Genomic DNA, 72,089 nt, shown 5'->3' on the forward strand with positions numbered 1-72,089 from the left:
TCATATGAGGAAGATAATGAGTTCTATTTGCTTTGCTAAACAAAAGAAATTTTTGAAAAAAAATGCACAGTTAGCAGTTCATACTGTTGACGTGGCAGGTGACTGTGCAAGGTCAATAGTGGTCAATGGTCCAATAAGGCTTCGACAAGTGTCAGATTTTGGTTGGTTATCAGATGTGGTGATGTGGCATGATTTGGTTGGTTAATGGAGGACCAATGAGGAGTGGACAAGTGGTAATCCCATAGGCTGCCATGTGTCCCTCCCCAAAGTTCGGCTCGGCACGCAGTGCTTACCAAAATTTTATGGTAGGCCGTGGGGTCGAACCCAAGACTTGCTCCACATAAACCACAAGCCATACTGTTGCACCATGTCAATGTTTCTTAACCGTATAGATCTTAACACATATTTAAATTTTAATGTGGATGAAGTTGGGGGTTAGGAGGGCCAACCCATGGGCCAACCCTCCCATGTGAAAACTCCCGTAGTTACAGTGACCACACATCCGGTGGTTCCAACGAACCATAACTAAAAACTCCAACACGTTGCATGTGACCTCACCTCTGCGTAACCTTCAAGCCAACCGTTTGGAAACTGCATGGATTAAAGACCATAACCTGACAATTAATGCTACCATGTGTCCTCTACTGATAAGACCGCTAGTGCAAACAAAAATGGTTAACCATTAAACATGCTTAATGCACTAATCTCCACTTAAATGTAATTGATCCACAATTAATCATTAATTAACCCCAATTTAGTTTGACAGAATATTTAGCGGACCTCCTGATTTGGTGGAAACTCCAAGTTTAATGGAGGTTTTCTAGGAGAAAATAGTTTTGACCACAACTGGAGTAAAATTCGACGAAATGGAGCTCAGGAAAAGGTATTCCTAGCTGATTTCAACATTTTGAACACATTGAAGTGAGTTTCAGGAGTAGAAGAGCTTTGTAAACAACATTTTTTTCCATATTGAGCTAATAAAAAGGCCCAAGCCATGGAAGATGGACCAAGGAGATGTAGCCTAGGAGGGGTGAACTCCTTCATCAAAACACTGTGTTAAGTGTTCATGTTGATGGTTTGCTGTACTTTTCATTGCTGTTGTTCAACACTTGTTTTCATGATATTTTTCTCATGTATTTCACTTTAAAAATTGATAAAATTTACCTATTTCCAATCACAAACACCATAAGAGAACCATGCACATGAAGTAATTGACAAGCATTTGTTTATAAATTTGAAGTTGAAATTAGCACAACAAAACTAACATTCAACAATAGATCACAATACAACAAGAATGAGTTAACTAAGTTAATTTCACTTAGTTGGCTCAATTAATTCAAGTTGAGGGCCTAACTTGAGTCATGTAGATTGGTTCCTAAATTTTAGGAGCCTAGATTGAGTTTAATTTGAGTTGTAATAAATAAATTTAGTTAAACTAGTTCCAACTGTTGGAGGAACTAGTAGGAGGTCTAGAAGTGGGGTGAAACTTTAGTGTTCAACTAGTTAACAGATAAATCAGCCATAATTAACTTATGCATGCATGAAATTCAAGCTACCCAATTGATGTTGGAGTTCAAGGGCAATGTATTATCACTTGTATATTTTTTGAGTTGTATAGGTGGTGCATGCAATCAGAGAAGGGCCTACAGGGATTGTGCAATTATAATTGGGAATTTACCTAATTAATAGGGGGCTAATTCCCAAGGAAACAGGGCAAGGAAATAAGAGCTTGGAAGGTAGTGAAATTAGCGAAGTATTGGGCAGAGTCAGCTTGTGAGGCAGTGAGATAGATTATACTTGTGTAAATATTGTTCAGGCTTGAATAAGCATTGCATTTCTTCTCTATTTTCTAACTAATGCAATATATATAGGAAGGGGTTTTGAGTAGTTTCTTTCCCCTTAGATAAATATTTGAGCATATGTGATTGAATCTTATCTCATGTTTATGTTGTGATTTCTTGATCGATTAATTGTTTCCGTTGATGAGTAGAGTAGATTCAAGTCTTTTGTTTTAGAAAATTACATAAGCAGTTTGAATCTACAAGGAATTTCTACATGGCATCAGAGCTAGAATCACAATAAAAGAGAAGATAATTCGAAGTTTGTGCAGGAGGTTCGAATTACAGGATCAGTGTTGTAGGTTTTCTCCAGGACTAAGAAGATGACTTCCACCAGACTTAGGTTCAAGTATGCCCTAGAAGGAACCACAAATTTTGTGGCATGGAAGATATGTATGGAGGAAATATTAGATGATAATGGGCTACTAGACTACATCAAGACAAATGTACTTAAACCCCCAGCAATTGATGCCAAAGATCTCACTCAGTGGAAGAAGGATGTAGCTAAATCAAGGAGGATCATATTGGAGGGAGTTCGAGATCATATTGTCTCGAATCTCCACGAGAAAGAAACTCCATTCGAGATGTGGAAAATTATGGCCAACTTGTTTGAGAACAATAATTACCATAGGAAGTTGGCACTGAAGGACAAGCTTTGTAGCATCAAAATGCAGAAGGATGAATCAATTCCGCAGTTGTTGGCTTATATGGGCTTGACCCAGGTTTGGAAGAATTATTTAGCCAAACAAATCCCGTAGCTACTGGCCCTCTTGACAACAACCCGCGAAGCGCGAGCTGAGGTCTCACTCGAGGTAGCAGGGGAGGGTACTGGAACCAGGTTTCGGCACCCTGGGATGTATTGGATGTGGTTTGGGGCTTCGTGCACTGTTTTGCAGCCTTGTGCTACGCCAGATCTGCGCAGATCAGAATACCCTTATCGCGCTTGTTATAGATGGAATCACTTATTACTAGTTTGATCTAGTTAAAACAATCTTTAAGCAAACATTTATTACTTTTAGTTACTTCGCGCATCAAGATTAATCCAGTTCACCTGAATTCAATCGTAGCAAATGCAAAAATCATAACAGTTCATTTATCATAAAAGAGTACAGTCGAAATCAACACATAATTTAGAAGAAACTTATCTTTATTATCAATCTTCAATAATACATCTAGATCCATCCTGCGCATTTAGTTGCAGGGGTCTGCGCACACAGTTTTGGACTTTCTAGGCCTCTGCGCACACAGCTGTAGAGCCTCTACCTTCTACCCTACTCCCTTGACTCAGAATTACAGACGCTTTCAAGTTATTTCCTTTCAGAACCCATTACATTCCATCTTTTTGTAATATTCCTAACCCAGAATATTCCTCAAACCCCCACAAAAACTCCAACCAAATATGTGCAAATGATATAATAATCCATAAGTGATGAAATAACAGTGGAAATGCTGATGAAACTGCTGCTGAAATGTTGATGAATCTACTGCTGGAATTCCAATGGAAATACCTTGCTCGAGTAGGCACTCGAAGTCCCCTGGGGCTAAGGGTGAGATCTCCGAACGGAGACACTCAATTCACTAAATAGTGCTACATACTAGCTAAACAATCAGTGTGCTCTAAGTGAAATGACTATAAAAAATGCTCATAACCAGAATGATCCCAAATGAGGGGGTTCCTCTCTATTTTGTAGCCTCTGCCTCTCACAATCCCTAGGCTCACTTTCTCCTGCGTGATCCCCTTCTTGCCATGTGTTCCTTCCCTCCTGCGCAGTCCCTCCATGTGTCTGCGTGGGCCCCATTTCTGTGTCCCCCTTTGGCCCCCTTGGTTCCCCCTTAAGTCACAATGTTGTGCTACCTAGGAAGTGACTTTTTATTCTAAAGTGATTTATGTTCCCCCTTCCTCACTTTTTATTTACAAATAACTATAGAAGGCAAAAATCGAACAAAATCGAATATTCCAATTAGCCATAGCTAATTAGGAATATTACAGTCTCCCTCGGCAAAATGTTGCTTATCCTCAAGCAACTGAAGTGATGGATGCTGTAAGATCTCCTCACTCTCCCAAGTGGCATCCTCATCCGGCAAATTCTTCCACCTCACCAAGAATTCCTGGACCGTCCTGCTCCGCAACCGTCTCTCCCTAGAGTCAATGATAGCCTCCAGCTGTAATACGAAATACCCCTCATCATCCATGGGTGGTAGCTCATTCGTCACGGTCACCTGCTGCCCCAATGCCTTCTTCAAGCATGATACATGAAAAATATTATGAATCTTGTTGCCTTGGGGCAGCTCCAACTCATATGCAACATGTCCAATCCTGTGTATCACCTTGTATGGTGCATAAAAGTGGGGCTTGAGCTTCTCAGCCCCCTTCTGCTTCAACGATGATTGTCGGTATGGCTGTAATCGTAGGTAGATCATGTCCCCTACCTCGAACTGTCTCTCCACCCGACCCCTGTCGGCATATAGCTTCTGCTGGTTCTGCACTGTAGCCATGTTATCCTTGAGAGCTCGGAGGATATCCTGACTCTCTTGGATCCAAATCTTGGCTCTAGGAGCCCTGCTATCACCAAACATCATGTCGACAAAAGATAAAGGATGATACCCATATAAGGCATAGAATGGTGACATACCAATGGACATGTGATGCGAAGTATTGTAGCAGTACTTCCCCAGATGCAACCACTTCAACCATGCTCATTGCTGCCCACTAACATAGTTACTCAAGTATCCCTCCAACCACTTATTAACTATCTCCATCTGTCCGTCTGTCTGTGGGTGATAGCTGGTACTCGGTGTCAACTCCGTCCCCACCAGTTGGAAAATCTCCTACCAAAACCCGCTCATGAAATGGCTGTCCTTGTCACTGATGATGGTCTTAGGAAGACCATGTAGCCTGAAGATCTCCCTGAAGAACAGCTCGGCCACCTGTGCTGTTGTATAATGTGCATATATGGCAAAGAAATGTGCGTACTTCGTCAGTCGATCAACGATGACAAAGATACAATCCTTGCCCTGTACCATGGGCAACCCTGTGATGAAATCCATCGAAATACTCTCCCATTTCCCCTCCGGAATGGGAAGAGGCTGCAATAATCCTGTGGGATGGCTCATCTCTCCCTTGTTCCTCTGGCAAACATCACACTCCCAGATGTGTTGGAGTACGTCCTCCTTGAGGCCCTTCCATGAGAACCTCTCCCTAATGGCCCTGTAGGTTTTGGTAAAACCCTGATGTCCTGCCAATGGGGAATCATGTGATGCCTGGAGTATCTTCTTCTTGAGCTGAGACCCCTCAATCAAGAATATTTGGTCCCTGTAGTGGATGATCTCATCGACCACCTTGTACTTGTCATCTGCCACCTGCCCATCCAGAACCTCACATGCAAATCTTCCCTTGGAGTACTCTACTAAGAGTCGAGCCCTCCAATCTGTATCCAAGCTCATAAAAGACAACGTGGCTGGTCTACATGAAAGGGCATCTGCTACCACATTTTTCTTACCTTTGACATACTCAATGTCAAAGTCATATGCTTGGATCTTACTGATCCACTTTTGCTGCCTCTCCTGTAGCTGCTTCTACTCCAAAAGGAACTTGAGGCAGTTGTGATTAGTCCTCACCCTGAACCTATTGCCTACCAAATACTGTCGGTACTTAGCCAATGCATGCATGATGGCCAACATCTCCTTGTCATATATGGAATACAACCTCTCATGCGGAAGGAGCTTCTGGCTCTCAAGTGCTATAGGGTGACCTCCCTGCATCAATACTGCATCGATCCCCTATCCTGACGCATCACACTCCAAAACAAATGGCTCCGTGAAATCTGGAAATGCAAGCAACTCCTGGATAGCCCGCTCAATCTCATCCCGATAGGCCTTGGGTGCCGCTAGGGGGTGGTAATCACGGACCGTATGCCCTGCTCAAGCTCGATGGTGTGCTCAAACCCCCGATCTGGTGGCTGTCCTGGTGGAATCTCCCCAAACACTATGGCATACCGATCAAGGATAGACTGTATCTCTGGGTGTACCGTCTGCCCTATAGTTCTTGCCTCTGATGCACGCAGCTCCACTACCCACTCTATGTCTCCCTTTTGGAAGACTGCCTCCATCTGATGAGCCGAGACAGTTTGAGGTGGATATGTGTGTTGTCCCCATATCTTCTCATGCCTCCCTGTATTCTCATCATCCCAATCCATCTCGAGGGTCTTCCAATCTATAGTGGCCTTCCCCAGAGTGATAAGCCACTGAACACCCAGTATCATGTTGGTGTACGGAATATTGACCATGAAAAAGTGGTCAGTCAATGTGTAGGTGCCCATCATCACTGAAAGCTCTGGAACATAATGATCACACGTCATGGTTTGATCTCCTGGGACCAATACTGAAAACCCATCGAAGCTCTCTGTCTGAATACCTCTCCGCTCAACCATCTGTGCATCGATGAAGTTGTGGGTTGCCCCACTGTCAACCAAAACTGATACACGCTGGTCACATACTGTTCCTCGTACACATAGCATTAGATACTTGGGAACTCCTCACAACGCTGCAAGGGCCCCTCCGGTGGGTGAAAAATATGCACCACCTGTTGGTGGTGGTGGAGGTGGCAAAGGTCCCTGTATGGCATGGCTATCTCTTGCCTCCACATCCTCCTCATCATCCTCTTCTCCACTGCTCTTGGAGAAGACCTCAATAAAATTTGCTTTACCAGCAACACATCTATGTCCTGGTGCCCATGGCTCCTGACAAGTGAAGCACAACCGCTTCTTCTTCAGCTCCATCCTGGCATCATCATCAAGCTGTACTCTTCCTGGATTTCCATTTGGAGGTGGAATCCTCACATCATTCCCCTTAGACTGGAAAGTCTGTCTCTAGGGGTAAGGTGTCTGGGTCCTGGGTCCTACTGATAGTGTCTTGGAGCGTAGCTGGTCTAGTGGATCGGACTAGACCCCGAAGTGGCTCTGTTAACTCCTCAGCATACATATAGACCCTCCGTGCCATGGAGAGGTCTCGCACCATCACGAAGACCCTCAAGGAATCTGCAATGTAGGTCTTTGGGCTCCCTGTCTATTTGAGCCTCGTCAGCTCAACGAAATGCTACTCTGGATCCTTCCAATCAAATTGCTCCATCAGTCTCTTTGTAAACTCAGCATATGACGTCACTGTGGAGTTCCCCAATGTAGCCATCTCATGAAACCACCAATCCCGGGCCTCGCCATCCAAATGCAACGCTGCCACCTTGATAGCCTCTGCCTCCGACATCTGGTTAAGCTGGAAATAAATGTCCAGCTTCTCCACCCAAGACTTTGCCAAACTGTTTGATGAGCCATCAAACATAGGCAAGTGGAATCTACTTGCTGCATGGTGGGTGTCACCATCATGGTAATGTCGGTACCCTCTGTGATGGTCGTGGGGTCTACTATCCCGCTGGAGCTGAACAAAATCTCTGAATGAGAGGGCTTCCCTGAACTCCTGCCCATAGGCCTGGTACTCTGAAAAATAATCGCCCATATGTCCGGGCTCTGCCTCCTACTAGGCTACGGCCCTCGTGTCGGCTCCTAAGAAAGTGGGCATGGTAGAGCGTGTAGGGGCATGTGAGGCCACCTGCTGTGAAGTATCACGCTACTCTAGCAAATAGTGGGATGCACCCGATCCCTCACCAACCTGAAAAACCTGTGGGCTCTCATGCTGTCTGGCCTCTACTGCCATGAATCTCTGCCCCATCACCCAAATCTGCCTCGACAAATCCTGCACGGATTTGAGGAGCATATCTACAAATCTCTTCCCGTCATCATCTACGATTGAATCCTCCTACTCTGTGTCCACCACAGGCTCCTATTTTGTTTCCACCACCGGAACACAATCTCCCTCTCCGTAAGTGTTCTACAGCCTATGCCCAATGTCTCTGTATCTCTGACCTTTGTAATAGATATATGGTTTTCCCCCAGTGTCATAGATTGCTAGCTCCATAGGCTGAGCCAGATCTATGCTCTGATACCACTATAATATTCTCAACCCATAATATTCCTCAAACTCCCGCAAAAACTCCAACCAAATATGTGCAAATGATATAATAACCCAGAAGTGATAAAATAACAGTGGAACAACATATAATGATGTAAACCGGAAATATAAGCAGATACACAAGAAATGCAGCGAGAAATGCTAAGCCATTTTATAATACTGAGCAATAAATGAGTACAAAAGGTGATTAGACAAATGGCACCTCGACTTGCACAAATAAAGTGAAGAAATACTCTCAGAATGACAAGAATGGCCTCTCTGCGTGGATGCTGCTGCTGTGCTGCTGCTGCTGCTAGAAAACAAATGATGATTTGGGGTTGCTCCCCTCCTCAAAAAAAGATGAAACTCTGGATTCAGGCTCTACTCAAGAAACCCAGAAAACCCAGAAAGCTTTCCTGGAATGGCCTCACACTGATCTGCGTCCCAGTTGCTAAGAAATTGTGATGTTGTTGCTACTGCTGGAAATCGAATGAGGATTTGGGGCTGCTCCCCTCCTTAGAAAAGGCTGAAACTCTAGAATCAGACTCTACTCAAGAAACCCAGAAAAACCTAGAAATCTTTTCTGAAATGGTCAACCCTTGAAAATCACCCCCCTGGGGTTCTGCACAGTTCCTCAAAGACGCTGATGAAACTGCTGCTGAAATGCTGATGAAACTGCTGCTGAAATGCTGATGAATCTACTGCTGGAATGCCAATGGAAATACCTTGCCCGAGCAGGCACTCAAAGTCCCCCGGGGCTAAGGGTGAGATCTCCGAACGAAGACACTCAATGCACTAAACAGCGCTTCAGACTAGCTAAACATCCAGCGTGCTCTAAGTCGAAATGACTATCACAAATGCTTTTAACCAGAATGATCCCAAATGAGGGGGTTCCTCTCTATTTTATAGCCTTTGCCTCTCACAATCCCTAGGCTCACTTTCTCCTGCGTGATCCCCTTCTTGCCATGTGTTCCTTCCCTCTAGCGCAGTCCCTCCATGTGTCTGCATGAGCCCCATTTCTGTGTCCTCCTTTGGCCCCCTTGGTTCCCCCTTAAGTCACAACGTTGTGCTACCTAGGAAATGACTTTTTATTCTAAAGTGAGTTATGTTCCCCCTTCCTCACTTTTTATTTACAAATAACTATAGAAGGCAAAAATCAAACAAATCAAATATTCCAATTAGCCATGGCTAATTAGGAATATTACACTTTTTCAAAAAACTACTTTCCCTCATAGAGCCCCACTCTATTTATACTTTCCCTTGGCCCGTGATCCCTTCGCGGGCTGACTCTATTACTATTTCTTTACATTATTTTTGGGCGGACTACCCTTTGACTCAAACTACTATAGTTCGTGCTCCGCACTTTCCGCGGAGTCTTTTAGCCTAATATTACCCAAAATCCTAGGCTTCGTACCCCATACTCGTTCCGCGAGGCTTGCGCTACCTAACAGTCCCCCAACACAATCATCGTGACTCATCCCGAGTCACTTATTAGCATGGCTAGATGCTCAGTCTTGGCTTCGTGGTTCACCTTTCGTTGAGTGGCACTCGTCATCTAGTTGCTCCTACTTTGTCTCCTACGACGCTTTTCCAGATTCAGTGCTTCTACCCTTTCTTCACAACTGATGATTCTCATTCTGCTCTGCTCGGTTAACACAGAACACCCTGTACGGGGATTTTAGCGCGAGTAGGGGAGCCGCATATAGGACCTCCTGGTACCACCATAGTCCTTTCTGACCGACGTATCTTCTCTTCGCACTATCCCCTGCAACTTGTGTTGCAATTTTGCGAGACCCTGGCTGCTATCTGCTGGATTGCACTCGTCGCGAACCATCAGAGGCAACTTAGTGGCTGCATCTCCACCCATGGTTGCCGTCTGTCCATCCTTTTGTTGTTATGTTGTAACGTGCCATCCGACCCCTAGGTGGGGCAACAACATCTGGACCAATTCTATTTCGCATTCCCGGTTTTTCAGTACATCCCCTACTAGTAATACTGTAGCCTGTGAGATACCCGCAGCTGGTAATACCAGATTCCTCAGAGAGTCCTGCCCCCTCTTTGGCCACATTACTACCTTCGGGTGCTTACCGGGTGTAGAGATGCTGAATAGCTCCATCTGTATTTCCAAAGCGTAGGTTGCCCAACGGATTCCCCATGGTGATTTATAAGCCATGCAAACTTCAATTTCCCGGATTTCCGCTCGTTCCATCTCGTGTAACCTTCTCGTGTGAAATCTGGGGTCAATCATTTCATATCAGGTTTGTACTATGGCTCTTGATTGCCCATCGCGTGCTCCCTTTTGCCATAATGCAGCCATCTTTTCATGAACAATGGTATTAACGGTCATCATTCCTTGGAGCAGCGCACCTGCGTGGCTCTGTCTACGAAACCACGCACCTGATTGTTTGCCAACTGTACACGTACCCTAATACCGATGCATCTTTTCCTCAGACTGCTTTATCGTCCCTCGCTCTCTTTCAACTGGTCAAAGTGGTGAGACTCTTCGTGGAACGATTAGTTAGGCGGCCAACTTGCCCGTATAGAGCTTCAGGCGACTACCATTCACTCTTCCTGGGAAGGGGTCTTCGTTGAGCTTATCCAGCTGAACTGTGCTCCCATCAATTACTTCTTTAATGACATAAGGCCCCAACCAATGCATACAGAGTTTACCTGGTAATTTTTTGAACTCACTGTCATATAACAATACGAGGCCATCCTTCTTGAACCTACACACCTTGATATGGCGATCATGCCATGCTTTCTCGCGCTATTTCTATACCTACTGATGAAATCCCACCAGAAATCGTTCTTCCTCCAGTTTTTTGAGTTGTGCGAGCCTTTCCTCTAAAGCCCCATGATTTTCCATTCCTATAGCTACTACAATCCGTAGGCTGGGCACAATATATTCCATAGGTGTCACAACCTCCTTACCATAGACTAGTCAAAACGGTGTGTGGCCTGTCAATTTTTTGCACGTGGTTTGGTATGCCCATAGCACAACAGGGATGTGCAAGTCCCAATCATTCTGTCACGCATTTCAGATCTTAGTCAGTGCGGTTTCCAAAATTTTGTTGAATGCCTCAATGGTCCCATTTGCTTGCAGATGGTATGGCGTGCTTTGTTGGTGATATATTTGGAATTCCTTAGCGAGAACGCTGATGGTCTTGTTCAAAAAATGTGTTCCTCGATCGCTCATGAGAATCTTTAAGGACACCTAAACCTGGTCAACACATTCTCGAACAAGAACTTTGCCACTATTGTGGCTATGCAATACTTAACTCGCAGTGCTTCTTCCGGGAGTCCTTCTTCTAGGTTCATGGGTTCCTCGCCCGTCTCAATCTGGGATAAGTGGTTTGGACCCACATTCAGACGTCTTGGCTTTACAACTACCTCAAAATCATATTCCTGAAACAACGAAAACCATCGACAAATGCACCCCCCCAACACAGGCTTATTCACTAGGTAGTTTAGCACAAAGTGATCAATATACATATTAAAATGTCCTCCAAGCAAATAGTGACGATATTTTTGGAGTGTGTACACCATTGGAAATCCCTCTCACTCAGTAGTAGAGTAATTTCTTTCGGCTTTTGACAACCTTTGACTTGCAAACGCAATCGGGTGGTGAACTCCCTCTGCGCCTTCTTGAGTAAGTACTGCTCCTAATGCGATACACGACGTGTTGACATGCATGTGGAGCTCCACATCCCATTTTGGAAAGATCAAGATAGGGGCAGATGCCATTTTTTCCTTTAGCAATTCTAGGATTTTGTTAGATTCCTCGTTCCAGCAATACGTGGCATCCTTTTTTAACAATTGTTCCATTGGAGCCGTGATCTGGGCATAACCGTTTATGAACTTTTGATAGTACCCCATGTGTCCCAGCGTAGCGTAGAGATGTTTGACACTACGCGGTGCTTGCAGACCTAATATGACAACGATCTTTGTCAGATCCACCATCAGGCCTTGCCTACAAACTACGTGACCCAGAAAGTTCCCGAAAGGAACAAGGAACGTACACTTCTTTAGATTGAGCGCAATCTAGTGTCGACGATAGGTATCCAACATTAATCGTAAGCTCTCAGTATGTTTCTTAACTAGGCCAAAGATGGTCCAATCATCAAGATAGACTTCCAAGAATTTATGTATGAATTCCTTGAATGAATCTACCACAACGCGGGAAAATATTGCCGGCACGTTCTTTAGCCCGAATGGCATCACTATATATTGAAATCAACCCATTCCATAGCAAACGTTGTCTTGCTTCGATCCTTCGGTGCGATCTTGATCTGATGGCATCCAGAGAACCCATTCGTAAAGGAATACGATTCCTGCACGCCCACATTTTCTACGACTTCATCGGTAAAAGGTGTGGGAAATGGATCATTAACACAAGCATCATTGATTTTCCCTAGATCCATGTAGATGTTTGGTCAATTTAGTGAAGTCTAAATTGCAACTATTAAATGTCAACCCGGGGCTCGTAAGCTGATGAAGTGATGTGTACTGTATGTACTTAGGCAACTATTTCTTAAGTTTTTGTCGTTTTTAACTTTTTAAGTTTGTTTTCAAGTCTATTTCTCCTACAGTGATGTGATGGAAATGAAAATAAAGTGAGTGAGGTGTGTGTGATTGTGATGAGTTCTAGATGATTTCTTAAAGCTCAAAAAGTAATCTACGAGAAAGCTTTGAACAACAACTGAAATGAAATTACTCTTAAAGGAAAAATGAAAGCATCAAATGAAAGACTAGTGACCTTGGCCCAGTGTCTATGTTGCTGCAGAAAATGAAATTGAAAATGACATCTACATTAACTTAAAAACAAGAGCAACTACTTTAGTTCTTCAATGAAATCTCAAGCAATGTACAATCTAAGTGACAAATCACACTACTTAATTTTCCCTTAACCTTTCTGCCTTCAGATGGATTTATCATATAAGAAAGAGTTATGAGTGAGTTAGCAACGTGAGCCTTAAACAAAATAACCAAGCTGCGTTAGAGATATTTTGGTCCTCGATAAAGATATTGAATTATAAAGAAGAGACCATCAACAAGTAAACAACTTGATTAGTAAACAATTATGCAACTTAAAGAAATGATAACAAAGAAATAAAGGCTGCAAACAAAGAAGGTCAGCACCATTAGACAAGATGATCACAAGTATCACTAGCTGTGAAAAAGAAAGAAAAGAAATTGTCCCGGGCACCTAAGCAAACTGCAAAAACACACTGATCAGTCATGGAAAAATGCAGAAATATAAATGGACAGAATTCAAAGTTATATACAGCTATTGTACATGATCAAAACGTAGTAAGCAAAATCATTCTGTACAACTATTATACAAAAGCTGATAAGAAGAAATGCATAAAATGAAAAGCACTGTACAGGCCTTAAGTAAACAGGGGCCCTCTGCCTACTCCAGCCAGCTCAAAAGATCACTTAAACGCTCAAATGGAGAACAATCTTCTCATATATTACGTAGCAAAAGTAAAAGTTACAGTGGGGTTCAATATTACATAACAGTAGCTAGCTAATAAGCGTTCAAATACGCTTTATTTATAGCAGGAAAACCAAACTAACTTAATCACAAACTACGCTATTCTAACAGCTGTGTGAAGAACACGTAATCTAGCACAGTCCACGGATTTAGGCAACGGTCGAGGTGGGTATTAAATCTCTGGTTGGATTCGTGTTCTCCATCATCTGCGTGGTTGAGGAAGAGGCTAGCTGTGCTTCACGTGCTCTAAACCGAACACGCAGAGCCGTGCCACCGTCAATCACCTTCGTTTGACCGAAGTTGCCCCCTCGTTGACCATGGGTGTTTACCACTGTTATGGCTGAGCTGGAAGGACACACACCATGTCCTTAGTGCCACATACTTGCCCATGTGGCCCTTCTGACCGGAGGACACCTGGATCATGCCATTTAAGAAAACAGCTGCGGAAACTGGGATCAGCTGCGGAAACTACAAGTTTTGAACCAAAATTCTAATCCAACAACATAGTCATTAGCATAATTAATAAACCATGTAAAAGTCCTATAATACAATGTTTTAAGCAAATTTATGAAGGAAATGAGTGATAAAGGAATGAAATGAATGGAAAAGGAGGCTGAGAGGATGTGAAAATGAGTGCAGGTCTGAGGCTCAACATACCCCCACTGTGAGGATGTTGCATGTCCTCATGCAACCAAAACTTTGTTAGTGTTTTTCAGTCCATGTGCTCAGATGCTTCTGCCAAAACATCTAGCCTTCTCCTCTTTCTCCTTGTTGCCAAAATTGTCCTTGGTTTTATGACTAAACACTTGAATTTCAAATTGATCAAGGCCCTGCTCAGTTTCTTGCATTTTCTCTTCAATTTCTTGTTCTTCTTCTGCCAGAGCCCAAGGTGAAGCATGGTGTCGTCATGGACAATCTTGTCCACCTTGCTTTGTTCTTTCAATGCTTCATTATCCTGTCTAATATGCCGGTTCAAAATCTCTAGCTCAAATACCTCTTGTTTTAGAGAGTTGACTTGTTCCTCAAGAGGCAATGTTGTGCTTGGACCGGCAACAGATTGCTCCAAGATCTCCAAATAATTATATGCTTCCTGTTGGTCAGGGTCAATGTCAGGTGTTTGTCTTGGCCTAAATTCAAATTCTTGAAGACTGCTTTCTCTTTCTTGCTGGAAGGGACTTTCTTCTCATGGAGGACTTGGCTCAATATCTAGCTGGATTGGAGTCTTTTCAGGTGTGCCCAAATCAATGAAATGTGACTGCTTTTCTTTAGTCACACTCTTCTTTTCTATAAGTCTACTGCTCCTTCTCACTTGTACACTAGTACTCTTTTGCTGACTACTTTGTTTTTCTTTTTGTTTCTTCTTTGAGAGGGCAGTAGCTTGGAGTTCTACTAGTCTATCAACCAAGGTTTGATAGTCCTCTTCTATTGAAGGTTCAGGGGATAAATATGATTGTTGGACAACTGCTTTCCCTTTATCCTTTTTCTGTTTCTTAGTTTTCTCTCTCTCCACTTCTTCCTCTTGAGTAGTCTCCTGAGTTTCTATAATGGGAGGATTTTGTGCTACAACATCCTTTTTCATTCTTCTACTTCTTTTTGGGACTCTAGGAGAGCTGCTAGCGGAAGCTTCAGTTTCCTCTTGAAAATGATTCCTGACTAAAAACTTTTCCCATGTATCATTGTTGTTTTTCAATTGGTCCTCTATAAGAATTTTAATGAACCAATGATGATACAAGTGAGGTTCAATATTGCCTATATTCTTTTGGACACTAAAACTCATCTTTGTTAGGCTTCTTAGCAGAAAATAGGGCAAATTGATGGCATGGCCCTCCATGAAGTTCATCATAATTCTAGCATGGTACATATACATAGTGCCAAAGCGGCCTACACATGTTATAAACTTTTGAACTAATAACAACAATGCAGTCCATTCTTCTTTTATAACATGTACAAGTATTCCTTTGGTGAAAACTGAAGTGTCCATACCTGGATTCTTGAGCATATTTTTCCATTCTTGATCTTCAACCCCTCTGTTCTTGAACCATCAGTCTCCCACCACAGGTAAATTAGTTGCTGTTGCTGTAGAGTTTTCTGTGACTGTGAATTTCAGATCTCCTATTTCCACAGTACTTCCATTGAATGAACGAGCAAATGTTTTTGTTACCTCCTTATCATATCCTTTGAATTTCTGAATGAAATTCAGCCATTTTGCCTTTTTTAACGCTTCTTTTGTCTGTGGGTATCCTTCTAGATACTTTGAACCTTCAGGCTCAGCTTGAAGCAATTTCCCCATCTCAACTTCTGCTGAAGTTTTGACTGTATATGGATACTCAAGGAGGATGCTTCACGGGAGAGACAGATAGACTACGGCTGGAAGTGAAATAGCCGCACTGTAATGCGAGGTAATACAATTTGAAAATGAAACTGTGGAGCTTGAAACAGAGCTGCGGGGTTTAAAACATAGACGTGGAGAGCTGCGGGGTTTGAAACGAAGCCGTGGATTTTACAACAAAAACGAGAGCGGAAATGGTGTGAAGGTAAAGAGTGGAAGACAAGCACGGGAGTGAGTTCGAATGCGTGCGAAAACGGAGTGATAAGGGAATGAGATAACGGCCAGATCCCTTGGAGTCGGACGACTTTCATACACGTTTCAGTTTTTGGCTGCGGAGATCGTAGTGGAGAAGAGACGTAGTACGATAAGTCCCTTCTTCTCTGTACGACTAATTAATGAAAGCGCAGTCTCGATTTGAGTTTAAACTAAGGGTGATTATGAGACCGTTATGAAGATCTAAGGTGGATGAAGGATGATTACGATGGAGAAATGGGATGATCTTTGCTTAATCATTGCATTTAGTGACTCTGTCCACGATTAATAATTATGCACAACATGACATTCAAATGGTTGTTTGGAGAAAAATTTTGATCATACCTTTATGGGTTTACCATCTGTTGATTAAGGTTGTTGATCCATGATTGCCTTTTGATCCTTCAGGTGCCTTCCATCCCTGTTGCCCTCTGACTGTGATTTTTTTTTAAAACAGAGTACTGCTGCTGTGGAGACAGAGTGTGCTGGCTGCGGAATCTGGTGCGAGCTGCGGAAACTGGTGCGAGCTACGGAAACAGTTCTCAGCTGCAGAAACTGAAACAACACCCTTATTTCTATAAAAAAGTAGTTAGAGAAGACTTAACTAAATTAAATAGTCCTGAGAGGGACTTTTATCGATGAAATGGAGTGAGATGAATGAAATGAAATGAAAATGAAGTGGAATGGAGATGAAGTGGAATGAAAATGAAATGGAATGGAGATGAAGTGGAATGAAAATGAAATGGAATGGAGATGAAGTGGAATGAAATGGTAAATGAGATGGAAAGAGAGAGAGTTTTTTTTTTTTTTGGAAAATATAAAGTGTCAGGTGCCCCTGATTTTCACCTTATATTTTCTGCATAAGACCGCCAATCCAAGATTGGTTTTCAGGCTTATACAAGAGACCTTTTTTTTTTCTTTTTTTCTCTTCTCTTTTTTTTTTTTTCAACTGAAAGAAACAAAGACTAGGCTGATGGAGGAGAAGAATTCTTCTCCACCAGCCTCATTGCAGAATCTTCTTGGAACATTTTAACAAACTCCTCCTTTGAGAGTGGCTTGTGGTAGATTTTCAATCGGTGGCTATTCACAATGAGAGGAGTCTGAAGCTCATCAATGGTCTTTACTCGAACTGCTCCATTGTTAAAGACTTCATCAATCTCATATGGTCCAAGCCAATGAGTTTGAAATTTTCCCTTGAAGTCCTTAAACTTGGAATCAAACAATAGTGCCCAATATCCCTTCTGAAACTTTCTTTCTTTGATGTGTCGATCATGCGACTTAGTTCTTTGGTGTTGAACTAGATCAGTCCTTAAAATTGCATCTTGTCTTATTTCATCTAGCTCATTTAGCTGGTCCATTCTGTGCTTTTGGGCTTCTGATAGGTTCATCCCCAATTGAACTACCATCTTGAAGGTCTTGACTTGGAAATCAATGGGGAGCAGGAATTCTTTCCCATAAACAAGTTCATAGGGAGAATGTCCTGTTGTGTTCCTCCATGTAGTTCTATTGGTCCATAAGGCTTTAGGAAGCCTTTCTGCCCAATCTCTTCTGTGGAGATGAACAATTTTGGTGATGATGCTTTCAAGAACTTTATTTGTAGATTCCACTTGACCATTTTCTTGCGGATGGTATGGAGTAGATGTTCTGTGCTTGATTTTGTATTCCTCCATCAGCTTTTCCATCAGTTTAGATGTAAATTGACTTCCCTGATCTGTCACAATTTCTCTTAGGACACCAAAACGAGTAAAAATATCCTCAAAAAGAAATTGAACAACTGAATTTTCAGTGGCAGAAGGCAATTCCTTGGCTTCTACCCACTTAGTAACATAATCAGTGCAAACCAATATATACTTCTTTTGCTTAGATGGTGGATTAATAGGTCCAACGAAATCTAGAGCCCATTTCTCAAAGGGTTCGATGCATACCTATGGCTATAGTGGCATTTCATTTGAAGGAGTTGGTCTCCCAACTCTTTGGCAGCTGTCACACCTTCTAACATATTGCTTTGCATCTTTGAAGAGAGAAGGCCAATAATATTCTAAAGAAAGGATTTTATAGGCCGTCCTCTTGTCAACAAAGTGTCCGCCACACGGTTCATCATGACATGCCTTAAGGATGTCAGGCATTTCATCTTCCCTAACACATCTTCTGATCATACAATCTGGCCCTGTTTTGAACAATTCATTAGAAATCCATGAATAATGTGAACTCTCCTGAATGATTTTCCTTTTCTCATTAGGAAATAAGTGTGGAGGAAGCTTCCCTGTAACTAAATAATTAGCAATATCTGCATACCAAGGGGTTTTAGTAGTTACTGCAAACAAGTATTCATCTGGAAACTTATCCTCTACAGGAGAATCTTCGTTAGTGTTTTGGATTCTAGACAAGAAATCAGCTACTATGTTTTGTTTCCCTGGTCTATCTAACACAGTAATATTGAATTCTTGTAAAAGTAAAAGCCATCTTGTAACTCTGCCATTAGTAATAGGTTTGTTCATAAGATATCTAATTGCATAATGATCAATATGGACAAAGGTTTCATAGCCGGTTATATAATGTCTAAACTTGTTGATTGCATGAACAACGACTAAGAATTCTTTTTCAGTCACAGTATAATTTAACTCAGTGGGAGTCAAATTTTTACTGGTGTAATAAATAGCATAAGGAACTAAATCCTTTTGACCCAACACAGCTCCTAGAGCTGTATCTGAAGCATCTGTAGAAATGTGGAAAGGGAGTTTCCAATTTGGCCCCCTCAAAATGGGTGCTTCAGATATTCTAGTTTTTAAAGTTTCAAATGCAGATTGATAGTCAGGATCCCACTTGAATTCACAGTCTTTGGTAAGTAATTTGAAGAGTGGAGATGCTATCTTGGTGAAGTTTTCAATAAATATTCTATAATACCCAGTAAACCCAAGAAAACTTCTAACATCCCTTTGACAATTTGGAATAGGTAACTTGGAGATGACTTCGACTTTTGATCTATCAACTTTGATTCCATCTTCTAAAATATGATGTCCTAAAACAATCCCTTCAGTAAACATCATAAAACATTTTTCATGACTTAATGAAAGATTTGTTTCTTTACATCTAATGAGGACTTTTTCCAAATTTTCTAATGCTTCTTCAAATGAGTTACCATAAACTGTAAAATCATCCATGTAGACCTCTACACAATCATGAATTAGATCGGAAAAGATTCCTAATACTTCCCTTTGAAATGTTGCGGGTGCATTACATAATCCAAAGGGAAGTACTCGGTAAGAAAAAGTCCCCCATGGACAGGCAAATGTGGTTTTATCCTGATCTTCAGGTGCTACCTAAATTTGATTGTAACCACTAAAACCATCCAAAAATGAGAAATACTTTTTGCCTGCTAAATTATCTAATACTTGATCAATAAAGGGCAAAGGAAAGTGGTCCTTCAAGGTTGCTTTGTTCAATTCTCTGTAATCAATGCAAACCCTCCATTTACCATTCTTTTTAGGTACTATAACCAAAGAGGAAACCCACCGGCTATCTGAAATGAAGTTTACATTAAGTAACTTTTGGAGCTCTTCTTTCACTATCTCCCTAAGAATTGGATTCATCCTTCTTTGAGGTTGTCTGATTGGTCTACTATTTTCCTCAATGTAGATGTGATGAATGCTAGTCTTAGGATCAATACCTTTCATATCGGTATACTCCCATGCAAATGCAGTAGAATGTCTTTGCAAGACTTTGGTTAGCTCTTCCTGTTGTGATTTTTCCAAGTTTCTATTGATGTTTAGTGTTTTTCCTGGAAAGATCTCAATGGCAGAACTACTAAACTCTTCCATAGAGAAAAGAGACATTTGTCTAGATGAAAGATACTCTATGTCAGAATCCAACTGAAATTGTGTGGAGTCATATTCTGAAGATGGTTCGAAATTTTCTAATGTATTCAGAATTTGACTATCTTCACTAATCTCAGAAATGGTAAAGACAGGTTGTATAGTATCTTCATCATCAACCCACTCATTATCTCCTATTTCTGTGATTGATTTTGCTGGAGGATACAGATTGAACTTCTTTGTTGAATTACCATCATAAATGTACATGTCCCCAGACCTACAACTTATGAAAGCATCAGCTGTGGCTAGCCAAGGTCTTCCTAAAATAAGAGGATGTCCTCCTAGATTACTCTTGGGAGTTAAAATCATAAAATCCACTGGATATTCCCAAGAATCTAAGGAGACAGGAATGTCTTCTAATACACCATCTGGTTTAATAATGGATCGATCTGCAAGTTGCAACAAGGTGGGTGTAAAAAGAAGATTAGGAAGTTTTAGCTGTTCCATAGTCTGTCTACTCATGATGTTGATAGCAGCCCCTAAATCAATCAAAGTATTTGGTATTTCTACCCCATTGATATGTGTTTTGACAATTGGACTACCGGGGTCTACATATTTCTGCATAGTAATCTTTCCCATCATGATGTCTGCAATTTTTCCTACCAGGTGGATCCTTCTGGTATCTCTTGGTTTCCTTCCTGGTCTTTTAAGGCTCAACTCCTTTATTTTTTTTGCTAGAATAGGAATTTCCTTAATGGCTTGTAACAAGGGAATCTTGATATAGACATTTTTCAATTCATCTAGAAAATTATAGTCAGGCAACCAAATTTGTTTTTCCACTCCTTTATCAATTTGTAATCTTTCAGGAAAAGGAGGTGTGGATAGAGATGTAGGTTGCTCAACTATGGGAGTTGTGGGGGTTGACTCTTTTTCTTTTTCTTTTTGAGTGTTTGGGTTTTGAAGAGATGCTTCAGAACCCTTATTGGCTTTAAGAGACTCTTCCTCAGAAATGCTTGGCTGTTGAACATTTATAGAAGGTTGATCTAGGATTCTACCTGATCTGAGTTGTACTTCATTGAGAGGAACGATCATATAGGTAGGGAATGGTTGACCTTCCATCATGTAAGCATTTTGAGGGTTTTTATTATTGGGGTTTGGCAATGGCTGAGAAGGAAGTTGTTTTGACTTAAGCAAGAGTTGAGAACTTTGTTTCTGTTGAGAAGGTTGTTGTTGTTGAGGAAATGGCAATGATAGTTGTGGACTTTGATTTGGAAGTTGTGGAACTTGCTGGTTTTGAAAAGATGGAGGATATTGATAGAATTGAGCAAATCTCCCATAAGGATTTTGCATACCTTGTATCCATGATTGAAAAGGATTTTGAGGTTGGGACCAAGGTTGTTGCCAAGGATTCCAATTTGGTTGGGGTTGAAAATTCATAGAGTTGTTAAACCCTTGATTTTGTTGCCCTTGCCAAGGTCTCCTTGCAACAAAACAGAGAGATTCGAGTGTATTTGGATCTTCTTGAAAGACAGCTTTGAGCCCAGGAATTGAAGGACAATCCTTGGTCTCATGGTTCTCTGAGCAAATTACACATGTTTCTACAACTTTTGCATCCAAGGGACATTCCCTTAGAGCATGTTTCTTCCTACATTTCGGGCAAAAGATGGCCAAAGCCTCAGCTTCTGCTTTCTGTTTATTGTGAATCTTAAGGGTGTCTAATTGTTCACTAAGACTCCCTAAGGTATCAATTTTAAATTCATCAAGCATACTGCCAATTTCAGCCCTACTTACCGATCCAGTTGCAGATTTGTTTGCTCTGAGGAGAGAAGGATCTCTAGGCCCTTTTTGAGTTTTAGATTTCCCCCTTGAGAGATGGACACATAGCTCCGCTATTTCATTGAGTGAAAGTTGAGATATATCTCCCTTCCCCATCATGTTCAAAATGTCTATCCATTCATCTCTAATGGCTTCTAACAAAAGGGCTTTCAAGGTCTCCTCATCTAAGTTGTTCATTTTTTCTCTTTTCAAATTGTATTGAAATCTTTCAAGCAAATCCTCCAAATTTTCATCTTCTTTTTGTACAATCTTGAATACCTCATCCTTGTGATTGGTGGGCATACAATAGTCCATATACCTATCCAAAAATGTTTGTTTCATATCATTCCAAGACCTAATGGATTGAGTGAGTAATCCCATGAACCATTTCAAAGTTTGTCCTTTCAATGTTGAAGGGAACAATTTGAGTTTTTGAGAGTCATCCAGATAATCATAAGTTCGACATATGACTTCAAACTCAAATAGAAATGTTTCAGGGTCCTCATTCCTTAACCCATGAAAGTTTGGGAGGAAAGATGGTGATATGTTTTTCATAGTGGCTCGGGAGTCCTCATCAATGATAGGGAACCCAAATGAGTTATCCCCATCCCTATTTCCTCCAATGTTACCTCTACCTCCTCCATTGTTTCCTCCTCCTCCTCCTCTACCTCTAACTCTACCACCTCCTTCCTCTGTCATAGTGGTTTCCCTAGAGACTTCAGAGTCTTCTGGTTCTTCTACAAAGGGTGAATGAGAAGGAATTTCTCCCTCTTCTTCAGATGATTCTACTTCTTCAATTACAATTGGTCTTTCTGTAGAAGAAAGGAAAGGATCTCTTTCTGATTCAAATTCAATAGAAGGTGTCGGAGAGTCAATTCTTGCCTCTTCAATTCCAGGAATCCTAGGGCTAGGAGTGTCAGTTGGAGATGAGGGAGGTGTCTCTTGTCTATTCCTTGAAGTAGATGGACTTGTAAAAATTGAACTCTTGGCTCTAGCTAAAAACCTTCCCCTAGAATCTCTAGCTCTATGCATGTCATTTTTATTTTTTCTTCAAGTTAGGCTAATAATTCTCTTTCTGATCTTCCAGGTCACTCTAGGTGCAAGAAGAGAGCATACTTAAGAAACTATTAAACCAATAACTTTCCCTTTTCTGATCCTCCAGATCACTCTAGGTGCAAGAGGAGAGCATACTTTGAGAGGTTATCAATTTTCCTTTCTTGAAATTTTCTTGTTTTTTTTTAAAGAATTGGCTACCTAATTTTCACTTCCCCGGCAACGGCGCCAAAATGTTTGGTCAATTTAGTGAAGTCTAAATTGCAACTTTTAAATGTCAACCCGGGGCTCGTAAGCTGATGAAGTGATGTGTATTGTATGTACTTAGGTAACTATTTCTTAAGTTTTTGTCGTTTTTAACTTTTTAAGTTTTTTTTCAAGTCTATTTCTCTTACAGTGATGTGATGGAAATGAAAATAAAGTGAGTGAGGTGTGTGTGATTGTGATGAGTTCTAGATGATTTCTTAAAGCTCAAAAAGTAATCTACGAGAAATCTTTGAACAACAACTGAAATGAAATTACTCTTAAAGGAAAAATGAAAGCATCAAATGAAAGACTAGTGACCTTGGCCCAGTGTCTATGTTGCTGCAGAAAATGAAATTGAAAATGACATGTACATTAACTTAAAAACAAGAGAAACTACTTTAGTTCTTCAATGAAATCTCAAGCAATGTACAATCTAAGTGACAAATCACACTACTTAATTTTCCCTTAACCTTTCTGCCTTCAGATGGATTTATCATATAAGAAAGAGTTATGAGTGAGTTAGCAACGTGAGCCTTAAACAAAATAACCAAGCTGCGTTAGAGATATTTTGGTCCTCGATAAAGATATTGAATTATAAAGAAGAGACCATCAACAAGTAAACAACTTGATTAGTAAACAATTATGCAACTTAAAGAAATGATAACAAAGAAATAAAGGCTGCAAACAAAGAAGGTCAGCACCATTAGACAAGATGATCACAAGTATCACTAGCTATGAAAAAGAAAGAAAAGAAATTGTCCCGGGCACCTAAGCAAACTGCAAAAACACACTGATCAGTCATGGAAAAATGCAGAAATATAAATGGACATAATTCAAAGTTATATACAACTATTGTACATGATCAAAACGTAGTAAGCAAAAGCATTCTGTACAACTATTATACAAAAGCTGATAAGAAGAAATGCATAAAATGAAAAGCATTGTACAGGCCCTAAGTAAACAGGGGCCCTCTGCCTACTCCAGCCAGCTCAAAAGATCACTTAAACGCTCAAATGGAGAACAATCTTCTCATATATTACGTAGAAAAAGTAAAAGTTACAGTGGGGTTCAATATTACATAACAGCAACTAGCTAATAAGCGTTCAAATACGCTTTATTTATAGCAGAAAAACCAAACTAACTTAATCACAAACTACGCTATTCTAACAGCTGTGTGAAGAACACGTAATCTAGCACAGTCCACAGATTTAGGCAATGGTCGAGGTGGGTATTAAATCTCTGGTTGGATTCGTGTTCCCCATCATCTGCGTGGTTGAGGAAGAGGCCATCTGTGCTTCACGTGCTCTAAACCGAACACACAGAGCCGTGCCACCGTCAATCACCTTCGTTTGACCGAAGTTGCCCCCTCGTTGACCATGGGTGTTTACGATTGTTATGGCTGAGCTGGAAGGACACACACCATGTCCTTAGTGCCACGTACTTGCCCATGTGGCCCTTCTGACCGGAGGACACCTGGATCATGCCGTTTAAGAAAACAGCTGCAGAAACTAGGATCAGCTGCGGAAATTGCAGGTTTTGAACCAAAATTCTAATCCAACAACACAGTCATTAGCATAATTAATAAACCATGTAAAAGTCCTATAATACAATGTTTTAAGCAAATTGATGAAGGAAATGAGTGATAAAGGAATGAAATGAATGGAAAAGGAGGCTGAGAGGATGTGAAGAGGAGTGCAGGTCTGAGGCTCAACAGTAGATGCGGATCTCACCCCTCTGTTTCTTCTCCTGCACCACCATTGGAATTACCCAATCAGACTCCTCGATTGGTTCAATGATTCTGGCTGCCAACATCTTGTCCAGCTCTTCTCATACTTTTGCTTTGTATTTTGGATTCAATTGGTAAGGTCGCTGCTTTATTGGCTTCACGTTAGGCTTCAAGGTTATCTTCATCATTCCTAATTCACCTTGAATCCCTTTCAGCTCTGTAATCTTAGTAAGGAAGAGGTCTCGATACTCCCTGAGTAGCTCGACAACATTTTCCATGGTAGCGTCATCCCAGTAATCCCCAAGCGTAGCATAATTCGGTTCTTCCTATGTTTTGATTTTCACTTGCTTCATTTTTAATGGCACTGTGACATCTGGATATTCTATTTCGGGTCCACGAACTTCTTGACTTCCTTCGGATTCTGGTATATTGATGTCACGTGGATCATCCTTGTCCCCTTCTGCTTTTACATTGTAACATTCCAAGGCCTGGCTCAGCTGTCACGACCAGTCTAGTTGCACGACTTCTTCCAGCTCAAGCAACAATGTGAAAATTGAGGTCTTTACTAGCTTTAACGTGTCGTCCACTGTATCCATCCATTGATCCTCAAAAATAAATGTTGACAGAAACCTTTCGCGCAAGGTATCCCACTCACCTGTGCCACGTTGGAGCTCCGTTTCAGTTCAACAATTCCTTGGGATGACATCTAAGGTATGATAAAATAGGTGCACCCATTCTGGTTGCGGCTCTTCGTCATAGGCTTTGGTCCATTTGCTTAGATGTATGTGCAAATTTTCTCATCCATCATATTTCTCCTTTAGTTTGAGTGTTGGCTTCCCGAATCGTATCTGCATCATGCGCTTACAACTTTGATAGTTTGCGAAAGTGCCTTCATGGGTGTTGGCTGGATAAATCGTTCTTGTGGACAAGACCAATCTCCCTAGTATCACAAGATAATCTAGCAACAAGCAGACAAATAAATCTATCTTTCCCTAGACATATACAATTTACAAATATAGACTATAGAGGTGTTATGATCCAACCTTAGATCCAACACTTATTTGTTGTAGTCATCCCTCGATCGTCCGAAAGAGTTATCCTTCAAATACCTGCAATCACAAACAAGCAAACATCAAATAGCACATGCATAACAAATATAGTAAATCATGCCTATTATGGTGATCAAGGAATCCATAAAATAAACCATAAATGAACAACTTATTGAGAAAAACAAACTTATTTGTATTAAATTTGAAGTAGAAGAACCTTACAACCTTTTCAGCCTTGATTTTGAAAAAGCTCTTCTTGGGGTCCGAAATAGGAATTTCCTTTACTTTGACAAGCCTTGCACTCTTCCAAATGAGATCTTAGAGGTATATAATCTCTCCTCATAAAATCTCAACTAAGAAGACTAAGTTCCACCAGCATTTCCCCTAAAAAATATTCAGCTTTCAACCTCTCCAATAACCAGCCCAATGCTTCATTTTACAGTGTAGAGGGAGCAGGTTACAGGTCCACCTATGAACGGATAGAATCCTTCTTCAAAGGGATAAGCTCCTCACATCAAGGGGTTAGCTCCTTAAGGTATGGGATGCATGAACCTTAAGAGAGCGAACTTGCCACCTCAAGATTCCTTCTAGAAGCTTTTAGAAATGACTGAAAGTGAGTTTTTTTTATAATATACTCGTGCCATTTTAACTTTTACAGGGGTCCGCACCCATAACACAGAGACAGAGTGGTAAGGTGCGCAGGAGACATGACCATTAGGTATAGGACCACAGGTAATGCAAAGAGAATGCGAAACCAGAGTTTTAGAGACTTTGAGGGCTTTCTCTTACTTTCAAGGCTTGATATGAAGAACTGAGGCTTTATACTTGCAAAGGAGGTAAGTATGAGTGGTAGTGGACTCACACAGATTGCAGAATGCTAAGGTGACAATTTCTAGTGCAACAGATTGCCCCCTAAAGTGCGAAGTCTGTAATAGATGAAGATAGAGTTTGTCATCTATGAAGAGTGAAGTACTTTATCATTTCAAGGATCATCCTGCGGACACCCCAGTCGGAACTTGTAAAAACATTCAATGCAATATATATATATATATATAGACATATCATCGCTGAGGTAGGCATTCCCATTCTCAGATCAAAACTAACTAAAACTGACTAAACTGTTCCGATATAGGAATGATTTTGTAATACATCAAGAGTATAGACATGTGTAGACATAGTATGGACGTAGCCATATGTTTATGAATAGTCCATTGTATAATGAATAACAAAATTCCTTGCAGCCTGGATGGTAGAAACTAGATCTAGGGTCTTGATTTCCGCTTCCTGAACTAGTACGATTCTATCCATGTGAATGAGTGTGTCGAAGTCGAACATGGTAGAAACCAATTGATTACCAGTCAATGATGTGAACTGTTGACAAGTGTGAGAGAAACCACCAGTAATGTCAATGGACCTCAAAGTACCCAGTACATTCCATGAAATGTGAATAAATGAGTCAAAGTCGAACATGTCACAGAATCTTTCTATCGAAGGTCAATGATGCAACCTATTGTCGAAGGCGAGAAAACTGCCATTAGGGCATGTAGCTTCCAAGGTATTGAGGATTTCTAGATCAACTTCCTAGATAATGAGTTGAATTCGATAGAAAGTGATCTGTCGTAGGCAAGCCCACAACACGAAATCATAGATCAAGTTTTGAAGAAATATATTCGCAAGGACTAACTCAGGGATGGTCAAAATGGATGACAGATATTTTTCAGATGAATGGTTTGTTTGGATTGATCTCTTGAACACATAACGACACTGCAGATGGCTTGGTGACAATTGTCCTAAAGCTAATACCCAGAAATTGACTGAAGACTTTCAATGTGGTTTGACTAACTGTTAGGCAAAGGATTTCCCAACCCAGGTGAACAAAAGTGTCGTGTTCAAGAGTGGTTAACAGCTTTTCTAAAACACAAAGTGTAACAAACAGGTTCATTTTTCTCTCTTTTCCCCCACCATTTATAGCAAGTACCTATTTATTTTTGACAAGCTTGAGGAGGATAACATTTGCTTGTTTATAAGCTCATCCTTCGGATGAGTCGAACTTAGTGTAAAATTCAAACCTTAAGAAGGAGTTGTTCGTTCCTGTTTGAAATTGAACAGGTCCTTTACTGTTAAATTTTAACGAGTCCAGTATAGGAAAAACTCGTTGTTTTTCAATTTTAGGGAGTCAGAAGAAAAACTAAAGAAAAATCCATGGGTGTCATTTTTTGTAAATTTGTGTCCCTCAATTCCGAAAAAGTATAAAATAATACTTGAGAGAACCGCTTGACCATTACCATCAAGGAGTACTTTTCATAATTAGTGAATCCGATTTGAAAAAGTAAAAAAGTGATCGAAGACATGTCGTTTCATAACCAGTATCGAACTTGAAACGAAAAAAGTCCAGCAATATTTTCATGTTTATACGGCTAGAAAAGAGTTGTAAGTGGACCGCCCTTTTAATTTTGTTTAACGAGTTAAAAGGGGAAAGAATCGGCAATATTTTCATATTTTACGAGTCAGAAAAGAGCTTAAAGAGGACTCCAATGTTTCGCTTTTTTGTAAATTTTTGAAAGAGTCCGAAAAAGTGATAAAAAGTATACTCTTTGTTGAAAAATGATTCATTTCTCCCAAAAAATCGAATATTCTGCACAAAAACTCAAAACATTACTCATACCTGTTTAAGATAATTAAAAATGTATTAAAAATTTACCTTTTTAAAGTGAAAAATAAATAAATTAAAAATTCATTTATTCAAAAAATCTTATAAAAGGGGCTTTTCTAAGTTCATTTTTACCATTTGATTTCAGAGTGAGAAGTGAGAGCTTTTGGGTAAAAAACGTCCTGTGAAGATTTTGGAAATTTCGTCCGTTGGAATCGAAAACCATTAGCTCTAGGTAATCTGCATTCTCTTTATCTTGCATTTCAACCGTTTTCATTTCATTTTTAGGCTTTAATTTTGATTTTTGGAGGAGAAATTGGTTTAGGAAATCGCTCACGGGGGTCTGCAGGTGCAACATGCGGCCCCTACAGACCCCGAATTTTTTCTACAAAGAAAAAAGTCGTGGGTCCACATTTGTTGCTTACCACGCGTGTGGACCTATGCACTATCTGTAAGCAGTGGGTGCGGACCCCGCGAAATGGATTTGAAAAACCTAAATTTCTCCAATCTCACCTAAAATTTTCCGAACAAGATTGTTCTAATATGTCTTTTTTGCATTATAGGACACTCAAAATGCTAATTTGGTGGGAATGCAAGCATGAGGATGTGGATCTTGCCGCAATAAATCATCCACCCACATTGAATGCATTGAGAGCATGCAGACTGTTTAAGTTTTGGGCCATACCTGGCATGAGGGCCCAAGTAGACCTCTTGCAATGGCTGGTAGACAGGTGGAACATATAGGACCAATGTTTCATGATTGGTGGCCACCAGCTCAAAATTGAGCTAGAGGACATATATTTTTTGACTGGTTTGCCCAAGAGAGGCGAACGATTATCTCTTTTCGGGACTAGGCCAGGTGGCCAGTCTGTCGCTAGTCTCCGATTGGAGTTTTGCAATGATCAAACAAAGGACAAACGGATTGATATTAAAACGATCGACCATCCTGAACTTAAGGTTATTGCATTCACTGTTACCAGGCTATGCGGGAGTGCAACATTGCATATGGCTGTAGACTGTTATCGAGGCACCATATTCAACTGGTGTGAGGCTGTGTTGGCAAATGTGAAAGGCCAACTTACCAGAGCAAAGAACGGACAACTGAAAAATTTTGGATACGGTTTTATCATTGTCAGCTTTGCTCTAGAGAGGATCCCTATGCTAGCCCCGCAACATCTTCCTGTTGATGCTGGTCTTCCTCGAGAGCCTAGGATAATGCGTTGGGTTGCTTTGATGGCCCGTCACCCTGAGGAGGGTTCAGAGGTTGTTCGATTTCCGCCTGAGTATTTTCATTGGTTGAATAACCAACTTTTTGTGATTCAAGATTTTCCATATGCCGGGATGGATTATCGTGGTGATCCAGACATGATTCTTCCACCAGGAGAGCAGTGAGATGATTTAGGTAAAATCATTTTCAACACTTCCTAAGTTTTAATTAATTTTTTTTTTTTTAAAATCGTCAAAAACTAACAATAAAAAATCTTAAATCTAGATGTGGGTCCACGATGACCAGCCGCTCTCCAACCTTATGAGAGGAGACACTCAACTGCAGTAGCACTAGCCCCACAGGACCAATCAGTAGAGATCCTGTCCAACTTGGAGAATCATATAGAGTGCTTGATAGTAGATATTCCAGATACTGACATAGATGATATTCCACTTAGGTTACAACGATATGTGATTGGAGTCCCAAGACCTTTTAGGAGGTTCCTGTGTAGGGTAGCCCGAGCAGTGGTTTCTTATCGTGATCATTATTAGGGATAGGATGATCGTTTTGTAGACTCACAACATTTTTGTCTTTTTGTATTATCATTTTTGCTGATCATAAGGTGTTTTTCAACCTATGATCGAAGACGATGTATATTTTGACACACTTATTCTATGCTATGATATATCATTATTACCGGCTTATCTTGTGTAACATGTTATTGAATGTTTTTAAATTTGTTGTTTTGATTATTGCAAATGTATATTTATCATACGAGAAGCAACTTCATCTGCTAATGTATTTAAATGTCTTGGAATATGCTGATATTCAATGTAATCAAATTCACGTTCCAAGAGACGAACTCTAAAAAATAATCTTAATAACACTAGATTTCTAATGGCATAAACCCTATTAAGATGTAATACAACGAGTTCAGAATCCAACCTAACAATCAAACTCCGAATCCCAAATGAGATGGATTAAGATAATAACTCAATCATTGCACTATACTTTGCAATGTTATTTGTTGTTTGACCGAGGCTTACCCCATGCATAGATACTAACTCATCAGAGGGTGAATAGATAACCCAAGCTACGGAAGAAATGTTCTGTTTACTACGACAAGCACCATCAACAAAACCAATGTATGTTTGAAGAGACGTCGACATCTGCAATATCAAGAGTAAAATCAAGATAAGCAGGAATAGTGATAAAAACACTCTCTAAACTAGGCACACTTTTTTAATCTAAAACACACCAGCAGTAAATAAATTAATCTAACAAAAAAAATCTCCCCCCAGAATTTAAGCATAATATCTCTTTAGATAAAGCCCATTTCTGGGTTTACCCAAAGAGACACCGTTAAAATCTACCAATTCATAGGCCCCTTTTGCCAGCTTTCGCTTAACAATATAAGGACCATGAAAATAACATGTTATGCCAATTCGACTTATGAATACCAATGATTCATTGGATCATAGTGACTAAAACTTTATTGATAGCTTCAACCAGACCATTAGCTTGCAGGTAATATGGAGTAGAACTATCGTGACACAAACCAAGTTGATCTGTCAGTTCAGTCATCATGATGTTTTGAAAGTGACTTCCATGATCAGTAATAATAGCTTGAGGAACACCGAATCTAGTAATTATATGATTGAATACGAAAGTTGTAGCGGTTTTGTCATCTGTTGAAAATGTAGGCATCGCCTCGGCCCACTTAGTAAAATAATCTACCGCTAAGATAATATACGCATGCCCCTTGGCCGAGTGAGGGTTACATGTAATAAAGTAAATACCCCACTTTGCAAAAGGACCGACAACAATTATAAGGTGGAGTGGAGTGGGTGGAGCACACATCTTACGATAAAAAAATTGACAATTCTGGCATTTCTGGACTGCATAGATACAATCTTTGAATAAGGATGGCCAGAAATAACCAACACGCAATATCTTTTAGACTGTGGCATACCCAGACATATGACCACCACATGCTCCAGAGTTGTCGAAAAGTGTGCAACAAGAAATGCTTGTTGAGAATGCAACAAGATTATGGAGCTTAGTGAAAAGAGTCGCCTTCACTAAGTGGGCCCGTAGGCAAATTATGGCGCAAGTTCTATTTTTTATCACAGTGTGGATGATCACAGTGTGGGTGACCACAGTGTGAGTGATCACAGTATGAGTGATCACAGTGTGGGTGACCACAGTGTGAGTGATCACAGTGTGGGTGATCAAAGTCTATTTTTAGACTGGCTGTCAAAAATAGAAAAGTCAAATATTATTGTCTCATAATAATATTTGGACTATAAACTTGATCTTATTCTCTTGGAGCACTTCAGGATGAGCTACGGATGTGGTACATGCAAATCCCAAAGGGAAATATGTGGTTACCTATGGGATGACTAATATTTGCATGCAGGACTTCTGTTAGAACTAAAGTGAGTTGAGTTTAGTGGACTGGAGGTGCAGTTGATGGAGTTGTGTTCAGTTTAGCTTTGTTAAACTGGTTGTATTTAGTCTAACTGATCAATAGACTAGAGATGAGTTGGGTGAATTAGTTATTAGTTAATTCACAAGTTATTAACTCATAATGCAACTATAGAATACATCAGTTAACTCAGTTGCATGTCAGTGCATGTTCAGTTCAGCAGGGACATGTGTTAGAGGATCAGATTGCTATCAGTTGTGACTATAGCTGTTCATGATGATTTGCACAATCAGAGGGATTGAGTATGCCAATAAATTGGCCAATATTAAGAATTGTAGGTTGTGCTCACGTCCAATAGAGTGTGAGTGATTATTTGCAGGTCAAATATGAGTTTGGTAAGCCATTCTCATCAGTTCTTGAGCAGGTATTGAGCTGGAGAGGCAGGCAAGCAGTGGAATAGATTTGGAGATCAGATCTGAGCTGTATTGTGTATGTATTCTGCAATAGTACATAATCAGGATAATATTTGTGAATATGTGTCATATTATTCAAAATTTCTACATGGTATCAAAGCTAGATGATTTGTAGAAAAAGTTTCTACATGGTACCAGAGCTAGATTTGTAGAGAATTTGTAGAAAATTTCTACATGGTATCAGAGCTGCTTTATTTGTAGAAGATATTTTTACAGGATATCAAGCGAGGATTGATCATCGGATCTATTATTCAGAAAGTGTTTACATTTTATTTCTTTAGGCAGAGTCTGTAATCGGGCCAGGTAGCCTCTACATTCATCCTTCTTTTTGAAGGTGATATATTCGGTGAATGCCCAAACAGTCAATCTCTGTACAAGAAATACTTTGTTCTCACGAATTACAAATCGGAAGTGGTTGCGTTTTTTGAGCTGGTGGAATTCGTTTAATTCCAAAGGAAGAGATAATACTCAGAAACATTTAGTGTGAGAATGGAGACAGTATGCCCCAGTATCTCACGAAGTTCACCCAATGCCGGGATGAGCTGGGAAGTGTGGGGGTGACTGTCGGATGAGGATGGTGAGTCTAGCACTCCTTGACCTTCCTAAGAGTTGGCATAGCTACTAGGACTCAGTGAATGGAAGGGAGAAACTGCCAGGATGGGAGAGACTTTGGTCGGATCTTGTGCAGGAGGAGATTAGACGGAGCACCAGAGATGGTTCTTCATCCATGCATGATGAGGAGAACTGTGCCTTAAAGAGTAAGGAAAAGAAGGGGAAGGAGAAGGTTTCTCTTTTCGAATCTTGTTCTTCCAGTGATGGGAAGAAAGTTGACAAGTCGAAGGTGATATGCTTTCGTTGTCATGAGATTGGTTCATGGGTCAGGAACCTGTATGCTCTTGAGGTTCAAGATGCATGCAAAGCCTTGAGCAGCGAGGAAACTGATGGAGACTTGGTGGTTGAGAGGGAGCGTATATTACCTCTCAACATGCAGAGCCAGAAGAAGTCTCAGACGATTGTGGAGGAGCCACGATTAGTGCAACAGCTTCAGGAGGTTGTGGAGCAGCCACAACAAGGGAAGCTGAGAGGAGATCGAGTAGAGACATATACTCATCCAGAGACCTCCAATAGGGGAAAACTTCAAGCCAGGTGGGCTGAGGGATCGCATGCAGCCATACCTCCAGGTAGGAGGTGGGGTAATGTGGATTGATTGTCCCAAGGAGGAGGGTCAGGATCCTTGAGGTACCCAACCTCTTGGATGAGACCTTGCTACGAGAGCCCCGATGTGTAGTAGCAGGAATTGACTGATTGGGTAGAGACAGATGCGGATGGAGCGGCAGAGAGAGCAACAGTGCAGGGAATCCCAGGACAACGCATAGCTAGCAGGCTGCAGCAATGCGAGAGGCACAAGTGTTTTTCACAGTGCTAAGTGGCACAGAGAGGTGTGCAATGGTGCGAGATGCATGGAGATGTTGCAGTAGCGCAGATATCAGAGAGGGAGCACTTGTCAGCAGCAGGTAGAGCTTCAGCATCAGAGGGTGTTTCTATCCCAACAGGGAGGTCAGTTGGGAGGTGCAGTGCAGATGCAATGCTGGGAGATAGAACTAGCAGCATCACGGATGCAGTCAGAGATCAAAGTGACAGAGGCTAGAGCAGTCAGATACTAAAGAGAACACAGATGCAGAGTTTTCAGTCGACAGAGGCAATAGCAGTCAGAGACTTTGATGACAGAGCAAGTGGACCGGCCATATGTGTTGCATGGAGAACATTCCAGAGTTACAGGATCGGGTTTGAGAGGAAGCCTTTCTTGTTGAGAGGGAGTGTTGAAAAGTGTGCAAAAAGAAATGCTTGTTGAGAATGCAACAAGATGATGGAGCTTAGTGAAAAGAGTCACCTTCACTAAGTGGGCCCGCAGGAAAATTATGGCGCAAGTTCTATTTTTGATCACAGTGTGGATGATCACAGTGTGGGTGACCACAGTGTGAGTGATCACAATATGAGTGATCACAGTGTGGGTGACCACAGTGTGAGTGATCACAGTGTGGGTGATCAAAGTCTATTTTTAGACTGGCTGTCAAAAATAGAAAAGTCAAATATTATTGTCTCATAATAATATTTGGACTATAAACCTTATCTTATTCTCTTGGAGCACTTCAGGATGAGATACGGATGTGGTACATGCAGATCCCAGAGGGAAATACGTGGTTACCTATGGGATGACTAATATTTGCATGCAGGACTTCAGTTAGAACTCAAGTGAGTTGAGTTTAGTGGACTGGAGGTGCAGTTGATGGAGTTGTGTTCAGTTTAGCTTTGTTAAGCTGGTTGTATTTAGTCTAACTGATCAATAGACTAGAGATGAGTTGGGTGAATTAGTTATTAATTAATTGACAAGTTATTAACTCATAATGCAACTATAGAATACATCAGTTAACTCAGTTGCATGTCAGTGCATGTTCAGTTCAGCAGGGACATGTGTTAGAGGATCAGATTGCTATCAGTTGTGACTATAGCTGTGCATGATGATTTGCACAATCATAGGGATTGAGTATGCCAATGAATTGGCCAATATCAAGAATTGTAGGTTGTGCTCACGTCCAATAGAGTGTGAGTGATTATTTGCAGGTAAAATACGAGTTTGGTAAGCCATTCTCATCAATCCTTGAGCAGGTATTGAGCTGGAGAGGCAGGCAAGCAGTGGAATAGATTTGAAGATCAGATCTGAGCTGTATTGTGTATGTATTCTGCAATAGTACATAATCAGGATAATCTTTGTGAATATGTGTCATATTATTCAAAATTTCTACAAGAGTAACAGTGATTCAGAACCTTTTCAGCCTCTTCATGAGTTAGACAACGTCGAAAAATAGAATCTGCCCCATGACGATAGAGTGTATCAGATATAATATTGTATTGTTGGGATTGGAAACGTATTTTCCATTGCTAAGATCGTGAGATTTCAGGCCGAAAATATTGGGTTTGGAGATAAACAATAATATCTCCATACCATGGATCAAGAGTACTGATAAGAAACAAGGATCCGTCTGCAATGGTCTCTTCCGCCACAGTTTCCGTATCAGTACGCGGGAAATCACACATCAGTTCAACAAAAACCAAAGATTTCCTTGCCTTGGATTTTTCAAATTCCAAGTCAAATTCTTGCAGGATAATTATCCATTTGGAATACTTGCCCCCTAGCAATTGTTTGGTCAAGATATACATCATAGGATTATAGTCATAAATTACCATGGTTTTGTGTAATAAGATGTAGTGAAGAAATCTTTGGACAGCTTGAACAGCTTCCAATGCCAATTTCTCCACATGCGAATATTTAATCTCAGTCGAATGCAGATTTCGACTAAGATAGTAAATCACATGTTCACTGTTGGATTCATCTTCCTGAACTAAAACCATCCCAATAGTGGAATGAGAAGCGACGAGATATAAAAAGTAATCCTGGTTGTAATTGGGAGGATGCAGTAATGGTGCATGGGTCAGCGTGTGTTTGAGTGCATAAAAGGATCAATTAGCAATCTCATCCCAAAAGAATGGAGTATTCTGTTTCAAAAACTAGTAAAACCTTTTGTTATCTCGACGTAGTTAAGAATGAAATGACGTAAAAAGTTTTCTTTCCCTTGCAAACTTTGGAGTTGGCGAAGAGTCAAAGGAGGAGGTAGATTGACAATAGCTTCCACCTTTGAGGGGTCGACATGAATGCCTGACTTTGATATGATAAACCCCAGTAAGTGACCCGTTTCTACACAGAAAACACATTTGTGTGGATTTAGTCGAATTCAATAATGCTTACGTCTCATAGAAATAGCTTGTAAATGAGTGAGATGGTCAGCTCTACACAATGAGTGGGTAGGTAAATCATCGAGATAAGGCTGCCCAATGTGCTTGATGTCATGAAATGCATAAGACATAGCCCTTTGAAAAGTTGCTCTAGTGTTCTTCAATCCAAAAGGTAATTTGCAATAAGAAAATGTCCCCCATGGACAAATGAAAGTGTTTTAGCTTGATCAACAGGGAGTATGTTGATTTGATTGTAACCGGGAAAACCATCCATAAAGGAGAACATTTCACTACTGGCACAATCATCAATAATTTGATTGATATAGGGGGTTGGATAATAGTCTTTGGGACAAGCTCGATTAATATCCCTATAGTTGATACATACTCTTATCATTCCTTATTTTTTGTTGACAGGAACAATATTCGATACCCAATCAGTTAAAGGAATTGGATAAATGAAACTTGCGCGAAGTAATTTCTCAATTTCAGCTTTGATAGCAGCAACTTTTCACGGATGTATCTGATGTGGACAAGTTTAGCATCCGGCTATGTTTTAATTTCATGGAAAACGATTGACGGATCTATTCTTGGCATTTCTTCATATGACCAGGAAAACACTTCATGGAATTCTTGAAATACGGCTTTATAAGTTTGGATTTCATTGTCCGTACAGGAAGCACCTATATGAATGTTTTCAATAATCCCAAGTTTAACTAAAATGTCAATAGGAACCGTTCGAGAGATATTTCCCAAATTTAACTCAGAATCATAATGTTGCAATGAATTCTGTGGGTCTTTGACATAGTCAGTAGTAAAAATAGAGGAAAAATCATTTTCAAAATGATCAAGCTTAGGTAAAAATGAGGATCGGTGATGAAGATCTTCCCATGGTAAATCATCAACAGAAAAAAGTTCACGAATCTGCTCATTAGTATGAACAGGATCAGAAAATGTTGTTGAAGCTGAGGTTGATATTGAAAGTGATTTTCCATGGACCACATTCATTGGATCAGTTTCGGTTGAATAAGAGTCAGAAAGTGACTGTACTGCCTGATATGCAATTTCAAAAGGACTCAAAGGCATCGCGTCACCAAATGAATCCACCTCAGAACCGGAAGGTACGATCCAAGGATCATTAAAAGCAATAGTGATCGATGAAATCATATGGATAGTTGCAATGGAAGGTGATACATTAGGAGGAGGGAAGGAAAAATTTCCTGGTAAACTAGAATCTTTAATCAAGCCTACTCCAACATCCTTATAAGGGATAGTTGTTTTGCTAACATGTTGAATACTATCTGAAGAGGCTGGTCAGATGAGAGATAAGTCAGCTGGTCTATCGTAATGATCTTTCCATTATGAGGAAACTTGATAAGCCGAAAGACCGATGAAACAATAACAGTCATAGCATAAGACCAACTGCGACCCAGAAGAAGGTTGTAATCTAGAGGGGCATCAACCACTTCCACATCTAGATTTACGGTTTTGCCTTCGACCCCTATAGGTAAATCCTGCAAAATTCCAAAAGGATGAAACCCTCGGCCATCAAAAGTCTTTAGAATCATTGGAGACTGATTGAGTGTGGGAGAACCAAGTGATCTCCAACACTGGTTCGATGTAATACACGTAGAAGATCCTTCATCAATCACAGTCCGAAAGTAAGGTCTGTTTTTGACTAACACTGGAATCTGGAAATCCATTTGATGAGGGAGGCGAGGTGTACTATTCTCTAAATCGAAGATTATTAGGTTTTAATCCTGAATTTCAACAGCTCTTATAGCAGACAATAGTAATTTACGCTATACTGGGCACGATTGCAGCACTTCCAAAGCTGACATTGCTGAAGGGGAAATAGCTAAGTCTTCAAAAATGTTATAATTTTGAGCAGCTCTCGCATGTGGATTGAAAGCTGATTTCCGAAGTATACCTTTAGCAGGCGGTTTGATTACTAAGTCAGGGTTAGGTTTCTCGATCTGTAGTGGACCGGAACCAGGAAGATCTGTAGTTGATGTGTTTGAATTAGAAGGTTCTGCTTCTTTACCACCAACAGGATTTTTACTACCATAACCTTGTGATTGCGTCACAATCCTGACATGATACATCATCATAATGGGTTCTTCTGAGGCATTTGAGGAAGAACCAATCATCTTACTATCTTTATTAGGAAAAGGATCCTTCAAGACGACAGGTGTTTGAGAACCTTTAATGATTTTCTAAACCTCTGCGTGATCTGGGCAATCTTTAGTAAAATGATCCTCGTCGCAAATGAAATAAGGATAGCGAGGTTTACGTTTTTCGTCAATAGATTCATTTTTATTTGTTTTCTCTTTTGAGTTTTGTTTGTTTTTCTTCTTCCCTTTCTTTTTATTGTCAGTTTTTTATTTGGCCATAGATGATTCTACGACATGAATATCAGCAGGAATTTTAGTAGAAGAATCTCCTATCGGGGAATCAGGTAAAGTTATAATAGGAGAAGATTTCTTCTTACTTTTAGTACTAACTGAACCAATTATACCATCAATGACATGAGACCCTGAAGGAGCTATAGTTATTTGACCGTGTTTTGGAAGATCAGGGATTTTTTCATTTAAAGTACCTGATTGCGTATAGACGAGGTCAAGGTACTGAGCCTGATCAATGACTTTCTCTTCAATGACAACTCCTGCCTTAGCTACATCTTCAGTGATTTTAGGTAATAATGATTTAACGAACCATTCCGCTAAAATTTGATCTAGAATGAAAACTTTGACCAAACACCTTCTACGTCACCATTCATGAATATGATCAGAAGTATATGTGGACGTGGATTGTTTCAATGAAGTTAACAGTTCCGTGCCATTGTCATATCTGACAGGTAACTGAAAATGAGTTAAGAAAGAAGTGGCTAACTAACTAAAATTATAAAAAGAGCCTCGTGGTAACTCAATGTACCATTTGGCAGCAAGACCAATTAGAGTTCGTTGAAAAAGACGTAATCAAATTGAATCATCAATGATGGAATTAGATGCACACCAGAGGTGATAAGTCATAACATGATTTGACGGATCCTCTCTTGACTTACCCTCGAATTTCGAGATATCACTGGGCAACCTATTAGGCATTGGCGTCCAATATGGAAGATAGTAAATCGGATTGTTCGTAAGGCACAACAAATTAGGTAAATCCAAAGTTGCAATAAATGGTAATTGACAGTTAGGGTCATGAAAACCTTGGGTAAGAAGACCAGCCCCAGGAGGACGATATCCAGGATAACCTGGAATTGGATTTGCATTAGGAATGTTATAACCTCCTGGGAAACCAGGATTAACTGGACCAAACTGGGGTTGTTGAGGCTGTTGATAAGTATAGCTAGGGTATGGTTGATACTGATAAACTAGGTTTTGCACAGTAGAACCGAATTGATACTGCCATTGGTATGGTTGATATTTAAATTGTGGTTGACTTGTGACAACCGTACTTGGACCAGCTTGTCCTATAGGCATCTGGACCGAAGTCTAAACTGTAGGTCCTGATTGAGGCACAAAGACTTGAGGAATTTGCACTAATGCAGGGGTAGTAGAAACTAGAGCTACTAATACTCCAGAAACAGGTGTTGTAGGTTGAACAGACGCTGCAGTAGTTGTAGTAGTTTGAGGTGGAGTTCGAGGTGAGCTAGGCCCAGGCTGCTGAACTGAACCAGGTGTAGAGGTTTGAACAGTAGGTTGGACAGGTTGTTGGGTTGGACCAGAAACCAAAGGTTGTCCAGGTTGACTTGATAACTACACATTAGGTTGCATAGTTTGTTGAGTTTGAGACGGATCCCACACCATATTCATTCCAGGGTATGGACCCATAAAAGGTTGTGCATATGGAGGACCATAACCTGGTTGAACATAGGGCTGATAATTAAGCGGCACATTTCTAGCTCCTTGTAAAAATGGTTGACTAGAAGGTGGTTGGAAACCTTGAGTTGGGTACTGACCTTGAGGTTGATAACCTTGAGGCATGTACTGAAACTGGGGTTGACCTTGAGGTATATATTGAAACTGGGGTTGACCTTGAGGTATATATTGAAACTGGGGTTGACCTTGAGGTATGTACTGAGTCTGGGGTTGACCTTGAGGTATGTACTATCCTGACGGTATGTACTATCCTTAAGGTTGCCCCCCAGGCAGTAACTAACTACCTTGAGGTTGCCCCCCAGGTGGTAATTGAATACCTTGAAGTTGCCCCCCAGGCGGTAACTGACTACCTTAAGGTTTTCCTCCAGGTGGTAGCTGACTACCTTGGGGTTTCCCCCCAGGCGGTAACTGACTACCTTGAGGTTGAGGATTTGGAATACTACTAGACATCATAAGGATTTCTTCTGCATTCAACACTCGAGTTCCATTATTACCAGTTGATAACTCATGTTCGATTGGTTGAGGAGATGCTCCTAAAAAAGTACTAGTGAGTGACTGGTACCCTGAAGGAACAGAAGGACCGCCATATAAAAATGTTTCCGGTGTTTTGGAAAACATAGATGACTGTCTTGACATATTCAATGGAGGATAATAACCTCTTGGTGTAGGATGAAAAGGAATTCGAGGTGGTGAAAAACTAAGACCTGGGTTTTCTAAAAAAATTGTCAATGATACGTACCAAGCATCACTTCTAAAAGGACTGTAGAATATTGATTCATGCTCCCTAAGTTCCAAAGTTGGTTGGTTTTTAGGAATAATTACGCCTTCGTCCGGACTAACAAGTTCTTCAATAGAAATGAGGCTAGAAGGAAAATTTTGGGTAATGATATTTCCTACCCCGGGTGAACCAAGACCACTAGAAGTTGGAGAAGCAAATCCTGAAGTTGGAGTAGCAGGTTTAATTGCAAGTTCAGAAATTTTAGGTTCTTCACCTAATTCACTGGTAGGAGAAATACTACCATTAACTTCGGAAAATGAAATTGGCTCTTGAATGTACTCTGTTGTTTGTATTTGATAATCAGGGTGAACAATTAAAGATGACTCTCTGGCTTCTGGTGATCCGACTCTACTGTCACTAGGTGATACAAGAGCTCGTAGCCATTCAAGCTGGCTTGGTGTGTACTCAGGAGGTTTCCCCTGAAGTCTATGAGACTGTCTCAGTAATTCATCCACGATTAAATATTTAATTAATCACACGGAAACAAAAAAAAAATCAATAAAACCACCTAAAGTCTCTAAAGAAACAAACAATTGAATCACACGCCTAAAAAATCTAAGAGTTCAAACCACACACAAACAGTAACTTCCCGTACTAAAAACACTAGTTGGTGATGAAATCCAACATCGTAGAATTTTAATACAGAAAGGGCTGTTGGAACAGTTACCCCGACAACCCGCTTAATGAAACGGACTGGCACAAGTTTCTTCTCAAAACCATCTTGAGTAAAGAGAACCCCCCAGAGAGTCTAAGTGAGTCTAGTCAATGTCTACTCCAGGTACAGTGAGACCCATCCTTCACCGCCACCTTAGGAAATAATCTTAAGTTTATGGACACTAAGGTTACCAACAACAACAAATACAACTGGGGGAACAGTCTACGATCCAATCTACGCGCAAGGGTAGAGTAACAAAACTCAATCCCCTTGAAGGCTCCTCGACAAGATCAATCTGAGGTTTACCAACAAGTGACCCCAAGCTCCTTGACAATGGTTAATATGAGGTCTACCATTTAAATACGCACAAATCTTCTATCTTTTCCAATGAAACAGACTTGATTGTCTCAAAAGTTCAGACATGATCTCGTGATTGACCTTAAAGAGAAGCTTTCCAGAATGTACCAATTACAATTGGATTTATTTCCTACCACAAGATATAGCTACTTGTTTGTTTTAACTATCTTGGAGAGTTAATTACTCCCTACTCCAAGATACTAGCCTAAGCTATATTGGTGATAAGAGCCCTAGAAATAAAAAAGATTACTAAATAAATTTTAATTAAGCGTATCTTTTACGGGTTGTTCTTTAAGTCAATAGGTATGGAAATGAAACTTTGATGGTGTGAAGACTCAACTCCAAACACTAAAAGATGCACCTAAAATGAGAAGCAATTCGTTCTTCTTTCAATGAAATTCTAGCTAAAAGAAAGAGTTCTAGTATGCAATTCTTTAAGAAACAAATCTTTCTTTCAACATGAGAATGAAAAGAAAATATTTTTATCTTTTTCAATAAGAGCTCAAAACGAGACTAATAATAAATGCTCACAATAAATCCCTTTCACTTTTCAAAACTTGAAACTACAAGAAAAACAATTTTCCTTTCAAAAAAGATCTACAAGTTCTAGAAAAGCACTCAAAACTACAAAAACAAATTTTGAGATCCAAAAATTTTAAAATCTAAATAAATGAAAGATTCAATTCTTTTTGAGGACGTTTTACTTAGTTGTTCAGTAAACTAAGGATTCATTTGTTCAGAATAACAAACCAATCAAAAAACATCCAGATATGTTTTATTTTATAAAAATGAAATTCAAAACTTATAACAAAGCTTGTTCAAAGATTTGCAAGGAGAAAACTAAATCTATTTTTCACAAAGGACAGATTTCACAACCAAGTCAGACTCATCAAGAAGACAAAAAAAGACCAGGGTAATCTAAGGTTTCTCAAGCTTTTGATCTTTGAGTCACTACAGAGACCAAGTATAAACCATTCTAGGCATGCAAAACTTCCAGAAAATCATCTAAAACAAAAATACCATTGGAACTCACTCACAAGAGATTTTGATAGGACAAATGTAGATCTGGGTAGACTCTAAAGACCGTAAATGAAACCTAAACTTAACTGGAAGAAAACATTTATAAGTTTTTCAAAAAAAATTACAGGATCCACAGGCTTCTAGTAGAACCAGGTGCAGTACTGCTCTGTGTACTAAAGGGAATGTGCAGAGATGCCCACACTGTCTGTAAAGAGAAAGTGCAGTCCCATAAAAACTTCGAAAAAATACAAAAATAATCCAGATTCTAAAAACTACCCAAGCCAACATAAATCAATCAAAAACCAGAAATGAAAACAAGTTTCTCAAGTCAAAGACAAAGGAAAACCGAAAAACAAATTCATTCCCCAGCGGAGTTGCCAATTTGTTGGCTGGATAAATCATTCTTGCGGACAAGACCGATCTCCCTAGTATCACAAGATAATCTAGCAACAAATAGACAAATAAATCTATCTTTCTCTAGACATATACAATTTACAAATATAAACTATAGAGGTGTTACGATCCTACCTTAGATCCAACGCTTGTTTGTTGTAGTCATCCCTTGATCGTCCGAAAGAGTTATCCTTCAAATACGTGCAATCAAAAACAAGAAAACATCAAATAGCACCTGCATAGAAAATATAGTAAATCATGTTTATTATGGTTATCAAGGAATCCATAAAATAAACCATAAATGAACAACTTATTGAGAAAAACAAACTTATTTGTATTAACTTTGAAGTAGAATAACCTTACAACCTTTTCACCTTGATGTTGAACAAGCTCTTCCTGGGGTTTGAAATAGGAATTTCCTTTACTTTGACAAGCCTTTCACTCTTCCAAATGAGATATTAGAGGTATGTAATCTCTCCTCATAAAAGCTCAACTAAGAAGACTAAGTTCCACCAGCATTTCACCTCAAAAATATTCAGCTTTCAACCTCTCCAATAACTAGCCCAATGCTTCATTTTATAGTGCAGAGGGAGGAGGTTACAGGTCCACCTATGAAGGGATAGAGTCCTTCTTCAAAGGGATAAGCTACTCACATCAAGGGGTTAGCTCCTTAAGGTATGGGATGCATGAACCTTATGAGAGCGAACTTGCCACCTCAAGTTTCCTTCCATAAGCTTCTAGAAATGACTGAAAGTGAGTTTTTTAAAAATATACTCACACCTTTTTCACTTTTACAGGGGTCCACACCCATAACACAGAGACAGAGTGGTCAGGTGCACAGGAGACATGACCATTAGGTGTGGGAACGTAGGTAATGCAAAGAGAAAGTGCGGAACCAGAGTTTTAGATACTTTGAGGGATTTCTCTTACTTTCAAGGCTTGATATGAAGAATTGAGGCTTTAGAATTACAAAGGAGGTAAGTATGAGTGGTAATGGACTCACACAAATTGCAGAATGCCAAGGTGACAATTTTTAGTGCAACAATGGGTACGCCACCATCTCGCCGGTGTCACGCGCAAGGCCCATTTGAGCCCATCAAATTGCTGGTACTTTGATACTGTGCTCTCAAACTTCTCCAGGAATACATTTACTACTGTGAGCCCGTCATATACCGGCAGCTCGTAGTCCTGAGATTTAATGTAGTATACGAATTTTTTCAACATATTGTAGCTTGACGTAGTTGCCCTGTTCATTTTGTTCCACCATTTCTCATCTTCTTCCTTTGAATCATCAGTGTATGGTTCTGCGTAACCCTATGTAATTCTCCATTCCTCCATTACCTTACCCTTTATTGGCCTTTGTGCAGCAATTTGGTAGATACAATCCAAGGCTTCGTCTTGTTCGTTTTCATGCATAGGTTCCGTGTAGCGGGGTCCCTTGCTTGGATCTAGCGGAACAACTACGCGGCCTGACTTTTCCTCAAATATCATCTCCTTGTTTCTGAAATTAATAATCCCATTCATGTCGATGGCCCGGTCTATTCCCAACAATGCAGGGTACGGGATTTTCTTGTCCACTATCTCAATAACTTCAAAATCCATTCTAGTGCTTGCACCATCCAGGTCTATGGTGATTCCTTGCAGCCTACCCAGGGGCAAGATCTTCTGCTGATTTTCCATCTGTAATTGGATTGGAGACCATTGGAGTAGGGGCTTGCCGATACGCTCCCACGTCTACTTGGGCAAGACATTTGTATCTGAACCGAGGTCCAGAATGACCTGATCCATCTCATGGTCACCAATCCACACTATTAATCGCATTTCGTGTTTGGTCCGCGATGTATGGCTCCCCATTCGTCGGAATATTTGAGGTTCTCCCCATCCTACGTATTTGTTAATTAGCTCCTGCAATCCTTTCACTACCCTATTATCACGAAGTAACTTCGCGCAAGTTTCTATGAAAGTTGTTAACATCGAGGGATCTTTATATGGCTCAGACTAATCTCCTTTTGGGATTACACTACTCCTTAGTACCATATTTACTTTAGGTTCTTCATCGCGTGGTTCGGCCCTTATCATCTGGACGTTCTATGTCATCGTAGGAGGTGATGTCCTTTTGTTGCGAATCTGTGCTAGCAACATAGGGCAATCTAGTAGTTCATGGTCGAATTGTTCACAATAGGGACATGATACTCAACTTGGATTTGTGCAATCCTGCGCGTAGTGCCCTGGTCCTCCACAATGGTAACAAATTAGCTATCCTCGACCCCTTCTTGGTCCCATTCCACCCCATCCTCGACCTTGTCCTTGGAATCCACCATGTGCAAACGTTGCGACTAGATTTTGACCTCATCCTCCAGTCTGTATTCGGTAGGCAGATGCCTGATCCACCAACATTTGGCAATCTCTATCCTCGTGACCCACCGATCTAAAAAAGCTACAAAAGAGCTATTGGGGGATTTGATTGTATTTCGGCAATAGGTGGCAATTATCCGTGTTGTGTTTTCCTACTACTTGACAGATTGTGCACCAAAGCAGGGCGATCACGCTAGGGCTTGCCCGACAGTCAAAATGGGTTGAGTCTCATCATCCTCATAATCTAACCATACTGAATTATCATTGTTAATCATAGGTGTGGCATGAGGGTACAGAGTAAGCTGCTTGGTTTCAGATCCATTATAAATTGTCATTGAACCTGACCTACAACTAATGAAGGCATCTGCTGTAGCTAGCCAAGGCCTCCCTAAAATCAATGGATGACCCCCTAACTTATTTTTGGTCTGTAACACCACAAAATCAGTTGGGTAGTTCCAAGATTCAACTGAAATTATCAGGTCTTCAATGACTCCTTCGGGTTTGATTGTGGAGCGGTCAGCCAACTCTAGAATGGTTGGGGTTTCCCTAATAAAAATTTTTAACTGCAATAACTGTGTTGTTTCAAGTGTCATGATGTTTATTGCAGCACCGAGATCTACCAAAACTCTAGAAACAAAGGTCTTACCAACCTGAACTGTAACTGTAGGGTGACCAGGGTCACCATATTTTACAGGAGGATTTTTTTCTGACATTAGAGCAGCTAGATCACCCATCACATGAACTGTGAGGGGGTCCTTAGCTTTTCTTCCAGGTTTCTTAATACAAATATCTCTAACAGTTCTAGTATAAATCGGTACATCTCTTAGTGCTTGTAAAAGTGGAATTTTAACATATAAATTCTGCAGTTCTCCTAACAAATTAAAAGCAGGTGGCTCAAGTGTTTTGGTAAGAGCCAAACGTTCAGGGAATGGTGGCTCTGCTGCTTCAGCAGTCTTTTTAGAGGATGTTTCAACTGCTTCAGCGTTATTATTAGAGGATGATCCAACTGTTTTAACATTAGATGACTTTTCTTTTCCGATTTCTTCTTTATCAGAATCAGAAGTGATGTCATCAGTAATGGGTTCAAGTATTCTTCCTGAGCGTAAATGAATGTCATGGCATTGCAGAGGGAAAAATAGTTGGTTTTGAACATCAATTACTTGCAGAGCTTTATTATTATTCGGGTTGGGGTTAGGTTGTACAGGCTGCTGAGTTCTTATTGTCTGATTATTAGGTGGGGCATTTGATGGTAAGGAGAGAGATTGCTGATACTGAGGTAATTGGTTTGGAAATGGGATCTGTGGAGCTGTCCAATTCGGGTTCCATTGATAGGGTTGCTATAAAGCCCAACGATTCCACACTGTAGGGTCAACAAAAGGAGGATTCAGTTGCTGCATGGGTGGGAAATTCATTTGATTAAAGGGTGGGTACTGCATTTGATTGAAGGTTGGGTAATTTGCTTGAAAAGGAGGATGATTATTCCAACGATTAAATGGCATGTTATAATTCATACCTTGTCCTCTTGGTTGCCATTGCCTTCTCTGTGTGAGGAGGTACACTGCTTCAGCTTCTTCTTCAGTTGGTTGCAGTGCTACTTTTATTCCTGGCAGAGAAGGGCATTGTTGGGTCTCATGGTCCTTTTCACAGATAGTGCAAATTGGTACCTTGTCCAGGGGGCATTCCCTTAATGGGTGTTTTTCCCTGCATCTAGAGCAGAAAATAGCTAGAGCAGCTTCTGCTTCTACCTGCTTCTTTTTAACCTGCAAGGTATCAATTTGTGAAGCAAAAGAGCTTAACATTTCAGTTTTAAATTCTTCAAGTAAGTTACCTATTTCGGCCCGTGTTGCTCCTCCACTTGCTGATTTCTGGACTCTTGAGTATGTAGTGTCTTTGCTCTTTGGTCTGCTTGCTGCTCCTCTTGAACATATTTTACAGAGATTGATAATCTTATCATAGGATTCCTTAGATATGTCTCCTTTTCCAAGCGTGTTTAACATATCTAAACAGTCATCTCGTACCCCTCTTAGCAGTATTGACTTGAGAATATCCTTACTCATATCAGGATGATCATATCGCTGTAAGTTATATTGTAGCCTTTCCACGAAGTCTTCTAGACTTTTGTCCTCTTTCTGAGTCATCTTGAATAATTCCTCCTTTCTTTCTCTTGTTCGACAATAATCTTGGTATTTAGCCAAAAATTTCTCCTTCATCTGGTCCCATGTTGTAATCACATGAGCTCCCAGGCTCATGAACCATCTTAATGCATTCCCTTTTAATGTAGCTGGAAACAACTTTAATTTCTGAGCAGAATTAATATAGTCATAGCTTCTACACAGTATATCAAATTCAAAAAGAAATTCATCAGGATCTTCTATGGATAACCCATGGAAGTTGGGTAATGTTGAAAGTGGGATATTCTTCATAAGAGTTGCTCCTCTAGGGAGATCTCCAATGGGGAATTCCAAGGTGGAGAGAGAATTTTCTCCCCTTCCCTTTATTCAGCGTCCTCCATCGAAAAGTCCTTCATTGTTATCCTCCATTGGTTGTTTCCCTGATGCGCTTGCCCGGTCTTAAGAATTTTCTATTGGGATTTTGACTTCATGCACTGGTTCCTCCACCTTAACTTCCTCTATTGGTTCTTCTACTGGTCGTTCATCTTCTTCCACTAGTTCCTCAGTATATTCTGATGGTTCTAGAACCCTCTCTGGCCCCAGTACTTCTTCTTTCTGAAAATCTGTCTGGGAAGAGTGTTGGGTCTATGGCCTCCGAGAGCTTAACCTCTGGGATGTCTCAGCTTTTGAAATAATATCATCAATAAAAGTTTTTCTTCCTCCTCCTTTTCCTTTGCCACCTGAATGGTTAACCTTCCTGCGTCATCTCATGCGTCCTGCCTTTCTGAAGAAAGAAAAAAATGTTAATACCTTTAAAATCTTCAGTCGCCTTCCCCAGAAACGGCACCAAAATGTTGGCTGCTCGAATTGTTTATTAATTAAACAGTCGAGTACCACATTAAATTGTCAACCCGGGAAAGTCCTTTTGTCTCAAAGGTGACCTCGTACTGTATGCACTTAATTCTAACAACATTAAAGGCTGTAGTATAAACAAATCTACTTTCTATCAAACCCTTACTCTGTGTTACAGCAGTTATGATCTATTGCAGAAATGAAATGAAAACAGTTAACTAAAGGTAACAAATCTGCAAAAAGAAATGATGGCTGTCTTGTAACAGAGGATCAGGACCCTATCCTCAGGGTAAGGATGTTCAACACCTGCCCCTGTGACCAATTTGCCAATGCACACTCCAAATCCTAATCACCGGTGACACACTCTTTTACAGCGCCAATTGATTAAGAAAACAGAGTATCAGCAAAAGAAAAATATCAGAAGCAATGCTAGAGATACACAGAAATCACACACACACTCAACAGAAAAGAAATGGGAAAATCTTGTGAAGAAGGTGGGCCCTGTCCCTCTCAAAAGATTCCCCAGGACACAAATGCCAAGTTAAAATGCTCATAACAGTGCTTTATTCATCTGCCAAAATGTCAAATTACAATAAGGATTCAGACTTGTTCTGCACTACAATACCCCTGTTAGAACTTGTTCTCCCCCTTTCTAATGTAGATGTCTCCTCTTTATAGAGGAGACATTTATTACAATAGATTGTCATTACTCATTTAGTTGACCCTTTTGTACAAAAATAGGAAATCAATTCCTATTACAGCATGTTGTTACAACAGTGTGTAACTTTATCATCCTTTGTTAATCGGATCCTTTTGTTGTTGCAAAGCTGGTAAACCTCAACCGTATCTTTGAGATCCTCATACTGTCCTTGGCTGTTCCACCATTGTTGCCGATATGGTAAATCTCAACTGTTCCCTTGAAGTTCTTGTGTTGTTCCCGGTGTTCCCATCTGGTGTTTTGCCAATTTTGGACGGTGGTTGATCATACTATGTCAGCATCTGCAACATATAGTTCTGCCAGCTTCAGACGGTTACTTCTCTTGCTAGGAAATTGTTGTTCCTAGTGTTTCAGCCATTGCAAAATGAGGTTTTACCCTCTTTAGTTAGTTGTTGTTTCTGGTATTGCAGCAACTGCACAGTTGCTGTTTCTGGTGTTTCAACAACTGTGAATTATAATTCTGCAGACTTTGAACAGTTTCAACAATTGTCAGCGACTTAGTCAACTTCCAAATATTAACTATAAAGATAACATGAATATGTGTTGAATAATTAAACATATAGCAATGAGGAGAGTTACTTCATACCTTTGGAATAATTAGGTTAAAATGTTATCAAGTCTTTCAACTTATGGGCTAAAGAGGGTAACATAATGACAAAATACAAGGTCAAAAGTAGACAATATGGAGTCCTAACACTACCCTTTGATCAACCTACTATAGTTTGCGCTCCACGCTTTCTGCGGAGTCTTTTACCCTAATATTACTCAAAATCCTGGGCTTCGCACCCCATACTCATTCCGCGGGGCTTGCGCTACCCAACAGTAGTACCTAAGCAAATTCACATAGTGTCGTGATGAACTTGGAGGGGTCAGTATTATTGTTCCAGAAGAAGATATGGTAGCTCTTATAGAAAATCTGTGATAGGTTAACCCGATAATGCAATATAAATCAAAGCAGAATATTGTAACCTACTTCTACTATCAATTTGCGGAAGCTTAAAGATCGAGCTGAATAATATAACCAGAAGAAGAAGAATCAATGGCACAATACACATGAAAATACTTTGGGGAAAGTCTCAGATAAAAATCCCATTCTGTTGTATTATCATACATAGGAATTTTACAAAGCCTTAGCTCTCACAGCTAGCCAGCTCTCAGTACAATCCTCACAGATACTCACAGGCAATCTTGGCTTCTCTCTAGCCTTCCTCTCTGACCTCCAAGCTCCTATTTCCTTGCATTGTTCCTTGTGGATGATTATCCCTCCAAAAATGCGCAATCCTCAAGGATGAATCCTTGACTGCATGCATGAGTTTTCTCCATGAGAAAACACATGCAACTGATAGTACACTGTCCTTGAACATTAATCTCAACAGGGTCTTTCTTAGAATAGACATGCAAGAGTTTCTGATGAGGGAATCTTCAGTTAACTGGAATAGCACTAGTTGAGTGTATTAATGCATCAACTGACTGTTAACTCACTATTAGTTCCTCAAACAGTTTGGAACTAATTTAACTGGAATTAACTCAGTAAACTGAGTTAAATATTTACAACTCAAATATAACTCAATCTTATCTCCTTAATTTAAGGGATAACTCTTGCATGACTTCAGAAAGACTTCTAACTTGAATTTCTCCAACTAATTAATTTAAAAATAAATAAATTAATTATTTCCAAGTAGCTATTAAGACTAAATTCGATTTCAATTTACAATTTAATTCAAGGACAAATTAATTGGAATATTCTTGTTGCCATATTTCAACACTACCTCTCAGCAAGAAAGGGATTATCTGCCACCCCGATCCTGTTTCTATGGAACTCGAATTTACACTTTGACAAAGCCTTTGTCAAAATGTCAACATCTTGCTCCTCTATCAAAATATACTGCAACAACATGATCCTCCTCGCTACATAGTTCCTGAGATGATGATACGGATGTCGATGTGCTTGGACCTATCATGAAATACTAGATTCTCAGAGAGTTTGATACAACTCTGATTATCACAATAGATCACAGTTGGATCCATCCTCTAATCAAACAAACCAACTAGGATTTTCCGCATCCAAATGGCCTCACATGCTGCCTGACTTGTAGCCATGTATTCTGCCTTTGCCGAGCTGAGTACAACTGACCTCTATTTCCTGCTGTACCAAGAAACTGCCGCTGACCCAAGGTTGAAAATCCCTCCTGATGTGCTCTTCTGATCTGATGGACTCCCTGCCCAATCTGCATCAGTGAAACCCTGTAGCTTCACTCCCTCTGTCTGTTTGTACCATAATCCATTCTAAGATGTGCCTATGAGGTATCTCAATACATGCTTTGCCGCCTTCCAAAACATCTTGGTAGGCTGAACCATTGCTTGACTCAGCTGGTTCACTGCATAGCACAAATATGGTCGTGTTCAATAAGTACATCAGTGAACCCACAAGCTACCTGTACATAGTAGCCTCTACCACTTCTCTTGAAGTAGCAACCTCCTTCCTCCAATTACCTGCTAGAGGAGTTTGCATGGGCTTGCACTTCTCCATGTGGAATCTCCTGAGTATCTCGTTGGCATACTTTCCCTGAGACACAAACAACTCCCCATCCTTCTACCACACTTCCATGCTAAGGAAGTAATGCATGAGACCCATTTCTTTCATCTCGAATTCTCTTGCAAAGTCCTCCTTGAAAGACACGATTGACTGATCATCACCAGTTAATATGAAATCATCAACATAAATTACAATGATCAATAACTTACCTTTCACCATGATGTGGTACAGGTTCACATCCGCTTCACTCTTTGTGAAGCCCAACCAGGTGAAGTAGTTGTCTATCTTGGTGTACCAAGCACAGGGTGCTTACTTCAGCCTGTACAACTCTCTCTTGAGTTTGCACACATGTGACTCATGATCGAAGGTCTCAAAACCTTCTGGCTGCTCTATTTACACCTCTTCCTTAATCTAGCCATTGAGGAATGCAATCTTCACATCCATCTGATGGATCTTCCAACCCATCTATGCTGATAGTGCCAACATAGATATGATAGACGAGTACCTTGCAACGAGAGCAAAAGTCTCATCATAGTCAATCCCCTCAACCTGTGAAAAGCCATGGGCAACAAATCTTTCCTTATGCTTCTCCACACTACCATCAGTAGCTTGCTTTACCTTTTAAAGCCAACGAGAACTCACAACTGACTTGTTCTCTGGTCTTGGAACCACATCCCAAACATTTTTACAAACTATGGAGTCATACTCCTCCACCATAGGATCAACCCAAATCGGCTGCTACACTGCTTCCTCAAAGGAAGTTGGCTCAGTCTCAACACATTCCCCAGCAAGAGCCATGTATGCAATGTACCTGTTAGGTGACCTCCTCTGTCTGTGCTGAGAAGATGGTGCTCCCACATTCTCTCTCGCTTCCTCCATGTTAGGATATTCCGACACATAGGATATAGTTAAGTTCAACTTGGTCTAGTATAGAGTTAGGTTAGAGTTAGGTAAAGTGTGTTTCTTTACCGTTGTACATTTTGTAACTTACAATCCGACGGTCACGATATGTAGTGATCCGACGGTTCACTCTCACCTCGGTATTACCGACACTTGATCCGTGGCTTGACACCCGATTGGTCCATGAGTTCTATTTAAAGCGCATGGAGGGTCATTGTTCGGGTAATCCGTGCATGAGAGAAGCTTATGTAAATTTTCATTCTTTGATTAATAAATTGTCTGTACCCACGTTGGGACAGGCCGTGGACTGTTTCCCTCCTTGCACTCTGAGGGTTTTAACCACGTCAAAAATACTGGTGTATTGATTTGAGATCTGGTTGTGAGCGGTGTCCTTTTGGTATTCTTCTGTGGAACTTACCCTGTAAATTCCTACATGGTATCAGAGCTATTTGAGGGCCGCGTCCGTTGGTGATCCAAATCTGAAGCCGGTAGAACTGCATGCGGCTGTCGTTTCCTAGATCTGCTGTTTCTGACTGCTTTCGGGCCGAGAGGACTGCTCTGTTGCATTCGGAGCATCTGTTTCAGTGAGGAACCCCTTTCGTTTCACGCGAAAAGGTTTCCGGTAGCCCTAGCTGCGTCATTTTTCAGATCGGGAGGTATACAGTTTTTTTTTTTGCAGTTTACTGTCATTTTCTCTCTGTTTATTTCGGTTTCGGTTTATTTAGCCTTTTTTTTTCCCGGATCTATACCTTTCATTTCTGCGTATGCTCTTTGCCCTGCGACTCTGTGCGATCTGGGCAAATCAGAAACAGAAAGAAAGGATTTTTCTCATGCGTATGCTCTTTTCCCTGCACCTTAGTGTGATCTCGGAAAATCAGAAACATTGAGGAAAATATTTAGTTTTTCGGCTAAAAGCTAACTTTGAGATTTTTTTTTAAAATTTCTAGTTTTTTGGCTAAAGCTAACTTCGAGCCGTAAGGTTCGTTTTTCTTTGGATATTCGTGTTGGGTTTTGTGTTTTTGTGTTTTGTAGGGGAAAAGAGTCTTCCCAAGGCAAGCACGCAAATCGAGGCCCCCCCCCCCCCCCCCCCCCCCCTCTCTCTCTCTCTCTCTCTCTCTCTCTCTCAAATCTTTTGTATAGATCAATTGGTTCAAAGACCTTTTAAGAGAGTAGAGGTCTTGGGTTCAAGTCTCCATTTTGTGGGGGCGGATTTTTTCATTCCCGCACATTCGCGCACTTTGCCGGCAACGTCAACAATTTTTTTTAAAAAGCCATAACTTCTTCATCCGGAAGCCTTTTTCAGAGCCGTTTTTTTTAAAACCGCCTATTTTTTCGAGATCTATCCATTGGACCACTCACTTTCAGCATCTTCAGCTTCAATTGTTTTTCAAAAATGGAAAGTCCATGCCAAGTCATTCTTGACAGCACTAACTACTTCCAATGGGTCGCCTACATGGGAGATTTACTTAGAAGTAAAGGTCTCTTCAGAATAGCCACAGACCAAGAGAAGAAACCCAAAGATGAAGACAAGGCCGAAAAATGGGAAAATCGACAAGATCAAGCACGTGGCTTGATAGGAATGTCTGTTTCTCCTGATCTTAGATTCCACATTGCAGAAATTGAAACTCCTCATGAAGCATTAGAAAAACTTGCTAAAGTTTTTGGGATTAAAAATGAAATTAGATCCCATCAACTTGAAAATGAGCTGCTTACTTTGGATCCTAATAATTTTTCTTGCATTGAAGATTTCTTGTCAAAATTCAAGAACCTTAGATATCTCTTGGAAGGTGTTAAAGTTAAGAAAGATGATGGTAACCTTATTTATTCCATCCTACTAAGTTAGGGCCAGCCTACTCTGTATTTGTTTCCACTTTCCATTCTACCAGGGAAGCTTTCATTTGTCAAGGCAAAGACTACAAGCCCCTTCCTTTGACTCCTTTTGTGATTCCTTAATAAGAGAACAAGAAAAACTCTTACACCTTGGTCTTCTTAATCTTGGAAACTCTTCCACAAAAGCGTTAGCCGCCCAGCAGTATCCAAATTCAAAGAATCCTAAGAAGTCTTATCCTCAAAGGAATGGTCCTAAACCAACTCAGCCTCAAGATGAAAGATCATTTCAGCAATATGATAAGCCCAATAAAAACAAATGGAAGAAGACTGAAAGACATTGTAACTTTTGTAATCGAGATGGCCACTTAGAATCTAAATGCTTTAAGAAGATGGAAGCCTTGGAAGCCGCAATGAAGAAACATAACATCCATCTGGAGCCTACTTCAACTTCAACTTCCGGAACGGCATTTTCTGCATGTCATCGTCAATCATCTCAGTCTAGTTATGCATTAAATGTATCTTCTTCTTCTTCTCATTCTCATGAGTGGCTCATTGATTCTGGAGCCTCTTGTCACATGGCCAAAAACCAAGCCATGTTTTCTTCTTTAAATGATTGTAACACCAAAAATATATATGTTGGTGATGATAGATCTCTTAATGTTGTAGGGACTGGAACTGTTCATCTAGACAATGGTCAGTTCAATGATGTATTATGTGTTCCAAACTTATCCTGCAACCTTCTATCTGTCTATCAGATAACTCATTCAGGTGAAGGTAAAATCGTTGAATTTTCACCTCATGATGTTGTAATCAAGGATCTAAAAGATCCTAAACAGATTCTAGCTACTGGTCTTGCTGATGATTCCAAAAGGTTGTATAAGTTTCACAACTTTGGGTCATCCCATCTTCCCTCAGTATTTGTTGCTCATAATGATGAAGTGAGCAAACTTTGGCATGAGCGGTATGGTCACTTAAACTATCGCTCCCTTCAGCATCTCTGTAAAGAAAACATGGTGACAGGTCTTCCTATGGTATCTTGCAAAGATGGTGTTTGTTCCGGATGTGTACTCGGAAAACATCATCGGGACAGTTTTGACAAACGTGCCTCTTGGCACGCCTCAGCCCCTTTACAGCTTGTGCACAGTGATTTATGTGGTCCTCTTCCTGTTGCTTCATTCTCTGGCTGCAAGTACTTCTTAACTTTCATTGATGATTTCTCTAGACGCACTTGGGTATACTTCTTAAAACTCAAGAGCGAAGTATTTACCACCTTTTTGGCCTTCAAAGCATTCGTTGAAAAACAATCTGGACATCAAATTCTTAAGCTAAGAACTGATAATGGTGGAGAATATGTTAAAAATGCATTCATCACCTTTTGCACCGAAAATGGCATTCAAATGCAACATACTGTTCCATACACTCCACAACAAAATGGTGTAGCTGAAAGGAAAAATCGCACTTTAAAGGAAATGGCTAATTGTATGCTGCAATCTAAAGGACTCAGTCTTAGTTTTTGGGCCGAAGCAATTAATTGTGCAAATTATATAATCAATCGCACTCCTACTAAGGTTCTAGAGAATATCACTCCAGAAGAAGCTTGGAGTTCCATTAAACCAGATGTAAGTCACTTTCGTGTGTTTGGAAGTGAAGCATGGGCCCATATTCCAGATGAAAAGCATAAAGCCTTAGAACCTAAGAGTGAGAAATGTACTTTTGTTGGATATTCTGAAGATGTAAAAGGCTATAGACTTATTCCATTTAAGTCCAAAAATGTTATCATTAGAAGAGATGTAAAATTTGATGAAAATAAATCGGCCTGCGAGCCTAGTCCGGCGGATGTGCCACCTCTTCCCATCTCTTCTATCTTTGAGAACATTTCTTCTTCTGATGATGAAAGCGAGGATGATAATCCTTCCCCACCTTCTCAGGATCCTCAACTTCCAAGATGGGTCCGTGCTACTCGGGATGCAGCAGGTGATCTTGCCGGTGATCCTACAGATCAGCGACGTACACGTTCTCAGTTTGAAAGAGCCTCTTCTTTACTGGCTCAAGCTCCAGTGAATCATGATCCTGACACTTTTGCAGAAGCTTCAGGCCATCCACATTGGGAAACAGCTATGAATGAAGAATATCATTCATTGATGACAAATGATACATGGGATCTTGTTCCTCTACCAAAGGGACGCAAACTTGTTAGATGCAAATGGGTTTACAGAACCAAGTATGGACCAGATGGGAAAGTTAACAAACATAAAGCTCGTCTAGTTGCTAAGGGCTTTTCACAGGTTGAAGGCATTGACTACACTGAAACCTTCTCTCCAGTTGCCAAAATGAACTCTATCCGCCTTGTTCTTTCCCTTGCTGCCTCTTTAAAATGGGAAGTACATCAAATGGATGTTAAATCTGCCTTCTTGCATGGGGACTTGCAGGAAGAAATCTATATGGAACAACCCATTGGCTTCATACAAACAGACTCCAGCCTCGTTTGTCGCCTTAAGAAATCCCTTTATGGCCTCAAGCAAGCTCCTCGAGCTTGGTATGCCAAAATGGATAGCTTTCTTTTAGAATCTGGCTTTTCTAGGTGTCATTCTGACAATACTGTCTACACCAAGAAAGTGGGCAACTCTCTCATCATCCTTGTTCTTTATGTTGATGATCTTATTCTTACTGGTAGTGATCCCAACCTTATAAACCATGTGAAGTCCAGCCTTAAAAAGAAATTTGAAATGACAGACTTAGGACACTTACACTATTTTCTCGGTCTTCAAGTCTTGCAATCCCAAGAGGGTATTTTCCTTTCCCAGTCCAAGTATGCTTGTGATATTCTTCGTCATTTTCACATGGAAGACTGTAAGCCAGCCCCTTCTCCCTTTCAGTCTGGAGTCAAACTTTCAGTCTCTTGTACTTCTCCTGAAGTTGATGCTACCTTATACCGTCAACTTGTCGGAAAACTCTTGTATTTAACCCATACTCGTCCTGATCTTTCCTTTGTTGTTGGCCTTGTTGCTCGTTTTATGCAAAACCCCCGTGAAAGTCATTGGAAAGCAGCTAAAAGAATACTTCGTTATGTTCGAGGTACAATACAGTTTGGGATTCATTACAGTGCCAAAGCAGCTCCTCTGTTAGTTGGTTTCACTGATTCTGATTGGGCTGGTGACCTTGATGATCGGAAGTCTACTGCCGGTTATGTCTTCACTCTTGGTTCAGGACCTATTACATGGGCTTGTAAGAAACAGGCTGCCATTTCTCTTTCGTCAGCAGAAGCAGAGTATCGTGGTGCCGTGGAAGCTAGTAAGGAAGCCTTGTGGCTTCGTCAGATCCTATCAGAGTTTGGCTTTGAGCAGCAGCATCCAACCACACTTTGGTGTGATAATCAAAGTGCCATTCAGCTATGCAAAGATCCAGTCCAGCATCAGCGCAGCAAACACATTGAACTACACATGCACTTCATCAGAAAGCTCATTCTTGACCATGTTCTTGAAGTGCAATATTGTCCAACGGATGATCAGGTTGCAGACATCTTCACAAAGGCTCTCACAGAGGCGAAGTTCACTAAACTTCGATATATGCTTGGAGTTCAGGAAGTTGTCACTAAGGGGGGATAGGCTCTAGTACCTCCTTCCTTCTCCTATTGTGTCATATTTGTAAATCCTTCAATCCTATCCCAAGTTGTTCTTAAGGGGGGATGTTAGGATATTCCGACACATAGGATATAGTTAAGTTCAACTTGGTCTAGTATAGAGTTAGGTTAGAGTTAGGTAAAGTGTGTTTCTTTACCGTTGTACATTTTGTAACTTACAATCCGACGGTCACGATATGTAGTGATCCGACGGTTCACTCTCACCTCGGTATTACCGACACTTGATCCGTGGCTTGACACCCGATTGGTCCATGAGTTCTATTTAAAGCGCATGGAGGGTCATTGTTCGGGTAATCCGTGCATGAGAGAAGCTTATGTAAATTTTCATTCTTTGATTAATAAATTGTCTGTACCCACGTTGGGACAGGCCGTGGACTGTTTCCCTCCTTGCACTCTGAGGGTTTTAACCACGTCAAAAATACTGGTGTATTGATTTGAGATCTGGTTGTGAGCGGTGTCCTTTTGGTATTCTTCTGTGGAACTTACCCTGTAAATTCCTACACTCCAACAATTTGTCAACTTCTCTTATGCACTTCCATCCATCTCTGGAAGACTCTACTTGAGTGGATGTCTCCACTTGGGGAACCTCTGCATGCGGCTGCTCCACATTAGTTTGAGACTCATCCTCCTTAGGAACCGACAGTTCCTCCATAGCCTGTAGTTGGAGCTCCCTCTCAAGGGAAACTCGCATGGCCTTTTTCTTATCAAACTTGTGATCTCTGCGAACCATTGTCCTTCGACTGGTAGGAAAGTACACCCCATAGTTGTGAGGTGTATCAGTGTACCCCACAAATACCCCCAACTTTGTTGTTGGCTCAATCTCCTTTCGTGCATCCTTTCTCACATGGCAATATATCGATGAACCAAAGATCCTGAAGTGACCCACATCTGGTCTCTTACCGGAAAAAGCTTCCTCTGGTGTCTTCATCCCAAGTATGCGATGTGGGCTTCTATTCTACAAATAGACCACCGTGTTGCATGCCTCAGCCCACAAGTGAAGTGGTAGGCCTTGGTCATGCAACATTGCTCATGCTACCCCTACAATAGTTCTGTTCTTCCTCTTGGCCACCCCATTCTGCTATGGGTTATGAGGTGTCGTCTGTTATAGCTCCAAATCTCACTCTCATGGTTTATGATGTTGTATTCATGGCCTAGGGCAACCCCTCCTTCCAGACCTGGTCCTAAAATTTAAAAAACAGTGTTTTATCCCTTATACGCGACATTGCCCTGAGTTAAACGCGTGTATACGCGGGTATCTGTATAACCAACCCACGTATACGCCGCAAGGAAATTTTGGACAAAATTTCAACGGTGAAACATCAACCAAAAATCCTAAAACCTGTCACAATTAATTGCAAGCTAAGTATAAGAGTTACCTGGAGGTTTTCGACGAATTTGAACGGTTGAATCTGGCTGTGGGAAGTTTGCTCCTTTTGCTCCAAATCCTTTGCTCTCAAACTCAAATGGTAAAAATGGTGAGTCCAAAAAGCTTTTTATAAGTTTTGAAAATGCAAAATTTTTTCAAAATTTTATTTTGTTTGGCCTCATGTGACTTTTAACTTGGGAGCTTGGAATGTTGAGATTGGTCTGTTTTTCAGGACATTTTGGACGATTTTTAGTTTCGAGACGGTTCCATGACTGCTGACCCGTCATGGCAGGTATCGTGTTCTCACTGGCATATAGGTTAGGGACACCATTTTTTCCGTTGCATTATGCATACTAGCCTCCATTTGACCGATACATCTGCCATAGGGTCGATCCCATCATGTTATGGTTCGTAAGCCATCTTCACTCGCCGATTCTTTAAATCATGACATGATGGTAGAGCCATCCTTTACATGGGCATCCTAGTTAGCACCTCACTGACATTTGTTGCCCATGTTGCTCCGTTTTGAGTAGGCTCGGGAGTCCTCTGTAGTCCTGCCATGACTTATGCATTGAAGACTCATTCCTCTTAGCTTCTCCACTTTGTTCTAACCATACACCCTAGAGGCTCCTTTGTGTTGAGTTGTACTACTACATTGCATGTTGACCACTTACAGCTTTTGGCCTAGAGTTGGCTTCACTTGGACTCGTTTTTAAGCTAACTTTTGACCATGACATCTGCAAAATCAACCTTGCATTCCCTTGACTTCTGCAGCTTGACACACCTTGACCCGTGGAAAGAACATATCTTTGAGTGTCAGTGACCAGTTTTCACCTCCTTGCATTGAGCATAGGAACGTTCCTTTCCCAGGAACTAGATCATCTGTTTCACCAACACTCATTCTTTCCACTGTACCATAGCATTCTTTTATTCTTTTTCGGGCTTAACAGAAAAAGACAAAAAAATTAAATATTCCAAAAAGAGCGGGAACGGGACATTATTTCCATTTATTGTTGGAAGCTAGAGTTAGTCGTGTTGCCCTTGAACAAAGAACTTAAAACAAAGTCTCCTCCGTATGGGTGGGATTTAGTTTGACTTAGGTACGCCATAACCTTGTTATTGAGTCAGTTCTCCACCGATTGGTTATCTCTTCCAATCATATGGAGGGTTCGTTCGTGCCTCCTGCATGGCGAACTTATACAGAGTCATCATATGCTGCCACATAGTCACATTGAGTCGTGCTTTTGTTCAAGGGAAGTTAGCCTGAGTCGGCCTCTTTGCGGTGTCTCTTGACTCATTTTTCAGTCAGCCATCCCTGGTTGTCAGTGTCATGTCTATCATCACATCAGTTATATTGGTCCTTTACTCGTGCCGGTTTGAGAAGGTCCCCATTGACTTCTTGCTGACAGGTCTTGTCCTTATCGACGAAGACATCTTGCTTTGAGGACAGGCCTAGAGTTGCACCCTGGCCCTATTTTCATTATTGATAGGTTACCTTGTGCTCAGCATCGATCAGTATCATGGGTCTTTGACTGAGTGGTTTCCCTTGTGTTCGACATCAGCTTGCATTATCACACATTGGGATTCGTGCAGTACCTTGATTTCCATTTGACCCTATTGGTGGATACCTCGCCTCTATGTCAACTTTCATTATTGGTTGGTTTAGAGGGTTTCTGCCGTGCGCTAGCCACATCTTGTGTACGCCAGAAATGTACTTCGGTTGGGTTACTACATCTGTTTTGTCCGATTCCTTCCACATTATTGGCCTACGGGTTACACTCGCGCTAGATTGATGAAGGATGCCTTAATGCCTTCCTTCTAGCGGATCTTTCCCTATCGACTCCAACTCATTGCTCTAGGGCAAAGATCTAGAGTCCATTTGGTAGTACCTTTGGGTTTGAAGTCATTAGTGGCAGATCCTTCGCTATCGACAGTGGGAAACCATCATTGTCTCCTGATCGATAGATTCTTACAGGTGTTCGACTCCAGCTCATCTATTCACACGTGTTAGATTGTACTGGGTACCTTGACGCTCATTATCATTATTGGTGAGTAGTCTCGCATTTGTTAATGGTATACATCAATGACTGGTAATCAAACAATTTCTCACATGGTCGACTTCAGATCATTTATTCCCATGGTGTAGAAATGTACCACGGCGGTCGGTGAAGACCTCAGGTTGTATCAGCATTCATTGGTTCACTTGACAGTTTCTCCTGTTGCTGCTAGTTGATACCACTCCACTTTATATGTTGCAGTCAGTCATGGCAACATTCTATATGCTGGCACCTGAGTTTGCAGTGTAGTACCATCATATTCCATCATGTTCAGTTGGTACCTTTTGGGGATCAGTCTTTGATATCAGTGATCTGTTGTATCTTTCAGCATCATTGACAGTCTTATATGTGATATTCAGACATGTACTTGTTCATTATGATCAGACGATCCATTATGTATCTTTCAGTCATTTATACTTGTATACTTATTGGATCCACTTGTACTTGATATGCGGACATGATTTAATTTTTCTGAGCATGGGTATGCCCGCCTTAGACAGTGTTTCTTTCTGATCTCCTTTGGTGGCTTGGCAGGCTGAATTCTGGTGAAGTCCTCCTCGATTTTTGACAGACTTCCTTTCCATGTACTCGCATAATATATTTCGGCCATCATGTACCCCTTCTGACCTCATATATTAGGGGGCATCTATTATAGCTCCAAATCTCACTCTCATGGTTTGTGATGCTGTATTCATGGCCTAGGGCAACCCCTCCTTCAGACCTGGTCCTAAAATTTAAAAAATAGTGTTTTATCCCTTATACGCGACATTTCCCCGAGTTAAACGCGTGTATACGCGGGTATGTGTATAGCCAACCCGCGCGTATGTATTAAAACACTTAAAAAAAATATCACTCCTTATTTTCAGGTGGAGATCGCGGGTTTTACCTGCTGATCACCTGTTAGTGCCCGTGGCCCAACTGTTCCCAACCAACTCCTAACTAAAAAACTACTTTGGAGATGGTATAAAAAGACCTCAAAGGGAAGGCCTAAAGGAGGAGAGAAGAGAGAGAAAGGTTGTTATGCTGAGATGTTTCCCTTGACCAGGTCTAAAGTCCCTTGTGTCTTCTGCACTTCCCCCATTTTGTACAGGAAGCCTTTGTTTCCTTGTGTGTTGATGTTCATCCACCATTTATGACATCATGGAGAGAGTCATGGAAGGAGTTTGTTAGAGGCTTGAGGCTGGAACAGATCCGGAAGGAAGCTTTACTTGGAGCCTATTGAAGGTGACTCAGGTGAAAATATTCCTTTTTATGTACTTTATTTGTCTATAATAAAAGAAACACATGTCTTGGTTCCCGAAATGAATCTTCTTTATGTTAATGATATTCATGTTTAGAATTCATATACAAAAGGTTGTTTGGATTTCATAACTAGCTACCTTTTTTTATAGCATGAAGATGGTTCCTTTATAAGTTTTTGTCCATATACTGCTGTGTTCTTTGAATTGGTTGTTTTGCAGGACAAAAGAGAAGAAGGGAACTCCAAGAAGGGTTTGGACCCTAAAGGCCTTCTCAAACGTAGGACCAAAGGTACGTACCCTTATCATAGAATTTTCTTATAATAACATAATGGCTGTATGAATGCATGTTTCTTTGAATAGATAACTTTCAGTCTGCTAGGGTTTCAACCCAAAAAGCCCTAGGGGAGTAATTCCCTCTATCACCGTCAACTCTCGTTTAATTCCTTTCACTACACAAAAGTCCTTAAACTATTGAGAGACATATTCTCCACCATTGTCACTTCTCAAGGTCTTGATCTTCTTACCTGACTCTTTCTCAACCAAAGCTTTGAACTCACAAAAATTTGTGAAATTTTAGTCCTTCTTCTACATGAAATAAATCCAGCATTTACGAGAATAGTCATCAATGAAAATCACATAATACCTTTTCATCACTATGGATGTCGTCGAGAATTGTCCACACAAATCAATATGAAATCGCTCTAAGATAGCCTTTACTCGATTGTCTTGATCATTAAAGGAAGACTTGGTGTACTTTCCCAAGGTACAACCCTTACATATGTAAACTTGCTCAGGTTTACCTTTGGGAAGTCCTGTAGATATCTGTTGCATTATCTTCAAACCCCCAAGATGCAAATGGCCCAACCACCTGTGCCACAACTCACCAATGTCTTGGCTTTGCACCAATTCTACTTTCATACTCAATGCTGCACAATCATCTACCTCTAGTTTATAGAGATTCTTCACCTGAATCCCTATCCTCTTGGTCTAACCCGTGGCTATGTGTCTTAGGAACGCCTTTCCTTTACTGAAGACAACATTGTAGCCTTTTTCCTCCAACATCGTGACCGATACCAAGTTCTTCTTTAGTCTAGGCACATACATCACATCTATCAAGGTGAGAGGAGCTCCATGCTCCCTCTAAAAAGCAACCGTGCCTACTCCTGAAACACTATACCTTCCATCATCACCCATCACTGTGTGCATCTTGAGGTCTTTCTCCTCCAAGGCACTGAATAAATTTTTATCACCGGTCATGTGGAATGAGGCTCCACTTTCAAGGTACTAGACACAACCCATCATCAATGACACCATGCATGTGATGAGGGTAAAGTCCATTTCAAACTAAGAGGCTAAAGCCTCACCTTCTGATCCTTCCGAGGATCCCTTCTTGGACTTCTTCGATGGGAAATTAGTCGCATAAAGTCCCATATTGTGACAATTAAAGCATCTTACTTTAGACATGTCACCATTCTTCCCTCCATGAGAAGAATTCGATTTGAAATGGGAAGCCTTCCCCTTCCCTTTCCTTGTCTTACTTGCTAAGGCCAGATTTTCTTCATCATCATTCTTGGATGAAGAACCATCTTGTGTCCTCCTCCTGATCTCCTCCTACATAAGATCCGACCAAAGTTATTCCCAATTCGACAGTTTCTCCCTTCCATTCATAGAGTCCTGGTAGCTATTCCAACTCTTTGGAAGGCCAAGGAGAGCAAGGCTCACCATATCATCATTGGTAGTAGTTATTCCCACACTGCCAAGCTCATCTCTGTAGGTGGTGAGCATGTTCAGATCTGTGTAAATAGTATCGCCATTCTCCATCTTGATTCTTCGAATCTTTTCCTTGAGTGCCTATTTCCTTTGGTAGCTACTATTTTGGTAGAGGTCCTTCAATGTCTTCCACATTGAAAATGGAGTATCCTTCCCATGGAGACTCGAGACAATATGGTCTCGAACTCCCTCAAGGATGATCTGTCTCACCTTCGCCACCCACTTCTTCCACTCAACCAACTCTTGTGCATTAGTTGAAGCTGGCTTTGGGATTTCTTGATCAATGAATTCCTTCAAGCCATTGTCTTCTAATACAGCCTCCATTCTATCTTTCAATGCTATGTAATTTGAGCTACCTTCCAAGGCATACTCGAGTCCCAAGTCATAGAACACCATTGTCCAACTGTGAAGTATGATATGAATTTGATTTGCACCTGCAACCCCGAACTTCAAAATTTGAATTCTCTTCTCAGTATATTGTTCACAGCTCTGATACTATGTAGAAAATCTATGATAGGTTAACCTGATAATGCAATATAAATCAAAGTAGAATACTATAACCTACTTCTACTATCAATTTGCGGAAGCTTAAAGATCGAGTTGAACAATATAACTAGAAGAAGAAGAATCAATGGAACAATACACATGAAAATACTTTGGCGAAAGTATCATATAAAAACCCCATTCTATTGTATTATCATACATGGTGGAAATACATAAGAATTATACAAAGCCTTAGCTCTCACAGCTAGCCAAGTCTTAGTATAATCCTCACAGATGCTCACATGAAATCTTGGCTTCTCTCTAGCCTTCCTCTCTGCCCTTCAAGCTCATATTTCCTTGCACTATTCCTTGTGAATGTTTAGCCCTCCAAAATTGCGCAATCCTCAAGGATGAATTGTTGACTGCATGCATGAGTTTTCTCCATGAGAAAACACATGCAACTGATAGTACACTGTCTTTGAACATTAATCTCAACTGGGTCTTTCTCAGAATAGACATGCATGAGTTCTTGATGAGGGAATATTTAGTTAACTGGAGTAGCACTAGTTGAGTGCATTAATGCTTCAGCTGACTGTTAACTCACTATTAGTTCCTCAAATAGTTTGGAACTAATTTAACTGGACTTAACTCAGTAAACTGAGTTAACTAATTACAACTAATATATAACTCAATCTTATCTCCTTAATTTAAGGGATAACTCTTGCATGACTTCAGAAAGACTTCTAACTTGAATTTCTCCAACTAATTAATTTAAAAAAAATTAATTAATTATTTCCAAGTAGCTGTTAAGACTAAATTCGATTTTAATTCACAATTTAATTCAAGGACAAATTAAATTGGAATATTCTTGTTGCCATATCTCAACAGCTCTAGCTCTGTTGGGTCTTTCCAAGAGCTATCATAGTTATCAAGATTCCATGAATGGTAGAGACAAACTGCCAAGTTGGGAGTGATTATGGTCTGGTATCATGCAATAAGAGATCAGGCGGAGCAACAGGGATGGAACCTCATCCAAAGTTGAGGATGAGGAGAACCGTCCCTTGGTTGGAAAGGCAAAGAAAGGGAAAGGGAAGAAATCCCAATCCAAAGGAGATTATGGTCAGGAAGGAAAGAAGAAAGACTCATAGAAGATTAAATTTTTTCACTGCCATGAGTTGGGACACTATGCCACTAAGTGTCCGCATAAGAAGGTTGAAAAGAAGCACTCAGGAGGAGTGGCAGGTGAAGCTCTAGCTTCATAATTCAATTTGGATTTCCCACTCATTACATGCATGGTGACATCGGTGATGTGTAGTGTGTCGTATCTGGATAGTGAAGCCTCATTCCATATGAAGGGAAATAAATATTTTTTCAGTGAATTGGAGGAGAAGGACCTCCAGATGCACATCAAGATGGGAGATGATGGAAGGTATAGCACGATCCGTATCGGTATAGTTACTTTTCAGAGGGAGTCTAGTTCTCCTCTGACATTAAAAGATGTCATGTATGTTCTGAGTCTGAAGAATAATTTAGTTTCAGTTTCTATGTTGGAATATCATGGATACGATGTGATATTTAGAAAAGGAAAGGCTTTCATTAGACATATTTCCATGGGACAAGTGAAGCGGATCGCGGTTCGAGTTAATAAACTCTACAAATTGGATATAGAAGACTATGCTTCTTTGAGCACGAAAGTAGAGAAGGCACAGAGTCGAGCCATCGGTGAATTATGGCATAAGAGACTTGGCCATTTTCACCATGGAGCTTTGAAGATAATGCAACATATTTCTATAAGGCTTCCCAAGGGTGCACTAGAGTAGTGAGATACATGCAAAGGGTATACACTGGGGAAATACACCAAAGCCACCTTTCATGATAAGGACAATAGAGCACAAGTAGTCCTTAAAATAGTTCACTCAGATGTGTGTGGACCCTTCTTGACAACCTCTACGACCAAACAAAGGTATTATTTTATATTTGTAGATGATTTCTCATGTAAGTGTTGGATTTCTTCATGCAAAAGAAATACCAGACATTCTCCAAATTTTGTGAATATAAAGCACTTGTTGAGAAAGACACTGGCAGGAAAGTGAAGGTTCTCAGGAGTGATAATGGTGGTGAATATGTTTCGAATGAGTTCAAGAACTTTTGTGCAACAGAAGGCATTTGACGAGAGTTAATAGCACCCCATAACCCAAAGCCGAATGGGGTGGCTAAGAGGAAGAATAAAAGTATTATGGGAGATGCACATATGATGTTGCATGATTAGGGCCTAAAGTTTCATTTTTGGGATGAAGCATGCACCACAACTATATATGTGTAGAACACAAGTCCTCATCGAATCCCTGGGATGAGTACACCAGAAGAAGCTTTTTCAGGGAAGAAAACAGTGTTAGAAAATTATATATTATAGAGAAATGGAACACAAAATATTGCAGAAACAAAAACACAGAAAATGCATAAGACAAGAGAGACACAGATATACATGGTTCACCCAATTTGGGCTATGTCCACAGAGAAAAAACTAGTCCTTTGTTTTATATTATCCAACAAAATGAAGAGATACAACCTAAAACAGATCTGTTATAATTTCCTCTTTGCTCTCACACAATCTCCTCTCTCTTTCTCGCTCAGAATACACATCTACATAGTCGCAATACAATTCCCTCATATATAGTGAGGGGTTTCCTTCTATGGAAAAAAACCCTAAATTAAACATAACTTATACCATCAGATCATCTGCATAATGAACGACTGAGATTGACTATGAAATTACAATATTTTACAAGGCAATTTTACATCTATTTTTAGCTTCAGGGGTGCTACCCCCAAACCCTCGCCCGGGGGGGGGGGAGTGGCTCATAAAAATCATTGTCTCCCCCCCTATACCTCCCTCGTGGCAAACAAACATGCGACATTGCCACCCCATTATGAACTAGGGTCTAATGCGGTGATACCTCTGAATAAAGAAGATAATCAAGCTCCACACCCAACAATATCCCACTTGGAGACTGATTATAACAACTCCACCTCTGCTTCATTTGATGGAAAATGACTCCACTTTGGACCTAACTATTTCTCATATTCATCATCATACTTGAAGACCAATTGAAACTGAGCAGAATCTGAGTTTCTCCCTAATTACAACTTTTGTTAACATATCTGCAGGATTCTGGCTAGTGTGTATCTTTTCCAGCTTCAACTGTACATCTTCCAACACTGACCGTATGAAATGGTACTTGAGATGTATATGTTTATTCTTGGAATGAAATTCATAGTTCTTTGCAAGATGAATGACACTCTGGCTGTCACTGTATAAACTGCCCAACTCCTGCTTCTTACCCAATTCATCCAGAAACGTTTATAACCAAATCATTTCTTTACTAGCCTCTATAACAACAACATACTCTGCTTCTGTTGTTGAGAGTGCAACAACACTTTTCAATTTTGAAACCCAATTGACAATTGTTCCACCTACAGTAAACACATACCCTATGGTGCTCCTCATGTTATCTCTATCACCTGTCATATCTGCATCAACATATCCCTGTAGAGCAATGTTTGAACCACCAAAGCATAATACTTGATATGTGGTAACCCTCAAATACCTGAGAATCCACTTCACTACCATCCAATTTTATTTTCCTGGATTTTTCATGTACTACTTACAACTCCCACTGCATGTGCAATATAACAGTATATAACAATTTGCAAAGCGCAGCAAAATTCAAGGCGGATATGCATAATCTGTATATTCGAGCACAAAAGGATCCAGACCAAACGTGGGTGAAGCTTTCGTTCATTATAACAGACAATGCAATATTTGATGTAATGGTGGCATGGTCTCCGAAGTGGTGTGCACTGGACTTGGCAAAACTGGAAAAGATCATAGCACAGCAGCGGAAGAAGGAAACCAAGCTTCGCATCGCGAAGCTGGCGGAGAGAAAGCGCCAGGAACAGGAAGTGGCCACGCAGCGGAAGGCGGCTAAGGTAGTAGCGACAGCGCAGATGGCACAAACCACAATCACGCCTACCAAAGAGACTAAGGAAGGCAGGGAAATGTCCATGGAGAGGGACATATAGGGGGAGGCTGAGACAGAGGAACGCATGAACCCTACTGTTATCGAGAAATCTAGTGTCTATTCAGAGCTGCTAGTCCCACTAAGATGGGTAGCTATCTTAGAAACAAACAGATTAAAGTCACTTGTTTTTTCCTTTACGAGAGAGAGATGAGAAAGAAGCAGAGAGTACCAACCTCAGTCTTCTACTTGGCTCCTTGCTTGTTTCCTTTCCCCTTTGACAGAATCTCGCCACTGCTTCCTTACTTGTCCTGCTTCAAAGAACACATGTAGATTCACAGCAGCATAATACCATCAAAGCATAGAGATATTTCATTGTAAAAAATATAGGATTAGATATATATTGACCATACAAATGCATATAACAACACAATATTCAGAGATACACAAGAATATGGAGGAAAAATCAAATAGCTTTATTAGTAAAAGTAATAGAAGAGAGGATTACAACCACTTGGTCTGACCCAACGCCATCCTCCCAGCTTGAAAGCCCTCTTCACCTCACACAAAGCAAGATCACCCAATAATGTCTTCAAAGAGGAACCAACAACACCTCTTTGCAAATTACCCAATTCCAACCTCTGGATCTCTTGGATGAGGGATCCATTTATAGATATTTGTAGGGGGGTGAGTCAGCTTCTGGGATTTTGATTAGTGTCATCTCTCTGATAGTTCCTAGTTCCACATGGAGATTTTAGATCACACTTTTTGCATGTGGCAGGTGAGATGCATCGCACCCTTTGCACTGGGCAGTCTGTATGGTCCTGCTTTGACCAGTTCTTAGTGGTTTTTCATGGAAAACTTTTGGGAGATGATGTAATCAGCTGACCTTGCTCCTTTAGGGTATGAAACAACACTTTTAGGGACTTAGAAGCCCTTGGTTTATGGACATATGTGATTGGGGTTGCAGTGCCCAAATATGTCTATATTAGTTTCCCCCTAAAGCATGAGGTCGTAAATCTTTTGATGTCGGGTGAAATTCCTTATAATGAGGATCCAAGGTTTTTCACACTGGAAGGTGACCTGTATTAAGATACAATACAATACATTATCTTCATAATATTTTCATGATCTAGCTGAGGCAGGCATTCCCATGCTCAGCTTGATAAATTCATTTTCATGTACATAAGACAGACAATCATCTATGTGTAGACTGATGATTCTGGTAGAGCCATCATCCCTTAGTTTGGATGATTATCTGTGCGGAAATGATGTACATTTGATGTCTTTATTTTCCTTATTATATTGCAGCCCGGATGGATGAAACTAGATTCTGGGTCTTCAAAACTCGTTCAATCTTCACCCGAAAGTACAAATCGATCCATGTGAAAAGATGTTCTGATGTCAAACATGGAAGGACATCGCCTAATTACCAGCCAATGATGTAAGCTGTTAACAAATGCGAGAGGAATCACCAATGATGATGATGACCCTCAAGGTACTGCAGTACAATTCACATGGTGTGAATACATGAGTGGATGTCGAACACCACGCAAAATCTTTCGGTCGAAGGCCATTAGTGTAAACCTGTCGCCGGAAGTAAGAAACTTGCCATTGAGGCATGCAAGCTTCAAAGTACTGGAAGCATTTTCCCTAGGTCGGCTTCTTGGATAATGAGCTGATGTCAACAAGAAGTGACCCGTCATAGGAAGGCATTAATGGATCCCACATCTACAACACGGAATGGAGCAAATGATTTTGTAGAGGTGCAAACAATCTGATGATACAAGGTTCAAGGTGGCGGTCATGAAAGAATGAAGCACGAAGGTATTGTAGCGGATGAGACACAAGCTGGGTAGGTGAATTCTCTGAGCGACTTCTCTTGAAAATATCGGCGACACTAAAATGGATTGGTAGTGTTAACCCAAAAAGTGGATGGTACAGTGGACCAATGGTGATATGACCGGTGAATGGAATAACCCAACCCGACTCAATCATGGTGATGGAGTGAAAGTGTCATGTTCAAAAGCGACCTGCTACCAATAAAGTTTCTTCAAGTTTTCTTCCCAATTTTCCCCAGTCATTTCTGACCAGTACCTCTTTATTTTTGTCAAGCTTGAGGAGGATAACATATTCTTGTTCTATAATTTTCCCTTCGGGCAAACTCGTTGCTATGTTTTAACGAGCCTAGCAACAGTGGAACTCGCTCTTGTCTGAATGGACAAGTTTGTCGCTATTGTTTTAACAAGTTTAACGACAAGGATAACTTAGTCCTTTTCAATTTTAGAGAGCCTAAAAAGAGACGGAAAGAAAACTCCAATATTCCTTGTTCGTAATATAATCCCTTAAGTCCGAAAAAGTATAAAACAATGCGAAAGGGATGACTTTTCGATAGTTTTAACGAGCCGAACAAGACAAATGCTCAATATTTTTGTGTAATAATTCCTCAGGTCCAAAACGATTAAAATCTAGAGGAGGGATAGCACTTCGAATCACTTTAACGAGCTGGAGAGGCCAACTTCTCGGAAATCTTTTCATATTTTACGAGTCAGATGAAAAGAGCTTAAAGGAGACTCGTTTTCTAAGGAGCAAGTGATGTTTTTATATAGCAACTGGTTCCAGGTAAGGTTTGGAACTTTCTAATCATGGCAGTGTAAAGAACGTGGCTAATAGGATCACTCATCGCAGCTATTCCTCAAAAGGGGTAAACAATCAAATGGAGGCAAATGATCGGCTAAAACAGAGTGGAGGTGATGGTAAGAACATGACCAAGGCTCAAAAGCTAATGATAATCATTCATAATGGTTATTTACTAGAGGTGGGTTCATTTTTTAATGAGCTTAAACTCTGGTGGAACATATGCTCATTGCTAGGTTTAATTTTTAACGAGCTTGAACTTCGCATAAAATTGCTCGTGATAATGGTCTTTGATATTTGATTCACCGTTAACACTATGTTCT

Source organism: Pinus tabuliformis, chromosome 2_1 (assembly GCF_031772625.1).
Source record: "Pinus tabuliformis cultivar Carrire ecotype Pingquan chromosome 2_1, CPIR1, whole genome shotgun sequence".
Classification (NCBI taxonomy): Eukaryota; Viridiplantae; Streptophyta; class Pinopsida; order Pinales; family Pinaceae; genus Pinus; species Pinus tabuliformis.